Genomic DNA, 72,089 nt, shown 5'->3' on the forward strand with positions numbered 1-72,089 from the left:
AATCTAGCAAGCAGAAACATGTTTCAGCTCTGCTACAGGTTCAACGTAAGACCTATTTACCTGATAACATTTTCAGCTGATATCCTGCTCTCCCTGAACATAGTACTGTGATTGCTTCAGCCCTGAGCTGCAGCTGATGGGTGTTTCTAATCTACTCAGTCCTGAGCTGGGGAATGCACATCCATGTTTTTAGATGTGCATACAACATTTCTGGGCCAGAATGTTCTTTTGGAGGAATTGGTGAGTTGCTTTGTCTCTTGAGAATTGTTTTTGTCTTTTACAGAGAGTGAAGGATTCTCAGGAAGGTAAAACTAGATCTTTAGTCTTTACATTTTTGTTGTCTATACAGCTTTCTTTTGTTGCTGAGGAAATCCTTGCTCTTGGCAAGTGAGATTATTGGAACTGGAACTTGGCTAAGCTCAGCTCTTGAGATGTGTTCTATGTAAAAACAGGGAGGTTCTATAGAGCGTTTTTCCTCCTTAAAGGAGAAGGGTAAGCAGAGATTCTGCTTCAGCCTGGGTTGCTAAAGGCCATATTTCAGGGCCTGCTTGGTGGTTGCAAGAAATGATGGGAAGCCTCTGGCTGGAGGAGATTCTGCCCTTTCAGTTGATAATAGTACATTTCTTCAAATATATAGCTTAGCTGTTTAAAATCATAAGAAAGTACCACATCCAAGACTGTATTTTTGTGGTGGCTGCAGCATGTGTTCAAGTTTTACTGCTTACCAGAAGGGCTCAAGCTCTTTTGGAGCCTGAGAATTTTGTTGTACTTTGATTCCAAGAGTTGGGGTTTAATTAAAACTGTCAAGCAGTAAGAGACTCACAGTAAAATCATGAGGTTACAACTTTGGACTTAAGAGAAAAACAGGATTTTTCAGAGTACGTAGAAGTTACAAAGGTCATTTGTTCAATTTGAGCACTTTTTTCCATCTTAGACTCTCAGCTACAAAACTTGAGGAAGATGCAGAGAAGATGAAATGACTTGGAGGTGGTCTGAAAACAATCTGTAAAATGAATATATGCATATTTGAAGCATGTAGATGAAGAAAGCTGATGAATCAGGAGAAAAACCCTATGGAGGAAAGATGCAAAATACCATAGTTTGCAAAGAAGGGAGCACAGCACTGAAAAAAAAATAATGTGTTTCTCCACAAGTTATAGTTACATATTTTAACAATGCAGGCCACAAAGCAGTCACAGAACAGAGGTGGGGATGGTGTAGATCTTTTGTCATTTACAATCTTTGCATCAGAAGTGATCTTTGTAAAAGGTACTTTGCAGTTCAACCACATCTTGAGGCAAAGATCACACGTGAGGCTTTCTGTGTTGTGTTATGCAGGAAGCCCAACTGCAGTCATGATTCTCTTCTGGTCTTAACATCTGTTAACTTGCTTCTGCGTATTCTAATGTCACATGTACCAGATTTTCTCCTCAGCTTGAGCAACCTAATGCAAAGGAAGAGGGTTAAGTTTCCTCTCATGCCAGCTTATGGACTACTTCTAGATTTTAGTGAAATTTCATGTGTATTTTCTACACAAGGTACGGATATTGCAAATAAGTGAACGGCTTTCACAAGAGAGAACAAAATCAAGTGTCTTTATATATATGCATCTATGTATATAGCTGTCGTGTGGAACTGTTTTGTTTTCTCTTTTTGTTACCATCTGAACTTTTAATTCCTAGGCTTTTAAAATGCTTTTTGTCTTAAGATTTTTTTTTCCCTTCTGCAGGAAATGACTGTTTGCAAAGTTAACTCCAGCTTCACTCCGTTCTTCATAGTGACTCAGGTTGGTATAGTGACAGCCAATCTAGCACATGGGGCACACTCAGCTGCCAGCTCTGCTGGTGCAACCCCTGCTACTCATACCATCAGCTTTCAGGCCTACTCTGCAGTTCAAAGAGAAGCACATCTCCAAAGTTGATAAAACATTGACTTAGAGCGAAAGCAGCATTCAAAATCAATTTGGGCCAGCTTGCCCTACTGCATGCATTGTTTCCCAGTGACCAAAGCAGAGTTAGCAGGCCTTATAGGAGCTGTGAAAGCAATTGCACTGGAGAAGGCAGAGTCCAAAGGGAGCACTAGCAATCTCCTTGACTCCCCACATGGGGGGACAGGTGCAGCTGCTGGCTCTTCTATCTATTAACATTATCATGAAACAACAAAGGAAAGTTTTGTATGTGGGTGGGTTTTTTGGTCTTTTTTTCTCATTCCCAGGAGAGCTGAATGTCTTGTTCATCAGTATGCTGTGTGAGATAAACCCTTTCTTTCACAAATGTACTTGCTTCACTGTTCATTTATTATAAGAAATAACAGTGCTCACATGCCAGTTTTCTTCTATTTGAACTTAATTTCATGAATCCCTGTGGAAAGCTAAATGTACCTATTCAATTTGCACCTAGGAAGTATATTGCTGCATTTATAAATACTCTAGTTTCCTTTTCGTGATAGTACAGATATTCTACTTCTGAAATTAAAATTCATCCTAATCTTTTCCATTCTACAAAACTTTGAGTATTCTCCCTACCCTCAGTTCCTATTTTTTTTCTTTTTCCTCCACTATTTCAGTTGTAGGTCATCACCTGGACTTACTTTCTAGGGACCCTGTACAAGGCTATCAAGCCACAGTGCAAAACTTGAATATATATCTATACTTGCTTAGGTGCCGTGCAATTCTTTAGTGCTCTTCATAAATCTGCCAAATGGCTGTTTCTCTTCAATCCGATGGCTCATCAGCTTGTCATTTTAGAAGAACCAAAAGAGAAAGACTAGGTACTTAGGTAGGTTTGGAGGCATTCAAGGTGCAGAGAGGGCAAAGCATTAAGCATTTCCTTGGGAGATGTCAGGGAGTATCTATGCCCTTAGATGGCAGTTGTTTCTTTTAAGTCCTCCTTCCCAGTCAGCACTGACTTTTATCAGTGTAGAAGCAATAAGTGCAATTGTGAAATTTTCACCCTTTCAGATACTTCAGTAATGTCTTCCCATGAAAACCAGGAAACAAATGTTTTGCCTCATCGTGGGAATCCAATATGCCTCATTCCACAAAGAAATTTCACCGGTGTTTGCAATCATTTTTCCACCTTTTCCACATGCTAAATCTATTCTTGTTCTCATGGTATAATATAGCACATTATTACTGAGGTGGAGAATAAACGTGATAAATTAAAATCAGTTCCTCACAAGGAACCACTGACAATTTTTGCATCGTCCTGTGTTAAAAAGAGGTGTGCAATCATTGAAGGAGTCTCATAAAACTTGTTTTATCCTTATCCGTGACTCCTGCTGTTGAATTGGATCAACGTAACTGGAAGCCTATTCAGCACAAATGAATTGTTGTGCTGGAAACCAATGTGGTTTTTATCCTAAGTCCTGCAACAAGGTGTTTTCTTTATATTCACAGCTCCCAAAGTCAGGTGACTTTAAAATGCTTTTTTCTGTATTGTGTGACACAATGAATGCTTGCTTTTCCATACTGGCAGAGAAGATTATGAAAATAATTTGCTTCCTATAGTTTCAGAAATCAGAAGACAATTTCAATTATATTTATCTATTTTAAACTGAAGGATATATTTTACGTATTTATCATGATATCTTTTAGATCAGTCAGATGCCTTGTTAACATTCAGGGTTAGAAATACTTAGGCTGCATATTGTTTGCAATTACATCTGTCCTGTATACAGCAATCTGTTATGCTGGCTTTTGATCTAGAGCAATATAACTGAGAAAGAAGAAAATTATCTTTTCAAATGGACTTCATTTTCTCAAACCTTGGCAGAATTTAGAAGTGATCTTTGCTATCTCACTTTTCTTTATATTCAGTTAAATTTGAGGTATTTATTTTTGCCCACCCCTTTATATTACTTATTGCTCCCTTGAACAAAATAATACATATTTCTCAGCAGAGGAACAACCTGGGCTCTTTTCCAAAACATTTTTGGAGAGAAAAAAATCGTGGCTGCTTGCAGCAGTAAGGAAGAGATGCTACAGAAGAAGAGACCCTTATCAGACTATGTGGTTATTAGCATCAGTGATCTGCCTAATAGAGAAATTCAAAAAGAAGAAAGAACAGACCCTTTCTTCATTCCTTCTGCGGTTTTGCCCAGTGAGAAGATTAGGAATAAACCCAATATTGCTCACAAAAAAGGCTTGATATGTATTTCATGTCAGAAATCAGTCTATAAATGCAGAGAATTGTAGTGAATAATATGTTCACTGGACAAATACTGTTCTGGGGAGGAAAAAGACTAACATAATAGGAAGGAATAAACATAGTAGCCTGCTGGTATTTACTTGCAATAAGTTGTAGATAGCAAGTATGGGAAGGAGTCTATTTTTGGTCCATGTGGAGCACTTTGTTTAGTAATTTAACCATCATTCTTCTGATGTACGTTGTATGCCTCTAGCAAGACATCCTAGCATCCTATTTGCCTCCTTTGTTAACACAGCTGCATATCAAGCTGAATGCTTCAGGAATGTTTGTGAAATAACTATTAAATCTCTTTCTTGGACAAGCTGCTGTAACACCTCTCTGTTTAGCGTATAATACCCACTTTGAATCATTGCTACAAGTCTCGTTATTTTATAAGCTTTCTCTGGTTACTTACGGCACTGCTTTAAGTAGATTTTTTTTTTAAGGATGTTTCCCTACTCCTTCCCTATTGTTGTGGTTTTTTTTTCTTTCTCTGCATGTACTGTATAGTATATAAATAGAGATTATCACAGTTTTTTCTTATCTGAAGTGTACAGCAGAAATAGAAGAGTTTGTACAGCTAAAAAAGATGAGAGGAATGGAAAGGGCTTCTGTAAGAAGACAGACAGAGATAAATACCCTTTAACATAGAGATGTAAGGCCACCCTATAGCTACACTAAATAATCAGTGTTACAGGGAAGGCAATTTGTGTGCATTTTGCCACTCTCTAAGAGCTAATGAGTTTAATACAACTATCAAATTGCTATGTAATATTGAAAAGAGTTGCAAAGTGACATCTTGTAAAGAATGCAGATCAGGAGAACTTGCTGCTGTGAGGGAGCAGCGAGGACAGACTCTACTCTGTCCTGTTTGACCCCAGGCTGCAGGCCTGATGTATTAAAAGCTGACATTGCCACATGCTTGAAGGGCTGGTGAGAATCAGGAGAAAAGCCTGCAGTTCTGTCTGTACCCAGGCATGAAGCACATCCAAGTGGCTGTTTCCAGAGAAAGTAGCTTTGGGGTAGGAGGATATGATCAGCAGTGGTACAGTGGATGCAAGGCTTTGATAATTCTTTAGGATGTGCTAGGAACAGATAGAGAGCAACCACTGATGCTGCTTGCATGTTAGGTTTCTAGTGCATGACAACTAGAATTGCTTTGACCCACGTTTCTGTCAGAAGAGAAGCAAGTTCCATATTCCTTGGTGGCAGCCATGTTCCTGTTGTTGAAAACCCTGTGACTCTCCTGCTGTCCAGCTTACCTCCTTGCTTTTGGGTGGGTGAGTCAGATTTCTTCCTTGAGACCTGATGGCAAAAGAACTTGCATCATGCATGATTTTGACCTTCTGTCTTTTATGCTGAGAGTGGCCTCTGCAAGTTGTTAGTGCTAAGAACTCCGTGCTTTGTCCTCATATCCTTTCCTGCACATCTTTCCATGATTTGTATGCCATAGCAGGGGCAGGGTGGGGAAAAATGCTATGGAGAGTTTGTAATGGGGAAACTTAAATGTAGAAGCCTGTAGAAACTTAGCTTTGAACATGAGGGGGAGGAATTAAAATGACATGCAATCTGTAGGTTTTGTTTTCTGTTAACTAAAAAATAGTTTACTGTTTTCTTTGTCTCTTCTGTTAGAGGCTTAAGTGCTTAATCTTAAGCTTATAGACTTTAATGTGAACAAACGGGCAAAATTGTATTAGGAAATACAGCTCTGGTTTCTTGAAACAGGGAGTACTTAAGGGATAAATGCACAGAGCCAGACTACGTGACTCGTTTCCCCAGGGAGAGCAGGTGGCCTGTGCATATGCTGCTCAGTGCTACCAGCACAGTGGTGAATTTGAAGGTGGGAAGTTTGCTGGGAGCGATGGTTTGGGTCAATGAGCCAAGAAGTTCTGAGAACTGTGGGAGAGAGGAAAAAAATCTCCCTTGGATGATGGGGAGCTAATGAAATGTGTGGCTAATCTAAGCTTAGTTCACTTGGCTTTGCTAATAATACCTGGGTGGCTTTCAAGCTATGTTAAATCCAGGGTGATAACCTCACCCCACTCCAGAGCTGGAAGTACTCCACACTCTAAATACCTCTGATGCAGATGTTCTGCAAATCCTGCTTTGTTGTGGGAGGAGAGAAATGGTATCTGTTGGGTGGGGACTGGAGATGGCCAGAAGATACAGAGGAGGATCAAGTTACTGGAAACCTTGTATGAGTTTTCTCTCAGCAGAGCTCAAGGTACTTCATATCAGTATCTTCTAAGAAGGTTATTTTTATTTAATGCTTTTCTTTTATGTTGCTGTCAACATAAAAGCTTGAGGAATAAGTCTGTTACTTTGTGTTGTTTTGTTGTTTGTTTGTTTGTTTTTTTAATTATCAGCTGTTTTCTGTTTTTGTTTAGGTGTTCAGATCTTGGTCAATGATTAGTTAGAATTTATTTTAATTACTGGTTGAATCCCTGAAGAAAAAACGTACAGACTACTTGCAGTCTAGCTTTGGAGCTGGCCTGCAAATACAAAAAAATTCATTACAAAACCTGTGGTTTTGTACTTCCTTCATCTTGTCAAGCTTCTCCTATCTGAGTTTAAAATACTCAGGCATTAAGCACAGGCAAGATGGGGGTCATAATTCTGGAGCACCATTACGTAGGTTTGTGACACTCATTTTCCCAATGATTCCTGGTAGTTACAAAAATAGCCTGAAGATTTTGTGGCTGCAAGACTGCCCCAGATCCAGAAAACTGCTGAAGTGGACCAAGGATGTGCTTCAAAGCCATCCTTTTGAGTCGCTGGCGCTAGCCCTGCCTTAGATCTCTGCTCCACTTAACGTTTTGTACTCTGAGATGAAAATTATTTATAAACAGGAAGCATAGGATAATTGCATATAGGATCTGAAATGGCATTTCAGAAAATCTCTCTGTTGAACAGTTGGCAAACCCTCATTAGGGTATGTTGGTAGAGAGACAGTGAACAATGCTTGTATTAATGTCTATCAAAGGCAGAGCCTTGGAAAGCTGGATGGCGTGATGTTCCCAAAGAGAGGACCGGCTTCTCTGGAAATGGTGCTCTGAGTTCAAAGGCAAGGAGGGAGGTCTGCATAGCTGGAAGGGCTTTTCCCTGATGTAGTAAGGCTGTGATGTGAGCACTGCTACCTGGCTGATGACATTTCATTAGACTGGGTTGGTTGAAAGAAAGCTTTATTTTATAAAGTGTGAGATTCTAATGTCTTAATTTATTTATTTTAATGTGAGAATTGGATAAAGTTCAGGTAGTTTTGTTTTCTAGTTTTGAGTTTAAGGTTTGGAAAAAAAGAAAAGCGTGCTAGAATGTTGCACAACCCTCCTTCAGAAAGTATTCTCTTTAGATTTTATAGTACTTCAATTTTTCAAATATATATTGACCTGCAATTCGTTTCCTTGAATATTTCAAATTCATTACACATCATAAGGGGTTTTCAGTTCTGAAACAAAATGTCAACGATGTTAGTGAAAGTACTTTGTATAAATCCATCATTCTGTAGTTAATCTAAGCTATTCAATAAGAAAAACTTTCAAAATTTGAAGTGATGATGCCCCACATACTACAGTTCTGGCTGCTAAAAGATTAACAAGAAACAGTTAAAAGATTTTGGAGCAAAATGATATTTAAGAGTGCCCTTAGATCTGTCACTGCAAAAGGAACAAAATTGAAACAGGAACAAAGGAAGCTCCAGTCAAAAGAACAGAGGCATCTGTTGCCTAACCCTCTGCCATTCTCATAGGAGAAGCATCTCAGACAGCAGGCTACTGTGGCTAGCAGTTGAACTGTGGCACCCCAATTGTAGTTGGGGTCAGTCCTGGGGTGGAAAATGAAAACAGAAATTAAAAAAAAAAAAAAAAAGTTTTTTTAAATTCTAGTATGGAACCTGAAGTCCAGTGCTGATGGTGTAAGAAGGAGTATCCTGATCTATAGAGGGTGGTGATGCACCAGAATGGGCTGCCCAAGGAGGCTGTGGATGCCCCATCCCTGGAGACATTCAAGGCCAGGCTGGATGTGGCTCTGGGCAGCCTGGTCTGGTGATTGGCGACCCTGCACAGAGCAGGGGGTTGAAACTAGATGATCATTGTGGTCCTTTTCAACCCAGGCCATTCTATGATTCTACTTCGTAAAGATTTATCAGTGATATGAAGGGAAAAGTAAAGAAGGAGAATTATTGGTTAGGATAAGTGATCAGGAATGGAACTGCTCATTACAATTAGGCAATGTGATAGACATGATGCATATGGACTGGCCACATATGAGACTCATGAAGAGTTATCTAAAAAAAAGAAGAGTTCATTGCTGCTCAGGAGTTAAGCTGGGGCAGCAGGGACAGCAGAGAGCTGCCTGTTGGGTGCTGTGAGACTGGCACTGGGGTGCTGAAGGCACACAAGATACATGAAGAAACATCTGCATGTTACTTCCACACATAAGTTCAGAATAGACGTCTGTAGGCTGTAATCTTTAGTGGAATAAAGTTTTCTACCATTTTTTCCCAAAATATACCTAGTTCTAGTGAACAATTTATGAGAAGAATTATGTGATATGATGATGTGACAGTGAGGGACTGAATCTCAAGCGAATTCTTCCAGTTCTGTTCCTGTTAATCTTGGGATCTTTGTGTTAGACAACTTCTGTAGAAATGGTTCTCCGGGCTGTGCTTGTCTTTGCTGAGCATTTTGATCCTTCTTCCATTACTGTGAGCCCAATATTGCAGGACTTCCGCCACCTTCCTCTTCCATCCTGTGGGTACTCTCCTCCAGCAGAAGATAGTTGCCCAGCAAGTTGATCAGCCCACACAGGGCTGTGTCCTGTCCCAGGAGCCTCTACTGCTTGTGCAGTTCAAACACATCACTGGACAGGGAGAATTGGGATTCCTCCTCTGAAAAACTGAATTGCTCTCCAGGCTACACTCTCATTTCTTGGTGAGTTGGCATTTCCTTCAATCTCTGGAAGGACTTTACATAAAACTTTACATTCCTGACACTTTGTTGTTGTTGTTGTTAGAAAGGAGCTGTTTTTGTCAATTTTAATGATTTTCAGTGATTTTCTCTGAGCTCTGTGTAGTTGGCAATTACAGACCTCAGTTTACAGGCAGTAGGGATGTGAAGACTTACATTTTTTTGCATTTTATTTAGGTAATCTGCAAAATGCATCTCTAAGCATCCCAGTTCTTTCTGTCAGACTGTTGAGCTGCATCTGTGAGGGGCGTTGTGCTCCTCATCTCCTAGGGAAACAGAAAGTATTTGCAGGTAGGAGGATCTGGTACATCAGTGGGGAAAATGAGAAGGCTATAAGGATGTGTTTTTGAATAAGGTCTTATTCACATGACTGTGTGTGTGCTTATTAGTAGGGAAAGAGGTGCCTCATCTGCAGTACTGCTGCAGGATGTGGTGGCTGAATACAGACACCTATGAGCGGTGTTTTTTTCTAGCTTTCTCAAGTCATTTTGAGCAGAATGTAAAGAGTATGAGAGGACAGGATGGAAAACCTCAGTGGAAATGTGCAAAGCTACCCCTCAGCAATTACCTGTGCTGTCCATCGTGTCAGGTTTGGGTGAGGAGGGGGAGATCCCTTAATAGTTGAGTTTGCCAGGGCAAATCCTGTGAGAAATAGCAGTAATGTTAAATTACAGTACAGCAGGTAGACAGCATATGCCTCTAGGTATGCCATGGCAATTCTGTGTTTGTACTCCACAATATTTACTTTTTTAGACTCTAATGAAAGCTAATTTTATTTCAACAGTTGAAGGTTCTGTGACCGTTTTTATCCGTGATGTTATTAAGGAAAAGAATATAGCCACTACAAGGATTTTTTCATGTCTATTGCCAGCTTTCTTTGACTGAAGTACTGTGTGCTAGGTGAATTTTCACAGGTTGCCTTGCCAATATTTTTCCTTTTTATACCTATCCTTTGGAATTGCAGCTCCAAGTCTGGCAGGGGCAATGCAGAAGACCTGAAGTCAAATAAAAAGCAGAATTGACCGGTGGGAATGGAAGTATTGCAATAACATTGCTATTTAACTTGCTAGCTAATAAAGAAAAAAGAAAAAAAAAAAAAGCTGTTTCCACAACAACTAGTGGAAAATTATAATTAGCAATTAAATTAACCCAAACAAATTGGGATTTTAACCCCATCGTCTTGGCTCAGTTCCAGTTTAAGTAATTACATCCTGACTACCTGCATTCCCTACGGAGTTTCTGCCGTGTAAGTTACAGTTTATACCAGATCCGCATGTGTTGGGCTTGTTATGAACAGTTGTGTACCATGTCAGCATCTGGTAAATCCTATCTGGTAAAAAGCACAGAGGTGATTGCATTGCAGTAGAAGTAAGGAGTGAGTGGCTGTTTAATTATAGTTAATGTGTTAGTAGGATTTGTGCCTGCAGCAAACATCAGGAGTGGCTTCCTACAGTGATGGTCGTAATATAAACAGATTAGGAGTGAGTAGACTGACAGACAAGCTGAACTGGAACTTTCTTTCCTCCCCACCCTTCTCACGTAGAATTTCCCATACTTTCTTCTAATGTTGAAAGCTTTTCTTTATGTTAAAGCCAGCTTGGAACGGCTGCTGTGTTTTTAATCACGGCAGTGCATCCTCCTGGCTCACTGAGCAGCCTGCAGGCAGATGAACAGGGTGGTGTCAAGGGGAGGCAAGGGAACAGGGAAACCATCTTTGAGACAAAGCATCCCCAGTGTTGTCATGTGTGCTACCCTCGTCCTCTGGGAGATGCAGCTGAAGCTGGCTTGTTCCTAAAACCCGTGTGGAGAAAGGCAGCGAAACACTGAATTCAAATCTAACTGCATCTGATACAAAGTAGTCTTTGGCTGTGGCTTTGATGCGATTTAGAAAGATGGCAGTAATCTAATTCATTTTATTGATTGTAAGTTTATTTGGAGAGGATGATTTCTGCAGAGATGAAATGTTGAAAGCAAGACAAAGGAGTTATGTTCTGTTACTCTTTCATTTTTATTTTTAAAGCAGCTTGGGAAGTCCTTTTCCTACCTTTTATTTTGAGGGAGCAGAAGACAGGGCTCCTCGTTCTAAAATCTGAGGCACTAAGTATTCATTTGGATCAGACATGTATAAGATGGAGATGGATAGAAGATTCTGGGGAGGAACAGCTGCATGTATATGTACAGGTTAGAGGCTGACCTGCTGGAAAGGAACTCTGCAGAGAAGGGCCTGGATGTTCTGGTAGTCAAAGGGTTAGCCGTGAGCCAGCAGTGTGCTCTGTGGCCTAGAAAGCCCATGGAATCCTAGGGCACATTAAAAAGAATGTGGCCAGCAGGTCGAGGGAGGTGATCTTCCCTCTCTGTTCTGATGAGACTACACCTGGAGTACTGTGTCCATTTCTGGACTCGCCAGGTTTAAAAAACAAAAATGAAAACAAAAAACAGGAATCTCCTGGAGAGAGTCCAGAAGGTGACAAAAATGATAAAGAGCCTGGAATATCTCCTGCATGATAGAAGGTTGGGAGACCTGGGACTGATCTGCCTGGAGAAGAGAAAACTGAGAGGGGATGTCATAACTGTTTGTAAATATCCAAAGTGTGGGAGTCAAGTCAGTGGGGTGGGCTCTTTTCAGAGATGTTCAACAATAGAACAAGGGGCAATGGGCAGAAACTGGAACACAGAAAGTTCCATACTAACACAGAGAAGAATTTTTTCAGTATCAGAAGTGACAGAGACCTGGTACAGGCTGTCCAGACTGGCTGTGGAGTCTCCTTCTGTGGAGATATTCAGGATCTGCCTGGACTTCTTACCTGTGTGACCTGCTGTCGGGGAAATGCTTCAACAGGAGTTGGACTCCATTTCTAGATGTCTGTTCCAACCCCTGCAATAGTATGATTTGGACGTGAAACTGCTTTTGAAATTTGGAATCGACGACATTTTAATTACAGTTTGAGGACAGCTTTGTCTCCTAAACCTGGGCTTGGAAACTTCCTCCTCTAGATACTGCTTTTTAAAAGCAAGGACACATCCAGCTTTCACTAAGAGCCTCAGACGGTGCTTGTGGAGATGACTATATGCATGCTGCCTCGCAGAGAGCATCTGAGGGCAGCCAGCTCTTTGTTATGTGCAGGAGACTGAGTGAACAGGAAAAGCAAGGTCTGAGAAGTGGCTCCTTTTCACCCTGAGTAATATTTTAACAGCTGTGTAAATCATGTAGGGTCCTTGGGTGAATGGAAAGCAAAGAACATTGGTAAGAGGATTGGAATGAGAGTAGCTTTTGAGCAAGATCTTTTGGTGTTAAAATCCAAATTCTGCAAATTGTTACAACTTTTTATTTATGAAAGCAAATACATTTTCAGCAGGAAACAAAATACAAATGTATATCTTTATGCTCTTCTTAACCACTTTAGTTTACTTCCTTTAAAATGCTTCAGCCATCATCATTTCCCCACAACAGATATTTTTGTTGTGGAAACTAATTTGAATGTGCATGATAGATGAACTGCCTTGGAAACTCCAATTTTTATCAGCTCTAACCCTTGATCTTAATTAAATCCTCTACATCTGTTTCCGTAGAAACCAACCGATACAACAAAATACTGCTGCTGTATGGAAGAAGTATGCAGGAAAAAATATTTCCAAATTTGCTTCTGACCAGTTTATGGCCACAGGAGCAGGTATACATTGCTGCCTTCAAAGGCATTGCTGGGCTGGGTCAGGGCCTGATCCTTGCTAAAGAAAAACACAACACATATTGAAATTCATTTTGCCTCATAGGTGAATAAGATTTAAGATAAGAATGGTACCTTTCTTCTCAGTCTTCTCAGACTGCAATTCTGATGGGAGCAGTAGAAGGAAATGCTCCTAATGTTTTTCATACAGATGGTTATCAGATGAACTTCCAGTATCTGTTCTTGGGGGAAATTTCTGGCTCATCCTCTGTCCACGATAAAAGGCCAGGGCAAAGCTGCAGTGTCCAAGGGAACATATGTGTAGTGTTCCCAGCTGTTGAGTAACTGCACCTATAGCATTGCAGCAAACTCTCTCCTTGATACAACTGTCTTTTGCAGTGTGTACACTGCAAAACAATTTGAGGGGCATAAAATCAAAAGCAATAAATCTCTGCCATCTAACTCCTACGGCAGTGCTTTGTAAGCCAACTGCATTGCTATGCTGTATAATTTTCAGCCTTCAGAGTAGTGCACTAAAAAGTCTATTAGTTGGCACACCGATCTCCCTTATTGTTGTTCAAATCTAAGGTTGCAGGACTGTAGTTTAGCCAAAGCGTGTTGTTAATCAGCAGTTATGCAATATACCCTTGGGTTTTGAAAAACAGGCTCTTGGAAAAGAGTTGTGCAGAAAGGAGTGATGTTCAGCTGGGGTCAGAAGTGCTGAGGAGACAGAGTATGTTGTCATGGTGTCCTCATGGCCACAAGGTGGTCACGTAATTCAGTGACATATCAATGTATTTCACAAGTAAGATGAGTCAGGAGAGCCAATAACGATTTTTATAGTAAGATTTCAGTTCAGTAGCACTTATACACATCATGTTTGCGCTAGTCAAGGAGAAAGTCCTTCTTGACGTGTTTGGGCCAGTACTCTGGCAGTCAGGATGTTCCCCTCCACAGCCTTATTCATTCAGGGCTGCTCCTATCTCCTCTGCATTCTGCGAGGCGTTGGCCAGTTGTGAGGACCCATGTCTCCAAACTCATTAATCAGCTCCACCATGGTTGATTTTGTTGTAATCTAATCCAATTCTCATGGGAAGTATACTGCCATGTGAATTTTACTCTCTATATTTTTATCTATGTTTTAAATAGATATTAAATAAATATTTAAATATCTGTCTCTATTTTTTGCATAAAGCATAATAATTGTCAGTGTGTTTTATGTGCTTTTAGTTTGTAGAGAACACCATGCCAATATAATGTGTATGTGTGTGTGTATGTATACACACACACATATATATACATACATATATGTGCACATATGTATACACACATCTTCCCTAGACAGAACATGTTACATGTTACTATTCAGTGAGTTAATAATTTCCTTGTCAGGCATATGTATGAATACTTAACAAACTTCCCTGTAAATCCCGTTCTGCCTTAATGTGTTTCTGCCATGTGGCCAAGCAGTAGCAACTGCAGGGTCTAGGACCACTTGGGATGCAGGAAGTAGATGGAAAAACATCCGATGGTCATATATGCTATCTGGGTAGATATCCTGAGTTATAGAGAGGTAAGAATGTGCCAGAAGCCTTAGAAATTCTGACTCTGATAGATAGTGGTTTTGATGTCATCTTTTAAAACAAAATGAAACCTATTGGCTACGGGCTCTGTGCTGTTTTCTGGGTGATAGCGATGGTCCTCAAGTTTGCATTGTCATCACTACCATCAGGGTCTTTCACCACACTGATGCAAAGTCAACTGTCATGGTATTATTAAATATTGTGATACAAGTGCTGTTAATATACACGGGCAGGGGACTTTGTAGTTGCAACGATAATGGAGGGTGCAGACAGATTCAAGAGTGAATTTTGTAACTACCACAAGTATTCACACTTAGCACTGTTCATAATGCACACATTTAGAAACTCAGCTCTACTGTGCTATTGATATTTTGTCCATTACTAACAAGAGCTTGTTAATTTTTTTCCAAGAGCTGTACAGTTGGAACATGCATTTGGAAAGGGATGTGCTAGATTGCTTTGAAAACTAGATTTTTTCCTCCCTAGGTATCTTCCTTTAAAACATACCCATAGGTATCTTGATTTTGGTAAATGAAAACTAAAAGGCCTTTGTGTATGTTCATGTTTCTGTGAATATCTGTATATAGATATTTTTATTAATTTTTTCTTTTTATGGAGATACGTGCAAACCTCTTTGTGTGTTCGTGTGCTGAAGGTATGGCTGCTGACAGTTTCTGTAATTTAAAGTTACCAAACATTTCTTATTACAAGAAACGGAAAATAGGATGTTGTAACTCTCTAAATTGTGAAATTTTTGAAGTCAGTGTTTTCTGTGATGGGCCCATCCAAATTTTATGTAAATAAAATATATCCGTGTGTGTGTGTGTTTGTGTGTGTGTGTAGAACTATTAATATTTCAACGAAGTTGCTCAGTTGAACAGCTGAAGCATTAAAAGACTTCTGTTTGGGTAATTCCTCAGAGGTGACTGAATCTTCACTCTGAAAGTGGGAACCAAAGTGAAAGCATAGCAGGTAGTTTGTCGGGGATGCTCCCATTATCATATCCATTAAAGGAAAATAAAATAATGAAAAAACATAACAGATTCCACTGTCGGCCAAACTGTAAGCCTTTAGAAAATAACTGGTTTGTTAGAGTTCAAGTAAGTTCATAGGTTTTATGGCTAAGTCTTTCAAAGTTTCTGCTTGCATGAGGCATGAGTTGTATGGGACCAAAACAAGCCGTCTGGTAGTTATGTATGATATCAAGACCAAGCACTACCAACAAAAAGGATTTTGTGTCTCCTCTACAAGAAGTGAATCCCCTGTTAGTCATCAATACCAGAAATATAACCGTTTCACAAGAGCTGGAATTTGCTAAAGAGATGGGCACACTCTGGTGCCAAGGAGACATGTGGCAAAAGGGCAAAAGCTAGAAATGCAGATGTTCTGGAGGGAAAAAAAAAAGAAGACTGAAAGCTGTGAGGAAAAGAGATTGGGAGTGCTGGGTAAGATGAACGAGAAGTGAATTGATAAGGGAAGGAGTAAATTTTGTGTGAAGAAATAGAAGAGCTAGCAAGACCGGCTGGACTAAAAAATAATAACAATAAAAATAATGAAGCAAGGGATAAGGGAAAAAATGTTGAAAAGCACCTGAGGGGGGGATTAATAGCAATGTCTGACAAAAAGACAGAGATAGCATTGCGACTGGCTGAGGAGATATCAATACCATTTTGTACTGGGAACTGGTGTCAGAAGGGAGGAGAAGTTCGGGAAGGGAAACAGTGAAGAGCTAACTGAGCAGAAACCAAAGCAATTTGAGCAATGACTTAAACAACAAACAAGAGAAAAAAATGAGACTAATGGAAAGTCCTGTAATTCATTAATCACTACTTTTGATTGGCATAAACAAGACATCAAAAACTGGTGCTTTTTTTTTTTAATTCAAACTTATTTGTATTGGTTTCCCTTCTGTAAATTGTGTATGGTGCCATTCCCTTAGCTAAGAAAAGTGTTGGGAAGATAAAGGGCGCAATATTTGCCATTTATGGAAAAATGAGAACCACAGAAACATCCAGGAGGAAATTAATAATTCTGTCTTCAGAACCACTTTTGTAAATGTGAAGTAAATTAAGCCTCGGGCAATAGACTGAACAACAAGCAGAAAACACACGTTGAATTGATACTCATTAAGTGAGTGCATTCCATTCTGTGCATTAAAGGAGGCAGGAAAATATGGTTGTATCATGAAAGATTATATCCTAAGTTGCATAGAAAAGGGAATCTTAGCTGAGGCAACATTAGCAACCTTAATTCTTTCCTAACCTTAAGAGAGTTTGTCTTGATGACCTTAATAACGTTCTTTTAGTACTTTTGTGTTTGTGTAGATAAAGCACAGAGAGTTTTCTCATGAAGCTCGAAAAGCAAAGGAAGTATGTATTGAAGGCCAGTTTTCCTATACAAGCATCACAAAAACAATTCCAATATTAAAATGAGATTTGAAATATGTAATTGTATGTTATCTGGCACAGGTATTCTTATAATTGTAATATAAGTTTCCCAATCTCACTTTTCATCCCTGTATGACCTTTCTCAGCATAGTACAGCTCTTATTTTTTAGGATAAATGAGGTAGGAGTGTTTCTGACAATCGGGATTTTTTTTCCTACTAAGCTGTATTTCATTTGCAAGTAAACAGGGAGTTGAAGTAGCCCCTCATTTAGAAGTAGTGTTTGCAGGTCTACAGGTATTGAATGCTATCTCCACACTACCTAGCTTAGTGAGCTGGATCCTAAGAAGGATATGGAGCATGTACCTAGTGTTCTAATTAAGGCTGATAGCCATTCATCTCTCTAATTGCAGCAATGCCCACCAGGTTAATTTCACCCCAAATGTCCCATTCCTCTTGTGTCTGAACAGGTGACATAAAAGCCATCTGGAGTCTTGCCAAGCATGGAGAGAAAAATTTACTGACTATGATTTCACACCAGAAAATATTACAGGATGAAAAAGGTCAAACAAAGTGGTGAAGTTTCTCTATCAGGCTTCTGGAAGTATTGTTGTCTTCTGCCTGAGCATTAGTGTTTGTATCATCTGTTTGTTGTTTTTTTTCCCATAAACTTGTAGGAGTTATCTGTGAATAAGTAAAGATTTTCTAACATGCTCTGTAATCTTTGGGGCTGCCAGGTGTTATTCATTTATTTGAAAGGAAAAAGAGAGGAGATTCAGGTGTCGGATGCGCAGTTGGAAGAGAGTCATGGCGTGTAGTCAGTGAAGCTCATGGAGCACATATAGTCAGCCTTAGGAAATGTTCATTTGTGAGCCTATGTTCTGGGTGAGCAGGACTCTATTATCAGATTGGGCTTTACAGATCCAGCATACTCTCCAGACTCAGAGTTTTTTATTCTGTAGTACATAACCTAAAAAATCAGAAAAATTATGTTTCTTGATTCTTTACAGGTTGAGTTCATTACTGTCAACAATATTTCCTGTGTCTGATTGATTTATTTTAGCCTTAGGGTATATGCAATAGGTTTTCACTGTTGAAGATTAAGTAACACTGAATTTCCTTTATGTAGCCTAAGGACATGCATTGAGAAGCTTCTTTGTTTTTCAGTGGGTAAGAATTGCCCCATTAACTTCAGCTTTTATATCACATGTTCTCTGGAGTGAAAATTTTCCTTCTGTGTTCTACCAAGCTACTAGAAAGAATGGACATGACATTAGAAAGGATATTACTAGAGAGAAAGAGCAGTAAGAATTGAGTGAGGGACTGGATGGCCGTTTTGTAGAATCACTACTTGATTCTGCTACTCACAACTGCTGAAGTATGAATTCTTCCCCTTAACTGGTTATGCACTGCTACACCAAAGTATGAGATCTCAAGTGAGACACAAATTCCAAACGAGGTAGTATTTTGCACCCACTGACTTTACCAAGAATAGGGAATTTATCACCCTTTGCTGAAGAGGAAAGGTGTCAGACTGTCCCTCATTCCTAAAATAAGACATGTTATTGCAGCATTCCACCTGAAATAATCTGATGCCACTCCTAGAGCATGCACCTAACATTTTGAGTTCAAGAGTGTTTAAATATCATGTATAATTTCTACTACAGTGTTCATATGTTTGTAATTTTTTTTCTCTTTTGTCTACTAAAGGACGAAGAGCTGTATTTTTTTCCCTTGTGATCTTTTATGAACTACTGCTCTTTAGGGACAGAGATCACTCGTGCAAGAGGGAGAGCAATTGCTTATTGATGTAAATGTAGCAAATGAATACAGTATGAAGGGCACGTAACTGACAGCATCTTTCTGGAAGATATGCAGACACTCTCCTGCTTCACTGGGAATGTTTGTACATGTTGCCAGATACTTGTCCTAAGGTGGGTCTGAAAATACACAACTGGAGCAAAAGTTCAGAACATGAGTAATTAAAGAAGGCCCTTTAATCACTCTTCTCACTTTATCTCTCTTCTGTTTCAGTGGTGTTTGTTTCCTTTTCATAAAGAAGACAACAGCTCTGGACGCTGATAAAACAAAGCTTGGCAGAATCCCAAGCGCAAAATCTTGTTCTGGGACTACACTCAGCTTGATCTCATTTACCTCACAGGTATGAAGGGATTTTTCATACACTGGCCAGAATTGCTAGTAAAGGCAATTGGGATTTCTAATTGTGGTTATGCCTGTATTTGGATTCCAGTATAATGTGTATTTAGGAGGGCTTTTATAAGAAAACATAAGCTCATTCTGCCTGTGCTCCAAGCCAACAGTATCGTATGTTGGTCTGCTAATGTAGGAGAAGAGTTTATTAGCTGAGCTTGGTGCACTCTTAACTGTGGCTCCAAGATTCACCTTGGAATACAGAGCAGATTTATAAATCTGTATAAAGGAATAACTGTATAAAGGAGTAACGTTTGTGGAGAGGGAGTGTCCATGGATCATCTTGTTCCCTCTCTCACCTGAGATACTCCTTTGCTCCCATTCCTCAAATGTCCGAACCTCCTGGAAAGAGATCTCCGCAGCCAGACCACAGCCTTTGCTTGAAAAGCTCCTGAATGCAGCTCAATACTGCGAAATATAGAAGGTACAGGAGGCATTCTAAGAGCAATTTCTGATTTTTCTCAAGTTGACTCATTGTTTATAATGATTTGTCATATTAGTTCGGGGTAGCTGTTTTTTAATATTTTATTGCACAGCTGAGTAATCTTTGTTCATACACAGGCCATTGCAGCACATATTTTATAACATAAGATTTTTTTTTGAGGGAAAAGTAACTAACACACAGTGCCTTCTCACTCTCCAGCACAATAAATTCCACCTTGACAGTTCTAATGGATTATTATTGGGTATCACCCTATTGTTCCACATCTGGAGAGGGGGGAAAAATATGAAAGGCCTTGCAAGAATTTCCACAAATCAAGAACAGAAATCCAAGCATCCAGTGTCTAGTGTATTGCATTTTTGATGAGATGAATGAGGATTCATTTTCTGTTGCCTTATTTGTAGCTTACATAGTTTGCAATAGCTTACATTGTTTGCAGTATGCTCTGGCACATGATATTACATATGCTTTCTTTTACAATTCATGTATAAATCAGAATGCTCTGATCCTAGATCCCTTCCACCTTTCAGACCCTCTTTCAGGCATTCAGCAGGACTGTTCCATAAGTTTGTATTATGACTTCTCCACAAGTGTGCTTATGGAAAGCCTATGTCACTTGAGGTATGTTGACAATGAGTGAATCACACTGTTTCACACTGCACTGAATCATTTGTAAGCCATCTCCCAAATCATCATTTGTTTAAAAAGCTATTAAAATGAAGAAATAGAGAATAAAAACCAAAACAGTTTTGCTAATCGAAGGGTGTAGCCAATAAGACAAAGCTGAAGCACTGGTCAAACTGCATCTAATCGCTGGGAACTAAATTCGTGTGGTTTTCATCTTCTCTTACATTTGAATCTCTAATAGGTAACTTTAGAATCAATATTTACAGTACAAGCTCATTCATGGTGTTTTCTACTCCTTGATGAGATGACAAAAGTCTTTAAAATAAAACATTAAGAAGTGCCAGGGTGGCTTTTTTATTCAATATTCAGTTTACTAGTTTTCTTAATAAAATAGATTCATGCTTTGGGACACACAGTGTTTTTACAGACACCAGATATTTGTCTGACATCCAAACAATGCAGCTTCTCTTGTGTTTACTAGCAGACTTATGGAATGCTTCTAATTTTCAAGAATATATTTTATAATTTTTTTAATAAGATTTCAATCAGAATTTGACGCTTGTAATTTGGGGCACTCAGTGCATTACGTAATGCCAACAAATTCAAGGCACTTTATTGCAATATGTTTTGATTGATGCTTAAGCAGTGTTTAATATTACCCCTTCTGATGGCTCAAGTAATATGCTGAAGTGTTACTGCAGGAAGGCCATGCTGTAAGAACTGGAGCAGACCAGAGCAATGAGAGACTTTTCCAGTATGATATTCCTAGTATGTCCCCAGAATGTACCAATAACTTCAGAGAATCAATTAACATTATCTTTGTACTTCCTACATGTGAAGTACAGTGATTGTAAACCTAAGAAAATGTAAATCCTGAAACCTTCTTTCCTCCTGGATTTTAAGCTGCGTTCTCACTACTTGGAAAATCTCTGTGCTCTAAATAGCACCGTCTCCATGGCAATGTGCAGTTCAGTTTTAAACTTTCCAACACATAAAAATGTTAATTTATTTGTTCTAAGCACTCCCACAATTGTCCTAGCTATGGAAGCCTCAGGATCGGGCACCTTCCAGGAGCAACAGAGCTGTCAGGTTAAAGACTGGGTTAACTGCCAGGAATTGCCCAACCTGAAGGTCCTTGCTGGCAAATTATATTATTATTTCCTGTCAGCTTAGCTTGTGAAGTGGCACTTAAAGCATTAGGCAGTCAGTGCACTCAGAGCATTCAAAGAAATTTTGTTTCTTTTGTTCTTAATGTGAAGGAGTCCTTTGTAAATGAATGCAGCCTGTGATGAAATAGAGACTTGTTAAATACCGTGCCTGGCATGCCCAACTTTCACAGTCATTACTATTACCTCACACCACTACAACCTTTTTTTTTTTTTCTTAATTTATGATAAAGACATACAATGTCATCTCCTTGAGGAAGCAAGGCAGTAAGTTGGTATTTTCAACATTGTTTCTCCTTTGTTAATCCTCTAATAGCTTGACTTTCTGCTGTAAAAAATCACTGGCCTTGAGATTGTCAGAGCACTGCCTGGCAAAGTGCTAAGCATTTTGATTTTGATCCAACAGAGCACTCAGGCAGATGTTCGGCTTCAAGTATGAAGGTAATTTTTAATGGAGGCTCAGGAAAAAACCTCTCCTCCTAACCTCAGAGCCTTCTGTGATTTTCTTGACTACAACTGGAGTATTCATTACCTGTGGGATTTAAGTTACAGATCACCAAGCCCTAAATTTTGAGCTACAAGAAGAGCTTGAAAGAAATTCTACTTGGCCTGGTATTTTTTTTTCTAGTAATGAAGCTGTCACCTGTTACAGATAAATAATTTAATACAAGAGAAATCAGTGTACTGCCATGATGTAGAAAAAGAGGTGGGCACTGTCACCACAAAAAAAGATGCGCTTAGGACCGGTTTTTAAGATGTACCTTTTGGGGATAACAACATTAGTTCATGCGTGTGAAACTGACACCATCACAACACTTCTTACCAACTTCTAAACAAGATATTTTTATTGAAGGAATTTTTTCACACAGAGGGTGGTGACACACTGGAACAGGTTGCCTAAGGAGGTTGTAGATGTTCCATCCCTGGAGGCATTCAAGGCCAGGCTGGATGTGGCTCTGGGCAGCCTGGTCTGGTGGTTGGTGACCCTGCACATAGTAGAGGGTTTGAAATTAGATGATCATTGTGGTCCTTTTCAACCCAGGCCATTCTATGATATGATATGATAAGAGTGTGTGGGTTTATGCAGGATTTTTTTTATTCTTTTGTGTAGGCATTCAGTCTCCAAAAGCCAGGACCATACATCTTCAGGAGATGAAACTGCAAAAGAATTTTGAATAGATAGAACCTGAGGACGCTTCTGGCACAGCTAGTAATAAGGGCATGTTGGCTTTGGAAAATGAGAAACTCCACAGTCTGGTGCTGGAAGAATTAGAAGGGTTTGAAACGTGGGAAAATAATGGAGAAACAGCTTTGAAATGGCTATTCATCTCCTGCAAATACACTCACCGGACAACTAGGACAGATACAAGCTGCGAAGGAAGGTACCTCCCAGTAGTATGCTCACTTTTATTGTTATAATTAGCTTTGCTAGATTACCAGTCCACAGCCTTTTGTATATAGATGGAGACTTGTCATCATAGCAAAGTCTGACAAGGATACAGGCTTTTTCAGGTATTTACTCATAATGTAGATCCCGTTCTGGGTAAAATGAAGAACAAAACTCAGTAGGACTCATAAGTCAATCTTGAGTCTTATTATTTGCACATAGGAAGATAAGTTAACTCCTCCTAAACAGACATAGACCATAAAATCTTCTCATAAGTCTGGAAAGGACAGTTGTAGTCTGATATCCTTCTCAAAGAATGAATCCCAATCCCAACAAATGTCTGCTTCATCCATTTATACAGTATCTCATCCTACTATCTGCCAAGATAGATACTCAGGTGCTTCACCGTCCTCACAGTCTGAATGCTCCCTCGTTGCAGCGGTTTAGCAAGCACACCGTGGCAGAAAAAGCACAGTATTCTTTCTCTCTTACTAGCAACAAAGGGATTTCAAGATTATTATGCTCACCCTCTCTTCTCTATATTTCACAGATCAAATTCCATTCAATTTATTTATTTGTTATTCCTTTTTTAAAAGTTTGATTCAGATTTAATGGTTGTTTTTTCACTCCAAATTCACTCCTATTTTTCATCTTTCTTGAAGTGTTGCACCATACACTAAACTCTTAACTCCAATTTATAGGTGTATATAGATGTTATATATCCCAATGTGACAGCTATCAGTATTTGAAACAGTATGACACTTCTGACTGTTCAGTGTGGGTTTACTAAGCTTCTCAAGTCCTTTATTGCAGAATTTAAAAAGCACATGTACAATAAAACAAAAAACAAGCACAAAAAGCAACATTATCATGTTGTCAGTAGCTTCTGTGGTACTAAGCATCCTGAAGAATGTTTTCCAATTTTTATGATGCTATGAAGAAACTATGAAGAGCTTTGCAAAGACACTAGAACAAGTGCAAGACTTTCTTTTGTCTATAATGAGAAAGAATGTGACACTTAAACCATTGGAATAGCCAGATACCATGAAAGAACTGTCTGAAAACAAAGTCTCTATATCATTCATGAATAAGTAAACAAGAGGCCTGGCTTACTCTCTCAGACAGATCATATGAAAGCAGATAAGACAGCTGCTCTGAAAGTAACACCTCCTATTTTACTGTGTTGGCCCATGACATCTGAGGTGAATGTTGATGATATGACACTATCATCAACAGTATTCTGTTATATTTTACTGCCACATGACAGATGACAGTAGTGGAGCAGTCTGACAGAATGTCTGACATGAAAGTGCGGATGAAGCAAAGGTATGGAACTGAATTCCTCCATGAAAAAAAAAAAAAAGAAAAAAAAAGCCCCCCACTGACATTCATCAATGCTTGCTGAACTTCTCTGGAGACCAAACAGTAGATGTGAGGGCACCAAGGTGGTGCTTTTCAGCAGTGGCAACAGCAAGGTGAATGAAGAGCCAAGCTCAGGATGGCTGTACTGTTGTCGCACCACAAAAGGAAGAGTGGGCAATTCCAGGCTCCATATCAGTTTGAAGACCATGGAAACCATTGCTCTTCTGTTCTCCTACCATACCCACCATATAGTCCAGATTTAGCACCTTCTCACTTCTGTCTCTTCAGGCTGATGAGAGACGGACTGTGTGAGCAACATTTTTCTTGCAACAAACTATTGTAGCAGATGTGAAACAGTGGGCCACCTCTGCTGGTGATGGTTTTTATGAGTGACCTACATATGTAAGCAAATTAAACAATATCAGAAAAACAAGAAACAAGCTACATCTAAAGCTATTCATTGGATTTCAGTGGCCGCAGATAAATCAGGTTAGAAAATGGACATGAACAGAATAGAGATGGATGCATATCAACACAAAGATGCATGTTTATTTCATGTCAACTTTTTATTTCATTCCACTTTCCACTCATTCAATTTTTTTTGTTTTATAATTAGTTTTGCACAAGACTGTGTATTCCCACAGTTGAGGTCATTACTTATAATTGTTTAAGAAATGTTTCAAGGAAATACACACCTCTGGGAAGTGTGTTCCCCACAGCCTAACTGGTAGCTATTTGCTGTGTGTCCTATGCTCATGTGGGTGTTCATAAAATCCTAATTCTTAAGTAAAGCTCATCTATAGAGTGGCAAAGATGTTACACCTCATTTTTGAGATTTGTTGCTATTTCTAATAACAACTGGGTGAAAACACCCCTTCTTTTACACCCTTGCCTTACTTGCATTATGTATACATGTTCACAGACCAATGAAGCACTTGTGATGAGTCCCTGCCAAAATGTCAGTCAAGTACCTGGGAAACTTGCCAGAAAACCTGTCCTTGTGTTGGGCTAATTAACTCTCAGCATATCTGTAATTGTCCCTATTAGCTAGGAGCACATGTTAGGATCAGTACTAAAAAGACAGTAGTAGGAAATTAGACAAAAAGGGAGCCTGTACTTGCAAATATAATCAAAAGTGTTAGCCAGAACTACCATAAACTTAGCAGAGCACTCAGCACAGTCAAACCTGTTGTGCTTAGCATCACTTCAAATTACAGCTATGTGTAAGCTTGACCAGCTGGCAAGATTGTGAGCATGTCCATTCTTCTTCTCACCCAGTGCTCTCTGTGTGGCACCAGGGAGCATATGCTACAACATCATGAGATTCCCCACCAAGGCAAGCCCTCAAGTTGTAAGCAACTGTTCGTGGTAGTCATAAAAAATGCATCACTAGCAGTTCAGCATTTGCCAGGTCAGGACACTAATGGCAGATGCTGGTGGCCTCTAGTAAGCAAATGGCTGTCTGCTTGGGGCAAATTTACAGGAAAAAAAAAAGCAGAACTTCAAATTCATTTTCTACTCATGTATGAATCAATTCCAATTCGCACAAGTAAAAGGAAATGGGCTATGAACATGGTAAATCAACACTTCAGTTTATAATCACCTATATGATTGTAAATCGTTATGATCACTTTTTGCCCTCTGTAATTACAGTTGTGAATTTGATTCAAATCTCAGTGAATTGAAAGCAAAGCATACATTGATTTCATTGTGCTTCAAATAGGATGGAAGATAAAATAATCCTATGTTCCATAAAGCAAAACGTGTAATATGCCCCAAGGGCTTTCTCCTGAAACATTAATTCACATGAGCCTTTCTCTTCACACTATCTCCTCACATGCATAGTCCTACTGTATGAATATATGCAGCTGCATATGCTATCCTCCTTGTACAGCAGCAAATTCTGTTACTGTCATCTTTAGTTATTTGTTTGTAGCTTGAAAATTAATGTAAGCATCAATATAGAATACAACAGAAATGAGATAATTTGTACAAGATTTCTTTCTCTGAATGTTGCCTAGAAATTTATAAATCCAGACACTACAACCATAGAAGTGGAATTAACTGCCCACTTGCATGATTCACTAAACGTATTTCCACAAAAGCTAAACATATTTGCCTTTTTCTCATTACAAGCATATTTTTTATGACCATCTGAAAGTATTCCTGCTTAGATTTAGAGGTTGCCCAACACTTAGCTATCTTCACAAGCATATTATGCTCATAGTAGCTCGCTGCTAAATCTAAATCTAAATGGATTTTCACTAATATTTCTTTTAAGCCTGTCCAAAGTGTTGCACAAGCGTCTTTCTTTACACGTTTGGCTGAGTCTGACTGCCAGCACATGCAACAATAGTGTAATAAATGCCAATAAAAATGAAATGTGAAGATTAATATGCTTATGTCTGGGAAGGGGTAAGCATGCATGAGAGCTCTTTGTTACATGTTCAGACAAAAAAAAAAAAAAAATAACCCACAACACAGAACACATTGTGATTTTTCCAGGCTACTAAAATGAGAGTAACCATAGAGGGATCTGTTATTGCCCTGCACATAAATTAATAACCTAACTCAGCATTTACAGTATGTTTTCTGGTGTCTTTAGTGTGTGACATTTCTCCTCCACTTTCTTTCTTCTCTGTTTCTCCAGGAGAAATCTCTTACTTATAGTTCAGGAAAAGCAAGCTATAATTGAATTTGTATATGGTGATTTTTAAATCTTAGACAAAAAAACAAAAAACAAAAAACAAACAAACAAACAACAAAAAACAACAACAACAAAGGAACAGAAAGTATACAGCGTTTCAAATGTCTTTTCTCTGCTCCTATATTATGACTCAGATTTATTACATCTAAACATTTCCATTTCATCAGCTTAAGACTGACTGCAGTGGCAAGGTGGGTTATGGATAGATTAGATATGCACTGTTGTTATCATGTTTAAGATGTCAAGTTGATAGGGGTCACAGAGCTCCACCCTTTCTACAGAGTGCTGTGGCTTGACTGCTGCATAACATATTGTTTTTTTAGGCTATCTGCATGTTCGTAAGGCACGTGCCAAACAAAACCAAGCTGTGCCAACTTCAATTTTGTACTATCTGCTTCAACTGTTCAAACACTATATTGGTTAGGCTTAATCCCAGCCTTGTGATTTGTCAAGGCAAAATGTCCATTGAAATCATTGTCCTCAATTTTTATTTCACCTCTTGGTGTCTTCAATTAGTACTTCAAAAAGAAGTGAAAACTAATATAATGGAGTAAAAAGCTTTACTGAATATGTATCCCTTCACTGAAATAAGTAAAATTATGACCAAAAATTTCACATCCTTCAGATAGAACTGAGGTTCACCATAAAGCTTTCTGCATACAGACAAATGACAAATTTGGGGCCCTTTGTTCAAGTTATGGCCTGTTCAAATACAAAACAAACACCTTGCTTTGCTCACTCCATTCCTGCATTTTCCATTAGTCTTGTCTGTTTGGTTCCAGTGGTCAGCCCCTCAGCCCTGCAAAAGTTAGAAGAGAGTGGGAAAAAGAAATGGTGCAGCTGGCAACATCTTTGAGACCTCTAAAGTGGATCCACAGACTAGGTAGAGCATCCTATTCTACTAACGGTGTTGGAAACACTTCTATCCCATCTCTGTGTCTTTGGGCTGGGCCCAGAAAACTTCAGTGACATCTGGGAGAGATGTGGGGAGTATGCACTGATTTTGGAAAAGCCTTATTTCAACTTCTAGGTATGATCCATTAGGGTTCCTGGATCATGACAAAATGGTGCTGCCAACAACCCTTTCCAGGGAAGCAAAGGAAAGCTGAAGACTGCTTGTAGGTAAACAGGGCATCACACTGCTGTATTTCATGTGAGATTCCTGTCACGCAAGTCCTATAAATGTCATTGTGAAGTTTTGTGACTAAATTCTCCTGCAAAGCCTTGAAAACTTACTCATTTTATGTCACTTTAATGAAGCCTGTTGTGGTTTAACGGGATGTTTGTAGATGATGGGAAGAAAGACTGCTTCATTAAGTGTCATATCACAAGCAGAGCAGCCACTAGCATGCTAACTCATAAAGCCTAATGAGTGAAATAAATTATTACAGGTGTGTTCTGAACTTGGGTAACTCTTTATTACAGCTGTTCAGCTTTATAGTAGCTAGAAGTGCTCTGTCCCTCTTTCCCATACTTGTGGTTCATCTGCCATTTTTTCATTTTCTTATAGATGAAACTGTACCCGAACAACAGGAATACGTAACTTGCTGGCAGCATGGGCTGTGTTATATGTGGTCTGCCTGTTCCTACCTTACCCAGAGAGTACCAACAGCAAGCTGGACATGTCCTCAGATGGCTGCAGAAGTCAGGTTATGAGAACTTCCTGTGGCAGGTAAACTCCAATGTGAGTGAGCTTCTTGAGTGCTGGTGTAAATGTGTGTTGTGTGGCATTGCAGTCCCTCTTTCTTTCACTTGTTCTATTCCTATTGGGACCATGCCATTGTGCAAGAAGTGTGACAGATCTTCTGTTGGTAGTTGAGCTCCAATTTTGTCCAAACAATCAAATATGGAGGTTGTCTAACCTCACTTGAGGTGAGAAAGAAAGATTCTTTGAATGGCAGGAGATGTGTGGTGGCTGTACAGAGGGCTGTACATACGTGAGGCTTTGCACACTCTGTTTGTAGATGATGATGTGAGGGAAAGTTTTCCCTTTATGAATATGAGGTGTTTGCAAAACCATGTGAAGGGGTGGCTGAATAAGCTCCTACATATTGCCCACAACTGTGCATAGTCATCCAGCTACTCAGTCAACATTTTATAAAGGATAATCTATAATGGTTAATTAACAGACTACATTATTTCCCCAGAACGCCATTTTCTCTTGCCTTGTATATTGTATAAAAGGTAGAAGGGAAATGCTACCAAATCACAACATATCCTCTTTTGCAACAAATGGAGAAATATGCTGGGTGTGAGGCCTCCTAACTGGACATGCAGGTGCTTCATTTCATCTGCACCTGAATTTGGAAGCATTAGAGTTCCAGCCACTCACCTTTCATTTCAAGGTTTCTGAATTGCTTTAATGAAAAATGATTTGATTTTAAAGATGAAAGGTCATACTGTGCCATCAGTTTAATTGGATTTGGCTGTGGCCACTTTGACGTTCATTTGTGATAGGAAAAACAGATTTAAGGGATTTCAATCACTTCTAAAATTCATAAACAGAGGGAAAATGTTTCCTACCATTGGTCAATGAAAATTGATGAGGATCGTGGCCTGAGGCACAGCTATGAGGTAAACAACCCCAAAACCTATCTCTTTGAGGGGAAAAAAATAATAAAAACATATCTGTTGTATGAAATTCAAAACCTCACTGCTGAGGAAGCTTTTAACTTTTCTTTTTGTTTCTGAATGCCTACTGATGCAGCTATAGGTATCAATTTCTTTGTATGCTATACACTGACGTTATGTATAATTAAAGGAGTGTAGTTGTTAAGGGTTTTTTCTCTCATGGCACACTTCAATGAGAGAACAGGCTCCCCCAATTTCTATTTCATCCTTAATTGCTTCTGAAATTACTTTGATGTGTGTACAACTTTATCTGCTTAATGTGACATGGAATCATATTCTTGCTCAATATATTGCTGCTTATTTTTGGACAAAGAGCACTGAAATTTTGCATACAGAGTTATTCATCTTGGCAAAAGGAGGAAAAACAGGAGAAGGAAATCTGTAAAAATTCCCAGGGAATATATTTTTGCAGCATATATTTGTATGCAGCAGCATACAGCTGAACTACCATAATGAAACAACAAAATACCATAGTTCTGCTGATGGATATAAGTAGATAATTGAAGATCTGTGCCTCACTGTTCCTCAGAAGACTTCTTTTAAACTAAAAATGATTCATTTGGAATTATTTCAGTTACTGAAGCATGAAGCAGCAAAACCTATTTTGGGATATTAAACAACAGCTTTGATGGCTGTTACAGTGACTTGCAGGAGTCTTGCAGGTCATCGATATGTTGCTACACCTGAGTTTGCAGGTGACAAATCCCTGGACGCAGTGCCAGGCTTTCAGTATTTTTGGTACAGAGGCTGTATTTGTGGGATTCAGGACTGATCCCAGGTAGGTTTATGGGTTGGACTTCCCTTTTGGCACTGCTGCATCCTGATTTGGGAACAGGGAGGCTCATGAGGACCTGGTATCACTGCAGTGCCTGCAGTGCTCCTTTGTTTTGAAGGATTTCTTTCTACACATCTTTCCTGGTGAGTTGCTCTGCCTTAGAAATGCTTATATCTGTGCCAACTGTGTAATGCCCACAGGGGCGAGACCAGCATGGGAGTAATACCTAATTAAAACTGCAGTGAAGTAGGTCAGCTAATATTTCACAAACAGCAGCAAAAGCTCTAATTGTTCATAGTTCAGAGTTCCTGTATTTACTCTCAGCAACAACAAAAAAATGTATATCACCTAGAAATGTGATGAAAGCACAAACAGAAAACACATGCCACAGTGGATTACAATTATAAATATTCATGGTATTCAGTCAGTGTCATGCTTTAACTCCTGCAGGTACATTCAGCAGTAGATTTACATTGTTCCTTGCATCTTCTTGTAAGGCTGGGGGAGGATTGGCCCAAGAGAGTTAACCGTTGCAGAGTGAAAGAAGCAGATGAGAAAGCACTTTCAGTCACACACAAGAAAAGCATAAGAATAATCTAAAGAAATGTAATCCTGCTCTTAGATGGCACAGTTGTTCATAGTATCATAGGAGTATTTTAAAATTTCTGAATTCAGAGCTTTAAACAATTCAGAATTCAGAGCTTCTGGGACTTACTGGTCTGAGAAGCTAGGTGACATGTGATCCTTTTCCCAGAGATCCATCACCTTTTTTGCTTCCTTCTAGGATTGATGTAGCAAGAAAAGCTTATACTTGAGATGTGACAGAACTTCTAATTTCGGTTGGATCAAAGAAGTGCAGTGATGGATAAAAATTCATAACAAGAGTGTTAAAATGCTAATGGTTTTTAAACTCTCAGAAAGTATACGTGCTATTTGTTTACTATGACTAGCTAAATGAAGAAATGCTTGGAGGTTTCACAGAGCCAGATGACCCCATTATACTGTAACTTTGGAAGCACTTTGCATCTGACCACGTCTAGCCCTGAAATCTCACAGCTCAGCCAAAGTGGTAGCTGTGTGAGAAGCAGGATCCCTCAGCCAGAGCTGCTACTGTTAAGTCTGTGCTTCAGATCAGAGACCAAGGATTTTATATGGAAAAAAGCCCTGAACTTTTGTTTTCATTTGTAAATATAAAAAAAAATAAATCAATCTAGAACCAGACAGCACAAGTCTAGACATCAATTTTTATACAGCTCTATATGTATAAAGACAGAAGTTCAGTACAGCAGAGCAGAAGGTTTTTTCCCGGCAGACCCGCGGACAGCAGATGCTCATAACACACCCTCTTACACTGTCCAAACAGCAGTTTCCCAATTTACCAGAAACACTTCTAGCCATATTGCTGCCTCTCTCCTTAAATATACTTCTTGAGACTGTGGGCCTTTAAACAGAGAGGTAAGCCATGCCAGGTCCCAAGGCAGAAGATAGGAGGCTTACATCAATCTGGACTAACATCTTCCTTTTTAGGTAGGTAAATAGGTAGTTTTATTTATTCTTTGCTGAGGTGTTGTTGTGGTTTAACCCGGCAAGAAAGCCACACAGCCATTTGCTGTGGAAAAATGGCAAGTCATGGGTTGAGATAGACAGCTTTGCAGAGCAGAAAATGAAAGGAAAATAGTAATAATAATGATGATAAAAGAATATACAAAACAAGTGATGCATATTGCAGCTTCTCACCACCTGCTGACCCATGCCCAGCCTGTCCTGGTAGTGTTTCTTCCCAGCTCCTTGTGCATCCCCAGATCCTTGCTGGCAGGGCTATAGGAGAAGCTGGGAAGTCCCAGTGTAAGCACTATTACCGTAAGTAATAGCGCAAGTACTGCTCAGCAACAATTAAAGCATCCTTGTGTTATCAGAATTGTTCTCGTCTTAAATCAAAAACACAGCACCATGCCAGCTACTTGGAAAGTAAGTTAACTCTCTCCCAGCTAAAACCAGGAGAGTTGCTGCTGCATGTCATGGTTTCTTCTAGTATTTTAAAGAGTCTTCTCATGCATTTTCCTTGTAGGAGGTTTTTAAGACTCTTCAAATCAGGTACTTTGTAGCATAATGATCTGTTGACTCTATTGAGTAATGTTTGGTGGCCAGCCTCAGAAGTACTTTTAAAAACAGAAGAAGAGTTGCCTATGATAAATACAAGAAGGCTAAGGTTTGATTCTTTTTCTACTTAGCAGTTTATTACTTGGCTTAAATAAAGCTGATAGAAATAGAATAAGATGTGACTCAAACCTCAGAACCATTATGTGTTGGAGTTTGCTGCATGCTCCAGGTGAAGGAGGTTTGCACCGTGCTACATTACACCTGACCCTATATTTGTTCTTTTGATAGGGAAGCCACGCAGTGGGGATTGAAATTGCAAATAGGTGGTAGGAGGATGTGCTTTAAGTTAAAAGCACTCAAAACAGCCTGTGCTGGGTGTTGGTGGGAGAGCAGGTGGCAGGTAGGTGTAGCATTCCCATCTCCCTGCATAGGCTGTCTTTGTGGGATGCAGGTTATTGCACTGCTGATCTGGTGGTCTCTTCTCAGCGTCTGGTGGTGTCAGTGCTATTTTGTTAAATTAGGCAATGTAATGAAAACAAGTACAGTTTTGATCATCCATCTGGTTACGTATGTAGGGGAGGAAGGCTTTAAAGTAGTTGAAGGAAAAGGGATATGAGGAGTGCAGGTGATTCCTTGTATTGCTTTTGTTCATGCAGAGCTTGTGTTCAAAGCTTCCCCAGGGAAAGGGTGATTTTGCTAGAAACTTTGTAAGTTCCTTTTTGTGTACCAGAGCAAGTCATGGCTTCAATCCCTCTCTATTCACCTAACATTTACTCAACAAAAATAAGGATTCCTTAATAAAGGAGAGAGAAGCAGTGAATGTAGAAGCAGGCTGGATTACCTAGTGAAGCCAGAGGCTAAAGCCTGTCAAGGCAACAAGTGATTGAGTTGCATTTGCTGTCAGAAAGCAAGACTGTTCCTTTGGGGCCTGGTTTTATTGGCAGCAGTCCTCTATAGTGAGGGACTGACCTTTGCCCTTCTGCACGTGTGGCAGGAAAGCATGGTTTCAATACCACAGGGAACTTGCCAAAAAAATGTGAATTTAGGAGCCTCAGTGAACTTGTCTTTCCTTAGAAAATCAAGCTCTCAATGGACTTAACTTCAAGTTAAGTTAATTCCCTTGGACTTTGAGCATTTATCTTCTCAATGATAGCTGCAATAAGCCTTCTACCATGACAGCAATGGGGTCTGAGCAGATGTTAGCTCAGAGCACCCCCAGGATGTTGGAACTTTAAATTGCTCGTATAAATACAGGAACAGTTCTTACAGGGTCTTGAGGTTGAAGTATTTGTATTTAGATAAAGTGACCTGCATTTAAAGTGAACGTGATTGAGCTATTTACCCACTAATGAGAAGAAATTGCCTCAGCCAATCAAGGTGTACTGGATATTGTGCATGTTTTGTAAATGAGATTAATGATTCAATTTGCAGTATAATGCTTCAGCAAGGAGAAAGATATTTTGCTGTACTAATTGTCACATGTGCCTTAAAACACCAACTGTGCAAAACTGAATTTCCCTGTGGTGCACAACATGGCTGGCCCTTGTGTTTTTATTAATGCCGTTGCTCCAGTTTCTTTGCTGCAGCTGTTCAGTTTAATCTTTGTGTTTAATGCTGCAGCAGAAAATGTGGTGTTGGCTAAAAATCATTGTTTAACTTAATTCTCTCCTTTAGTGGAAGGACAAAAGTTTTGCTCTAACTTAAGCTGTCCAATCCTATTTTCCCACTGTATGAATAAATGTCTGACAACGTTTCTTTAGGCACGCAATTAACTTTTAATTATATTGAAATGATTAATCGCTGCCCAAGCCCTTAATTTACTCAATAGCCCCTGTGATTTTAATGGAACTTCAAAAAAAAAAAAGTTATGTAGTTCCTAGCAGGTATGTTAATTGTAAATGTGAGAAAATATTGTTAACAACAGACCAACATCCATAGTGGGTATAAAATAACTTAAGCATGTCAGCATTGCAAGGTTACACTGAAGTTCTGCCTCAACTTGTGTTACTCACTGTGTGATTCTGGTTGTGATGCTGGATACAGTTGTCCTCATATTTTTCACGCTCTTTATACTATTATAGCTCTGACGTCAGTGGAATTACTCAGAATTCACAATGGATTTAATAAGAGAATTGTATCTAAAACTACCAGGATGGGATTTTCTTCCCAGTGACAAACTGGAGATTTTTTTTTTCCCCTTTGACTTCAGTATGCAAATGTATTTGATGAGAAGTGTAATGTAGATTTGAATAGTCTGTTTGACTGTAAAACAATTTTTATAAATCTGTTTCTATGCTTCTTGCTTTGTTTAATGTGCTTCTGGTTTCAGCCAAAACGATTAATGGTTGCTGTATGTTTAGTTTCACCCATCCCATAGAGCTCTACCTGTTTACAGTGAGAAAGAACAGTGTTGTCCTCAGTAATACTGGAAATAGGGTGCCAGCCATGGGGTGTATGCACGTTTCCAAAGTGATCCATGAAAAATGTAAAGCAGTCACTTTTGCCACTGAAAGCTACAAAGCAACCCACAGTGCAGAGCAGACTCTTTGTTGCCCGTTCTGAAAAACTTTGAAGTAGCACTTCAGGTTCCTTACTGCAAGTTAGCATGCTTCTCAGCTTCATCCTCAGCTCGCATGCTGAGCTTTGTGATAGCAGTAAAAATGATTAGTTTGTGCTCTGTTATATTTAGGTGACAGTCCTGGACAATAAACAGGGTGTTACTGAGTTCAGGGGCTTTCACCAAGCTTGATGAATAGTGTACAGATGGCCCTGAAGATGGTGCTTGGACAATTCCCTTCTGTAGAATGGTTTATGACTGAAACTCAGGTGTAAGGGTGTACCTGGCTCTGCTCATTGCGCCCATGTAAGATACAGATGTGGAGCAATACTTCTAGCCATCGTAGGGAACATGAAATTTGTAGATGCAGCGTGGACTGAGGCATCAGCACAGACCAGTGCATGCCCTTCACAACCTCAGCATGATCTTCTGAAGCAAAGAATTTAGCGGATTTCAGGATCTGATAAGCATTCTGACTGTCTTCTTATGGGAAAGTTTTCAGACTGAAAGTTTTTTGCTTGTCAGAGTGTGAATATTTGTATTTTTTTCACCTAACAGCTCTTTGGTGGTGGAGCGAAGCATTTAGAACCTGGAAGTAATTATAGAAAACATAGTGAACACTGGCTATTTTGCATCATGTTTTTGAATTCTGATTCAAAGCATTGAATATGAAGATAGCTGATTTTCAGTGATATAAAAGAGATTAGGGATGGTTATATTAAAGGGATTTGGATAAAGTTCTTTCCAGTATTTTTACTTCACTGGCCACTATGTCCTTTTTCCATTCCATAGTGTGTGAGGACTTGCATCCACAGATCAGCATCATGGGTTTTTGCTCCAATACCTCGATAACAAGGAGGTAGAGATAAAGTGAGGTTCTTTGCAAAGTAAAAAATGTATTTTTTGCTCTATTTCCCTATCAAGAGCCTCACTGAAAGAGCTGATTTTATTATCACATTTTCAGCTTGGAGAAGTCTAAGGGACACCTCATTGAGGTCTTCCAGTACTTAAGAGGAGCTTATAAACAGGAGGAAGATGGAGTTTTCACATGGGCAGATAGTGATAGAACAAGGGGGAATGGCTTTAAACTGAAGGAAAGGAGATTTCAGTTAGATGTTAGGAGGAAATCCTTCACTCAGAGGTTGGTGAGGCCCTGGCACTGCTGCCCACAGCTGTGGTGCCCCATCCCTGGAGATGCCCAAGGCCAGGTTGAATGGGCCCTGTGCAGCCTGAGCTGGTGGGGGGCAGCCCTGCTCACAGCAGGGGTTGGGGCTGAGTAGTCTTTAAGGAGGCTTCCAACCCAAGCCATTCTGTGATTGTATACTGTCAGAAAGTAACCTACCAAAGCTAATCTTGTATTTGTGTCTTAGTTTCAGCTGGGACAGAGTTGTTTTCCTTCATAGTGTCTGGTATGAGTCTGTCCTTTGGCTTTAAGAGAAAAACAGATTTTGATAACACACTGATTTCTAGTTGTGAAAAGTGTGTTAGTGAGCAGTGCTGTGCGGAGCCAAGGATGTTCCAGCCTTCTCAGCTTTTGGTACTGTCCTGCCAACAAGGGGGCTAGGGGGCACAAGTTTTTGGGAGGGGACAGAACCAGGACAGCTGAGCTAAACTGGTGAAAGGGATATTCCATACCATATGACATCATATGGAGGGAGAAAAAAACAAACAAACAAACAAAAACCACCAAACAACCTATAAAACTGAGGGGAGTTGGCTGGAGGAAGGTCTGCTGCTTAGAGACTGGCTGGGCATTGGTTGGTGGGTTGGTAGGTGAAGAGCAGATGCTTTGTGCATCACTTTGTGTTTGTGTATACACATACAGAGAAATAATGCTAATAATACATATATACACACACATAGATAACATTTATTTCATTATTTATATCATTATTGTTATTTCTCTCTTCGTTTTCTATCTTAGTAAACCGTTATATCTCAGTCCTCAAGTTCTACTTTCTTTCTTGTTCTCTCTCCCATCCCACTGGGAAGAGGAAGGCTGTGTGGTGTTTAGCTGCTTGATGGGTTAAATTACAACAGTCTTGAGGTGCCAGTATAGGACTGAAACTCACAACCCTGCGATTAACAGTCACATGCTCTTATTTATATAGGTGCTACTAGAAGATGCCAGTTAATATAATGATAAAAGCAATATAAGAACTGAGATACTAATTGAAAATTTGTTTATTATTATTGTATGGGAAATCTCATGTCTTTTTTTTTTTTTTTTAAGTGAAGGTTGGCAATTGATTTTTTTTTTTTTATTTGCATAGAAATATAGATGCATAACATGAACAAATATACCAGATTTGGGATTCTGCTAAGTTCTCTAATCCTTGTATTCTTGCTGTAAATAGATTACAAAGTGGGGAGAACAGGATGAATTGACAATCTCTTTGCCCCCCTCTTTGAATAATATTAGTTAAGCATATGTTATTTTTCCTATCAGACTTGCAGCTGTAGCTGTCAGGCATCTTTCTGTTAGTCTCTGCAGTTTGCTTTCCCATTTCCTGTATGTTTCTTAGCTGCTGGGTAGATGCTATTATGGCACATCCAACCTTTGTTATAAATAATTTATTCTGAAGGTTCAGTATGTTATAACGTAAGAGAAACATCTTGCATTTATTTTTAATGCTCTTGCTTTGCTGAGAGCTTTCTACAGCCAAAGCTACCATCAGAGAGAACTGGCAGTCTTCACGTGGAGGAGAGAATTTTTAGACCATGTCATTGTATTTTTCTAGCTATCAATGATACTGTTTTGGTGAAGAGTGAAGCAAACAGTCATTATTTACCCGTTTTGAAGAAGCTGGTTTACATGATCTGAAAGTGGCTGTTTGCATTGGATATGAGTATCTCTAAGCAACTCCAGTGCTGAAAACATGCAACTCGAGTTCTGATTCCTTGTGGGAAACCAGTGAGATTGGTGAAGTATCAAAGGGCAGTCACCAATTGATAGATGCAAGTGGTAAAACTATAAAAATATGTAGCTAGGAGTAGCAGTAGTAACCAGATGTTCCATACTAGAGCATAACTGAGTGTAAGTCCAGTCCATGCAATGGAGGATGAGATTTTTTCATCCTATGGGAAAACATTGACCTCAAGCACAGCTCTGAGAATGGTCATAGTGATCTGCACAGTCAAATGACAGATTGCTCCTTTTTATCCCTTCATTTTTCCTTAAAAATTTTAGCCAGCACAGTGGACTGTTCTGAGCTAAAACTGAGAAATACGCAGGAATTATATTCTAGACTTTCATTACATAATGGAGATAAGAAGTGGTGGGAAGCTGGTTTTTTTTCTGAAGGATGGTTTGACAGTTTTGGTAGATCTCAGAATTCCGGTTGACATACCATCTTTGAAATTACATTGATTTAGTACAAAAACTGTATTATAATTAAAAAACAAACAAGCAAGCTTTCCTTCTGAGATTTATTAAACATGCTAATTGAATTAAAATTTACCTTGTCCATAGATAACACAGCAAATGGAGACCTGAGGAAGAGACATGGCCGGCAGTAGTCTTCCTTAGAAACTTGAGCCTGTTGCTATTCTGGGTTTCTATTGACATGCTGGGCAGTGGCATAGTGTTGTGATTTGCAAATTATCTGAAAAGAGGACTGGTAATACAGTGAATAATTTTTAAGAGAAATTGGAACAGTATGTGGGGAGGAATAAATAGAAGGATACAACAAGAATAGGAAGAAATGTTCCATGCATAGTAGTGTAGTATGTAGAAAGACTGAACTTTTTTTTTTTTTTTACCCTTTTAAGAAATTTGTATAATATGAGGCAAAAAAACTGCAACTGAACCATTGGCTGAAGCAGATGGTTTATTACAGACTTTTGAACTATTTGCATGCACAAGTCTCTTCAATGAAAATATTCAAAGGGGACTGCAAATCAGCCCTGTAACATGGGAAGTGATATGACAGCAACTATTACAAGGTGTATCACAGTTCAGTAGCTGGAAGGTGAAGTTGAATAATTCAATTTCTTTATAAGAGAGAGCTTTTCAACCACGGGATGCAGAAGGAACAAAAGCAAAGGCCCTTAGGAGCAGAATAATTAAATGCTGAGGTAGTTTATGGGATGAGGGGGCTCTAGGAACCTTTCAGATTCATTACACAGAGTATTTCAGTCTATGCTCTCTCTGTGGATGAAAGATACAGAGCAATAAAGGATTTGGTTTTTTATTTTATTTTTTACTTCAATCTCATTGTATTCACAACACTTCAGTTTTGAATTTGGGCAGTTAGCCCATTCAGTTAATGACTTTAGTTACTGAATCTTGTGCTTCAGCAAGTTGCCTGCAGGTCTTAAAATTTCTTAACGCTTTTTATTTATTTCACCTCTCCTTTAACCACAAGGAGAGAGATGTAATCAGATCTGTAAGGAGACCAGAGCTCAAGCCTGAGTGGTTGTGAATGGGTGTTGCTCTCAGTCCAGTCTCTGTTTCATCATTCTTAGCTACTTGGATGGTACTTGTGAATGCTCAGGAACAAATTAATCAAGAGTTTTTTAGCTCAGTGAATGAACAGTGCTGGCCAGCAGATCAGACTGCATAATGTGATTATCTTTCCCATTCTTAGCATTAACAAGTGGTAGTGTGGTCCCTTCCAAAGTTTGCTATGCTTGTGCAGTTAAACCACGTTGGCCTAAACTAATGCTTCCGGTAAAAGTGTTTGTACTGAAGAGTTCTATGGATGTTGAACTGAAGAGTTCTATGGATGAACGAAGTTGCACCAAAACTGAAGATGTTGCACCCGCTTAATTAGTTGAGAATTTGGTCTGCAGCATGACATCTAATGCAATGTTGAAAATGCTGATTTCTCAAAACAGTCAGTGCTCTCGCATCATAATTGTGTTCCCTTAAGAAGAAAAGTTCACCTACTGTCATGTTTCCTTCAAAAAAAGAAAAAAGTGAAAGTGTTTTTATACTTAGAGTATAAAATATGTCTTCTATATCTGTTTCTGCCAATACTGTTCTTACTTTGGCTTGATGGAGCCAGCAAGTTGAAGCTGGATTTTTTTTCTTCTATGTTTCTGTAGATCAGTCTCGGTCATATTTCACTTGCTATAGTTTACTTGTTTCAACATCAACTTCAGTTAACTAACTCTAGGCTTGTGCTGCTTGAATGGGAACAGAATCAAGATTGCAGACTTCAGCTATACGTTCATTGATTTTATTTTATTTTTTTAAAGTATTTGTAGCTGCTTACAAACAACAGGAAGAATTAACTGTAGAAGGATGTTTGAAAATATGGAATAACTTTTTTTCTCTTTTTAAGTATTGTTTCCCAGAGATTGATCTTTTAGTTATGTACTTTCTTCCGAGGGCTGGGCATGGGAGACAATAAGTACCCCACCAGTGGCTGTAGGTTTCTCTGTACAATGTTGATGGTTAAAAAACTAAAACAAAAACCAAAACAGAGAAGTGCCACTTACCACATCTATCACTTTTATTTATGGTCTGCATGTTTCTCTGGAAGTGAATCAGTACTTTCTAAATATGCCATATGACTGACTTGCTACTTGGGAAACAATTTCCCTATGCCGACCCCATTTGTGGAAGTTAAGGCAAGCAGCAAATGTCACTAGCTGTCTAAGTCTGAAATGAACTATCCCGCTAGGCCTTTGCTTTCTTTGTATTTGCTATGCTTTACTTGCCCCTGGCAAGTTACAAATGAGAGGGTCTCTTTTGAGGGAAAATGAGCTGCATACAACCAAAAAAAAAAAAAAAAAAGAAACAATAAATAATCTGTGTATGTAGTTCTTGCTTTGTTGAATTAAATACATCCACAATACTGTGTGAGGCATTTCTAGCTAGCCTGCACCTGAAGTTTTGTTTGTTTTTTTTTTTTCCTTTGTGCTGCAGTGACCTCTCTGAATTCCAGGGTCCTGATTTCCTAAGATGTAAATTCCCTGCAGCCCTGTGCTACAAGTCATAGAATCATAGAATATGCTGATTTGGAAGGGACTCACAAGGATCATTGAGTCCAGCTCCAGGCACCACCCAAACCCTAAATCTGAGAGTGGTGTCCAACCCCCCCTTTGATCTCCAGCCCACTGCCCTAGGCAACCTGTTCCATGCCCACCGTCCTCTGGGGCACAGCCTTTCCTTAACCCAGACCCTCCCCTGGCACAGCTCCATGCCATTCCCTCGGGCCCTGTTGCTGTCACAGAGCAAAGCTCAGTGCTGCCCTCTGCTCCCTGTGAGGAGCTGCAGCTGCCATGAGAGCTCCCCACAGCTCCTCTGCTCTGGGTTGAGCAAACCCAGGGAGATACCTGCTGGCTTTCATTTGGGCACTGTGATGTGGGACACTGGATGACACTTAGTACCTGCCAGTGAACAAACATAACCGAAAATTTCTTTGTCATTGTGGCAGTAAAATTTCTTTAGCACTCATTTCTTGACAGCATAAAGTGGTGTTGGCTTCACTGGTGCTGTGACCAATGAATTACCAGTATGACCATGGCTGCATGCAATGATAAATCCAGGTCAGTCCTGCAGAGGTTGCATTTAAGGCTACCAAAGTGGTTATGTGCCACCCCAGACAATGACACAGCACAGTCCTTCTGGTTAGATGCTAGCTTATGTAGTGGTGTTGAGCTGCTGAACTTGAGTGAACAACCTTGTAGGGAACAATCAGTATTCCACAGACATGCCTGTATGGCAGGTGTTTGAAGTACAGCAGTTGTGTGCACATCACTTCTCTTCCTGATTGTGCTTGCAAAGTGTTTTTTGTTTTGTTTTGTTTTTTGTTTGTTTTTGTTTTTAGTAATCAATGTATCTTGTGAAGGTAAGTCCCCTTGACATGGGAGGATTCTAGAGAAATCCCTGCAGAAAGTTGAGTTTAAATTGGCAGAATTTACATGCAGGTAAAAATGGCACAGCCATCTGCACCCTTCTTCTGTCAGTATCGCCTGGTCCTTGAAGTTTAGTGCCTGTTGCTGAGCACTGAGTTGCGATTGCTGGATTAATGTAGTTTTGAAACAGGAGCTCCTGCATTGTTCCTACAAAGACAGGTGGTGTTTTTGCTTCCAGTGCTGTTCTCTGAAGTGGCAATGTGTGTGTGCTGATTGAACTTTTATTGGTCCTTTGTTTGTATATCACTTTATGCTCCTGTGCAGAGTTGTGAAAGCTCAGTGGCACAGTGATTTGATGCAAAGCTCAGCCTGGTACTAGTCCAAGTGTTGGCCTAAGTACACTCCTAAGGTCCATCTCAGGTGTATTACCATATGCCACGTGGCTGAAGGTGTTTGACTGTTAGGTCCTGCCTTGGAAGGTTGCATGCAGCGTCCTGGTAGCACACACAGCCTTTACCCTTAGCTCTGCGTGGGGCAGGCACATGGCTCTGTAGGTGCTCTAAAGCAGGCAGACCAGCCCTGAAACAGATCTTGGTCAAGGCAGCACACTATGCTTTGTCCCTCAGTTCACCAACGATGGTAGCTGTATCACAACTTGATGAACAGAGGTGCAGAACAACCCCGTGCCTCATTGTGTCCAGCACTGCCAGGCTGGAGAGGACAGAAACCTCAGGACTCTGCTCATGTCCACTTGTCACATTTAACAGCATGTGGGCCAGCTGGTTTTTCTCCTCTATGGCCTTGTCAGCAAGCCTGTCGGACTGTCCTGAATCTGTTATGGCCATTTTTTTTTTTTTTTTTTTTTTTTTTTTTTTTTGTTCTGACTGAACACTCAGGCTGTTGCTGTTGCTATGCCTCTGTAAGAGCCCTGTGCTGATGTTGCAGCCAGTCCCCCTCTGGATGTGATACCTGCTGCCTTTGTAGGTAGCAAGTTTTAATTGTAATGATATCCCTCATGTGATTCAAGTATTAAGCCTTGGACTTTTCTACACTACATTGGTGATCTTTTCTGCCCTGTGCTGCTACTATGAACTGCTTGCTGTTCCTTGTTCTTCCTTTTCAGCCCTATTAGAGACCTTCTACGTCTTTCTGAAACTTCTCTCATTGAAATATATGAAGTTTCTGCTCATCTAGGGAGACAGAAATGAGAATGGAGAATTTTGTCCCAACCCTTATTTCAGAGGGTCGGTACTGCAATTCTGTTGTACAAAAAATTTCAGATGTGAATCTCTGATTCCTTGTGGAGAGAATACCTCATTTGGGGTTTTCCCATTTCTGGTTAGCGTCTTAATGATTTGGGAGTTTTGATGCAGTGTTTCTTGGTTGTCATTCCTCACTACCGCCCCCAGCTTGGTTTAATTTAGCCATGGAGCAAAAATTCTCAAAACTCCTGATGACTCATGAGCACCTGTAGATAGCTAGAAGTGTTGGATGAATTAGCAGTGCCATCACTTGCTATTAGGTCCATGACCACCCATGTGTAACACGCTACACCTGGAAAGAAGCAGAGTGACCTGAAGGGGCAGAGAGTTTAAGGCGGATGAGCACAATAAACAAGTGATTTATGTCTGACAGCCTTACGCTTCAGTAGTGCCAATGCCTCCCCAGCCCCTTAGTTACAGCAAGCTGTGCATAGCGTCAAGCTTGAGGCAGTTGATGGAGATAAGAATCTTGAAGAGAGAGAGTATTTAACTTGTCCATCTCAGTTGTATCCTGCCCTGTGGTGTGAAGATGGAGGGCACCAACCACTTGACCCAGCTGAGCTCTTGGTGCTGGAAGATGTGAGGCAGCAAGAGCTACCTACCTGGCTTCTCTGCTACAGCTGGCTGGTTTACCCCGAAGGAAGGAATGAGAAACACATTATTTAAATACTTTTACATGGCTTCGTGTGTGCTGGCATATATGTGGAGAGGCCAGGCATCCTGAGCTTTGAGGAGGAACGTAATAATCTCACCGAAGTAACTGCATATGTGCCAATAAGATCAGCAAATTGTTCAGTAAAACAAAAGCAAGTGAATGTGGAAGACTCACTGCTTTTATTAAATAACTTTTTTAAAATGTAGCCCTCAAGCAGCCCATCTCATACATATGTCTCTCAAGCGTAACAGAGGTAAGGCAATTCACATCCTGCCCTGGTTCATTGCATTAGGGGACCTTGAGAAGAGGAAATGGCATCTAGAAATGTGGAGCTCTCCAAAAGACAGACTTTCCCATTAATGTCAATGAAACGATTTCCAGTTCCATAATAAATCCCTTTGCATAATTCTTCCACTATTTATACATCTCATAAAGATTCATCCTGCATGGAACAAAAGGGAAGGGGGAAGGGAAGGAGGAAGCTCCAGGGAGGAGGGGGAATTAATAGGATTACATGTGGGCTGGGGAACTGACATTGAGTGTACCCTGTCCTAGAAAAGCAGTGGTTGAAGCCGCATCATATTTATTTTAGTAGTGCAGATGAGAGATGGTGCTTTGTATTACATTTCTAGGCTTCATATCACGTTTTCTCCCTCTGCTGGCAGCTGGATACAGTGAAGTTGTAACTGACAGAGAACAACAAAACTCTCAGGGCTCAAACATTTAGGAACCTCAAAACTGTGGCATGTGCTAAAAATTAGGTCACACCATACTTTAGTCCAATTAGTCCTGGAAATGGCTGAAAAGCATCCCTTGAACAGATCAGACTAATTCTTACAGAGGATTTAAAATACAGCAAAATCCAGACCTCTTTTCTTCAGAGAGACGGCGGATTCTCCCTTGTTAGTGTAATAGTAAATAATCCCTATGGAGTCAAACTTGGGAGTTAGTTACCGTTTCTAAAATGACTTACCTGAAGCTGTTCTTTCAGAAAATGGCATTTCTTGGATTAGTATTTCAGTGATTTTCTGTTCTAATAGAGCTCAGTGATTTCTGGAACTTTCTCCTTGCTTTTTTTTTTATTTAAATTATTCTTTTGAAAAGATTTCTATGATGTATTGGCTCGAGAAGACCTGACTACTTAAGAGCAAACAAAAAAGCACTAATAAATAAAGATTATTTTTGTTCCAAGGAAATTTTATAGAACAATGAATTTCTAAATAAAATCATACAAATGTAGTAGAAGCAAGCATTTAGTAATGTTACTGTCTGATTGGAAAAATAAACAGTACAGATTAGGTAGGAAAAACTAGCACGCAAAAAAAGATGATCTTAACTAAAACACAAGTACTCCATTCTGCTCTGTAGGACTGGGTTATTAACCTAGCAAATGATGTTATTCTAATGACCAAAAATGATAAACTATAAATCTTAGGAATATATATTGGCTTGGAATGATTATGTATTCCCCATAGCAAGTCAGAATTGGTACTATTGAATTAATAACATTAAGCTTCTTAACTGTTCTTTGAGATACTGTAGTAAATATAACAGCCATTTTATGGTTGAATAAACTGAGGCAGAAAGAAGTTTGTTCAATGGTCTACGAGTACTGATTATTAATCCTGCTTTTACTAATAGGTATTTTATTAAAAGCAGGTAGAGATTTTATTTTTCTTTTGAAGGAATGTATTTAGAGCAGTAGCTGATGAGGCTCAGAGAAGTAAACTGTATTTAGTGGGAACATGGCTGGGGGAAAATGCAGGCAGATGTCTCTGCTTAACTTGAATATTCCTTCACATCTGTGAGGAGAAGCAGTGCTGGGAGGACAATTCTGCAGTCTGTTGTAAAATAGAACTGAATTAGCACTGCCACACCAAGCACAGGTGGGGCTGGGATGCCAGGGGGACTCTTCAGCTTTGTCACAACTCATTTTAGGGTGTCAATTAAAAGTACAGAAAGTGAATAAGCAAGAAGAGCTTTAAATTCTAGAAGTATTAGTAGTGCTTGGAATAGGAGCATCCTGGATTTTTTTCGCCCTTCCCCATAGGGGTGGTCGACCTTCCCCCATAGGTGTTTTTGCCATCGTCTCATCATCTACCCAAACCTGAAATGGCTCAGTCAATGGGAGATGCCTCTTCACACAAGCTCATCTGTTTGCCAGTTGCAATTTTTCTGTGATGGTTAGGGGTCTTGTACTCTTTTTGCCCCTGAAGTAATACAATATCTTTTGTTTCTTAACTACCTGTCATAGTTAGTTCCAGTGCTGTTGGTCCAGCTCCTTCACTTTTATCATCTGCTTTGCACTTAAAAGATAATGTCTGTTTTTATACTGCTGAACTGTATATAAAAATATTCATAGAATAATTGATGGGAAAGGTTTTCATGGTATAATTAACACCTTTGTATTATTATGGCTATAGGTAACAATAACGAATTTTTGTCCACATTTCAATCTCCATCTGAGACCACAGCATCCAAAATAGTACAGTTTGGGGAGCTCATATTGTGCTGTCTTTCCTGTTCATAGTGCTGAAGTGGATATTAACTTCCTTTTTCTCTAGATTGTTCTTTTTTTCTTAGTAATCCTCAATTTAAATGTCCACATAACTTAATTTGTTGAACTCTGCCATTTTTATAGCACGTATTGTCAATTTTGTGTGTCAGCAGAGATGTTTTAACCATATTTAAAAATAAAAAAATTTTAAAAAAGGGCCTCAGTCAGCTTTGAAATATATAAAACATTTTGATGCGTGGATCGTAGTGTGAATTTGTAACTCTGACTTTTTCTTCGGGTGAAGATCTTAGCATTTGCTGATGATGTCTCTGTTGACTTCAGAGATGTTGCTCACCTTTCACAGCAGAAGATAAAGCCTCATAATTCAGCAGAGCCAGAGCCTGAGCACAGAATGCTGAATAGAGATCTGAATGTTGACCTCAATAGTACATCCCTGAAGTTGAGTACTTCCTGAATCCCGTTATTGTCTGGTTTGCTCCTGTAGCTCTTGTGGAGCATGTTGTGACAACCTGAATATTTTTCCATCTTCAACAAGATGCTTGTGGAAAGGGTGCATTGAAGGAGTTCTGACAACAGTATCTGATTTGAGTTCAGCAGTTAATAACTGTTGTTACCACCTTCCCCAAATACTACTTTGCTGCTAACTCCTCTGATCTCCTCTGGATTTAGAAACTAAATGCTGAAGCATGTTTGAATAGTGTTTGTAGTGATGGGACTGCTTATGTTGGTTGCTAAAGGCCTCCAGCTTCTACTGGCCTCTATGAGATTTGGAGTCTCAGCCTTTGTTAGCCTCGGGCCCTTAGAAAATATTTATTTTTCTTTCCATTACATTGTGATAGGGATGTAGATTTCCTAAGGGACTTTCTTTGTTGGGTCTTGTTGTGCTGGGTTGTTTTGTTTTTTTTTTTAAATGTTTCTTTGTGGGTTTTTTGCCCCTTCTCTTTCCACTGAACTGGGTTGAGAACATATTGAGACTTTGTTTATCACAAGGACCACTCCCTCATTCCCTGCCCTATGATCAAATGTAATGTCACGTTGGCCAGCTGACTGTAAGAATTTCCTTTACCAAAAGCAAGTCAGCAAGCACGATATGTCCTGCAGCATCTTGTAATTTAGAAGGTGTGTAAGTGACAATGTATAGAAGATGTGTTAAGTATCGAGTTGATAGCAGAGTCAAGAAGAAAATAGTCACACCTAGTAGGATATGTGTGTGTGATTAGTATAGTCAGTATGTATATACCACTGAAAGAAAATAAACCTGTGCATACTATTGCTAGGCTTCTAGCAGTGGTCCTTATTCCTCACTTTTCCACATGCACAGTGTCATTCTTCTTTCCTAGATGTTAATCTCACTGGAGCAGAGGCCAAATTATCAGCAGAAAATCTCAGTGTGTGAAAGATTTCATTCACTGGGTAAGTACAGATTTTTTTTAACTTTTTCTTCCCCTTTTATTTCTGAATAAAATAAATAAGTACCAAAATCTTTATCTCCCTGAAAGTGCATACTAGTCAGTACTCAGACCTTGCATGTGTGCTCAAATAGATATTGTATAAATGGGAACACAATGTTGGCAACTGCCTAAGTGCTTAGTAGTTGGAGGGGTAAAAAAAAACGTTGGAAGAAAGGCTGGAAATTATGGTTAAATGTTTCATTTTTGTCTACTTGCATTGCCATACATTAATTATATTCTCTTATGAATCATAATACAATGCATGTTCATGCTGACCCAGCTATTCAACTATTGTATATGTCTGACAGCCTGGTCCTAATAGCTTTTTGCCCTATTAACATGTCACTGTGTGGAAAGACACATTAAAGTGGTTCTAATGTGTTCCAAGTGTATGGTCCTATTGAGCGTATTGGATATTTTAGCTGATGGGTTTCATGCAAACAACAAGTATATTTAACCTATGGAAATAGGGGGAAAAAGCACCTCACAGGAAATGCTCACTTGCAAAGTAAAACTGTTGCCCTTCTCTATTTGGTGTCCACTGGTTGAGACTTAGAGGAAAGAGATTCCTTTAGTGTGCAGTAAGCACTGTGGCTCTATTCAAGCACATGGGAATACACCTCACAAGTGACCTTGCAAGAAAGAAGGTACAAGAGGAAAGCAGCTAGAGAATATGGGAAGGTTGGAAGGAAAATAGCATAAGATTGTTCAAATATCCAGCATGTGAGCAAATTAAAAAATGACAGTAGTGATCATCACATGCAATTGTGTCAGCCATGAGGGGCTGCTCTCATATTTTAACTCAACTGCATATCTCTTTGCTTCTTCCTCTTCCAGCTCTAGCCTGGCATAATTTTGCTTATGGTCCATACTCTGCAGTCTGAATGTGTTTGTTATGTTATCAGCCTTCCTGCTGGGACCCTTGTTGGGTATATTTTGCTTGTGTGTCACAGGGTGCCTGACTCAGGATGGCGCTTCAGCTCACGTGCAATGAAATCCAGGCAATGCCACGTTTCTTCAATACTGGATTTACTTGTTTTATTGGGAGTCAGGAAGATTTGAGAAGTTGAGGTAATATACTATAAAGCATGTATTATTCAGCCAATATTTCTGCTTTTCCTATTTGTGCTTTTTCAGAGATCCATAAAAGCTGCCCAATATTTGCAGTGAGTCAATGGGTTATTGATTCAAATTCTTCCACTTATTTTTGCAGAAATTTCTAAGCAACGTTGAAGTTTTATTGAGGAAGCTTCTACCAAAAATAGACTGTGGTTTGCACACTGCTTGTGAACATTTACTGGAAGTTTGTATTGCAGTAGGTGGCAAAATACAACATGTGACATGGTTCCTGTCTTCTGTCAGAATGATTATGAGTAACCAGCAAATTTGGGCATTTGGAGTTGAAAAGAAGTCATCTGCTGAAATTCAAAGGTGTGATTTGGTTAATGGGTTACTTATATATATATATTTAGGAATCTGAGCATTAACACAATGTTTTTTTCAAGTAGTATTTCCTGAGCAATGGCGCAATGGAAGTTTAAGTAATAACTTTAAAGTGAGTAAATGCAATGAGTTGTTTTCCAAGGCTAAACTGCACTTTTTTTCTGGTAAGTGAAGCAAAGGAGGAGAAATTGGTTTTTTTTCAGATATGTGGAAAGAAAGGGAAGTGAAAGAATCCTATGATTTTTCCAAAATATATGTATATACAGTTTCTTGAAGTACTTGATTTTCAAGGAAAAATTTGTGTAGCTCTGCCTCTCCAGATTACCATGGTGGAAGAGCAACTCAGGCTTTGCACTGGTTTTATACTGTGTTAGATTCAGCAACTTTGTACAGTAATAACAGTAATAACAGCTTTTCCTGACTTGGTGTTTCTGTCATATGCTACACATCCAAGCATGTTATATTACTTGCTCTGTCAATCTGCTAAGTCAGTTATTCAAAGATAAACTCATTTCAAAAGAAGTCTAGATATTCTTGCCTATTTGGCATCTATGAGAAGCTATGTTCAAATTAGAAGCAATTACGTTCTCCATTTCTGTCTTTACCCTTGATTATAGTCATTGCCAATCTTGGAATTTCAAATATTTTGTTAGGTTGCCTCTACACTGTTTCCACTCTCTCTGCAATATGACCTTTTTACAAGTTAACATGCGAACAACAAAATTTTGCCTTGCTGCACAAAGGACACTCCAGTTGCAGGTGTAAACAAGATGCCGTCCTGGGTAAAAGGTTGCTCCCTGTGGCTAGGTCCTCTCTGCCAGCAGAAGACAGAGGTGAAGAAAGACATCCATGGACAAAACCAGCTCCAACTGCCTGCCACTGCCCACAGCACTGGAGGGAGGGCAAACATACAGAGCTGAGAAGAGGAAAACAACGCAAAGTGTTCATGAGAAGGCAGTGTTTTAATGCTCAGTGGTGCTCTTAATGAACAGAAAACAAGGAAGAGCCATCAAAAAAAGGGTGCTGTTCTCACACTTTCCAAACCACCAAATGTCATAAGCCAAAGCAAGAAAATGACCTATGTTTTATGATTTATAGTTTTTATCATTATGCATCCACCTGCATTCCTGGATTTTGAATTGCCCTGTGGAGGATAGCGTCTCTCTGCACTGACTGCACAAGGCAGCTAGATAGATCAGCCGCTCTAGGAAAGTGTTTTAGAAAGCTTGTCCAAAGCTAAAGGTTATCCTCATCCCCCAGCACACCTTCCTTTTATGCTATTCTCCATTATGACATTTTAGAACAGAAATATTTTGTCTGTTTTTTCCCTTAAGAAAGTTATATTTGCAGACTGCTGAACAGGAGAAAAAAAATCTCTGCAAACTGATGCATTCTTTTTACCCTCATTATTTTTTCCTTGCTTTCACTTATTTTTATAGCTCTGTCTTTCTTCCTTCTCACCAGATTGTTTATACTTAAAAAGAAATAAGCCTTCTGCTTGTTGCATAGTCAGTTCTCTTTACATTTTTCTTAAGTTAACGTTGGTTTCTGTTGTCCTTTTCCATGTTTAGACATAACCAGGATAAATTTCAATGACAGCCTTTCCAACTGTTTCTAAATATTTCTCACTCTTCTTGCAGACAAATTTCCATATGCTGCAAAATTGAAATCAAAATTCCATAAGGCACTCACTCCATCCCTCCAGCCATCATCCCAAAAGCAAAGGGGTTCATTTTGTTCAGGTGGAGCTCGCTTTCTCCGCCCCCAGTGCCAGCAAATCTGTTTGGTGTGGGAGGACGGTGGAGCGTGCCGCCCACAGCCACCTGCTCTGCCGGAGGGCCCACAGCCTTGCCAGCACTGTGCCAAGGCACCAGCTCGGGGTGGGAGTCAGCAGGAGGCAGGCATCAGCTGGGAGATGTGCTGCTCTGCTTCTCCCTTGCTCCTGGGTGACCTTCGCTGATAAAGGCAAAGACCAATTTGTAGGGTTGTTTTTGTTTTTTTTGTTGTTGTTTTTGGTTTTGTTTTGTTTTCTAAATCACCCTCTTGGAAAATAATATCTTGTCTTGCCTATTGACTTTTGGTCTAATATAAGCATATAGTCTCAGTTTCCTAGCTGAGCTGGTGATTCAGATGGAGCACAACTACTTCCTTGATTAAACCAGTCAGCAGTGTGCACAGCCACAGTACTGGAATAATAGCATCTGCATTGGAAGTGTGGCCATCTGGGAAGGAGCTTTCTTGGCTTCTAGTAAGACATCATTTTATGCAGACATGGCCCTACATATGGTTTTGTCTGCTGCTTTTTACCCAACACTCTCAACCTGAAAACAAACAAAAAAAAACCATTTCAAATCTCATGGACAAAAAATGGAAGCCAGAGGCTCTTTTCTGCCCTGTAGTCGCCTATTATTGGTGGATTATATGCAGCTGTTCAGCTGTACTGCCTGCAGACACTGCAGCCTGGCTGTAGCCTGGACTATGTTCTCTCTATAATGTCTCTGTGGGAGAATGATGCCAGGTCAGTTTCTTAGCACCATGCTTGGAAATCTTGCAATGCATTATTGCAATAGGTTTTTTTTCAAACTAGGGTTAATGAGTAGTCTTCAGAATAAATGACTTCTTTTAGCCTCCCTGCTCCTTAGCAAATGGGTATCCCACCAGAGAAGACAGTGAGAGTGATATGAATTAGGTTACTGATTACTGTTGGTTTAATATAGCTGAGCTTATGTCAATTGTCTATTAAGCTAATAACAAGTTCATAAATGAAGTTTGCTGAAATGTAATTGACACCCCAATCCTATAGAACTATTTAATGCTAGGATCAAATTAAACATGTATTGATTAGGTACAGGTTGCCTCTGATTCTCTTGCTGTTTCTGCTGGGAGTTGCTTGCAGAGCATCTTCCACATCCTGTTGGCTTGTGGGTGCCTGCTTTTGCCCAGGAGTTCATCAGGGCTTTGAGCATACAGGAATGTGAGCGCTGTGGACTGTGCACTAAGCCCCACTTCTCCTGCAGCTATCTCAAAAAGCCTAGGTGATGCTCTCTCACCTTGGCTCCTGCATATTGTTCCTTCTTTCTTCCAGCAGACAATCAAAAGAACATCTACTTTCTGCTCTGTGAATTTTTCTAGCGTATAGTAGCACAGCTGTACTTCCATGCTCTTTGGGAAAAATTGCGTGTCTGGATGCAATGACACAGAGTCTTTTTACTTTCAGATTAGCCAGAGGCTTTTGGAACATCAGATAGCACTGGATACCGGGACTGATGATGAAGTCATCCTCAGAGGAGCCTGAGGGACTAACTGCTGCTTTGTAAGTTTTTCTGCAGTGTTTCCCTGGTGTCTGAGGAATCCTGGGGTGCAAGAAAAGAGGTGGGGGACCATGCAGTTGTCAAGAAACATCACTTTTTCCATGCGTATGTGGAAGTCCTATTCAATTTCTTTTTAATGAATGATCTAGGTGCAGGAGTAGGAGGGGGGAGTAGTAGTCAGTAATAGCACTCTTTAGATGTACTTTCTTTGTTTCTTTTTTTTTTTTTCTTGCCTGTATTTCTTGGTTAGCTGAAGGAAAAGTACCATGATTCAAAAATAGTTGTGAATATTCCTTAAGACCTCCTTATACATTGATATTTAAAACAATATCAGAAGTAGTGAACAGACTACAGACTTCACCATAAAAAGGTGCAGTACTTAAAGAATAACATGAATTTATATGAAGCCATAAAGATAATAATATTGAAGGGTTTGTAATTCCTCAGTCTCCCAATGATTGCTAGTAGTAATGCAATCATTTTGCAATGCCTTCTATTTTCATTACTTAAGTTGTCACATAAATAAGGTGTCAAAGTTTTAATACTTTGCCAACAGTATTCTCTAAATTACAGTAATGTAGTATACTACTTTGACCTTTTCAATATTGTGCGACTTGGTTGGCTGGTCTTTCTATTTATGGCCATGCTGAGTACTGCAATATGAGTGAGTGGATACCAGCTAACAAAAATACAGAATACCAGGAAAGTCAAATGAAGGTACTATGTGAGAACATAATGCAGTATTTCATAAAAAGTATAGCATTAAGTATTGAAATTCTGATAAATCATTCTTGTGACAAAAGGTATAACGAGATTAGAAATTGCAACAAAAAATTAATCCTTTCTAATGACATAGATTGTGCATAGGCAGGGAAATGGTGTGAATTTAACTTGATCTCATTATTACTCCTAAATTTTTAATCTCATTTTCTTCCTTAGATGCTTCACTTAAGAAGTCAGTGGTGTGTACGTGTGTGTGTGATACATTCTATATCTGGGAAAAGTTACTTAATCCTTCAACTTCAGTGCACCAGGAAGAGTGAGTAATCCTCAGTGCAGAGGGAAACTTCCCCTTAAGATTTGGAAGAGTCTTTTCATTCTTAACGAAGGCTCTGCAGAAGGAAGCCAAGGTTGACTGGCTCCATAAATCTTCCCCGTTCCAGTGGCCTCAGCCCTTACAAAGCCTGTTCCAGGCTGTGAGGAGAGATGCTTGCAGAATAATTAGAGCACAGAAGCCTCCAGTCAGGATATAGATTACAGAGATGAGGGTTTTTTTGTACCAGAGCTACGGTTTGTACCAGAGTGTGCCTGCAGAAGACACAGGAGCTTTTCTTTAGCCAGCCATTACTGTCTGGATTGTGATTTTTTTATTCCCTTTCTCCATGAAGTGGGTGGATTAGGTGAGGGAGATGAAGATTGTCATGTAGGAGCAGGTTATGTATTTTCTTTCCCTTTTTGCCATATTTGGTCAGATATGCTGTCTGGGTACTAAACGATTGCACTGAAGGCTCTGACAGTTTTAGCTGTGATCATTTGTCCTGAGAGGATAAAAGACTTAAGAACCTGCTTATTCCTGTGTAACCAGAAACATGAGCACATGCAGAAACATCATTCCCAATGCTCAAATCACAGCTGAAGTAGTGGAGTTCCAACCTAAAAATCTTGTACACTCACTAAGCAGGAAAAATAATGTAACATTCAGGTTTCAAGCTGCCGTCAGGTCTGGATATGCAGTGATTTCTGTCTCATCCCTGTATTGAGAATATGCATGAGCAAGTACTGAGACATTTAGGAGCTCAAATTAGCCTCTTCTCTTAGCAACTTCCTTCTTCCCACACCTCAAAACACTCTCACCAGTCTTTCCCTCTTTGTGATCCACCTCCAGTATCTGAGCAACACTGAAGTTTCCATAATGCAAGCCATTTATTACAAACCTAATGTAGGCATCTGGCTGGAGAGTGAAGACAGTGGTAGAGCTTACTTTTTTCTCCTATCCTCTGCCCCTAACACAACCACTGGAAGCAGCTAACACCAAGGAGCTCAGTGCATTGCACAGGAACTCCACCTGCCTCCACCACTCATTTGCCTCTAGCTATCAAGCTCGTTCCTGTTTTCAGTCTCTTTCCTGATCTCTGTCTCCCTGATGGCAACTTGTCTCACCCATTATCTTCCACTCTCTTTGATTCTCTCTTTACCCAGCTGTTAACCTCAAATGCTCCCATGTCTTCCATATCAGCCCTGTCCATCTGTTTTGTTACTAAGGAAAATTTTCTTCTTCTCCTCCCCACGACGCCAGTCCAGACAAAATCTAAGCACAGCACAAGATGAGATCTCCCCTTCCAAGTCACTGTTGCCCACTGTTGGGCCTCAACATACAAAAGATTTAATACAGTTGACCTGGTGCTATTTCTTCCAACAGCAGCAATATTTAACATAAACACTACTACCTTTTATATTTCAAATCCCTTCATCAAAGCATGACATGAATAACTTGAATGTTTTTGAGGCATCACTTAGAATTTCTTCTAATCTGGGCAAAACTCTGTGTGAGCACAGTATTATATTTGTATTCTATACTCAGCACAGCTAATTAACTTGAGGCAGAAAGTGGTGTAGAACAATCCTATCCAAATGATCAAGCTTTGGCAAAGTCATTAGCTGCTGAAAGTGTGTTTAAAATGGAAAGTGTTGGGCACCCTTACTGTTATGTAGAAATAACAGTCGTGCCCATAGTAAACAGTGTGTTGGTATGGCTGGAAACAGCATTTGAGAAGACACATGACTGTTGGACAAGAAAACATGTTGCTCACTGAAAATTTCCACCTTTGCGCAGTTCTTTGTGTCCTCGAGGATTTCTCTTTCTCTCTAGTTTCTAGAAGCTTCTTTAGTTTCCATTGTGAGAGGTGGAAATTGGTAACAGAAAATATGCTTTTTCCTTGTTTACAGATATATTTGAATTTTAAGAAATAACTCCACGGTAGCATTATGACTAGTTAAGCATGTGCATTTCTAAATTTATTGTAGCAAAATAGAATTCAGTTAGAAATGAACTTTCAGTGGGTGAAAATAATGAAGTTCAGATTTGAACAGTTTGCAAAATCCTTAGGAGATGGAAAGGTCTGTTACTCTGGGGGGCTTCTGAAATATTAGGCAAAATTCAATGCTGGCACTGGAATGCAACAACGATCTGGCGGCTTAAAAGCAATGAGCCTGCTATTATTTGTTCTGAAAAGTCATATAACAGTCAATTTATAAAATCCCTTTAGTTTGTCGGATTTACTACCTTAATGTAGCTTGACTCTTGACTACAGCATACAATTGGCACAATTAAAAAAAAAAAAAAAGTTATTGAAGTGAAGTCCTTCCAGATTTGTCATCATATAGTGTCACATGCCTGCAGAGAGCAGTGGAAATTAATGCAATGACCCAAACTCATTTCGTGGCAGTGACATGTCACCTTGAGCAGTTGGAAGAGGTCTGGAAGCATCATCTGACACTCTCATCCCCAGCACCTGTTGAAGCTCCTCCAACCTCTCCCATACAACATAAATCAGGCATGTTTACGTCATTCAGTTGGCATTGCAGAGTCCTCTGCACTCCATCTCAGAGATGCAGATAACCTGCTCACTTATCCAAGTTCACTTAGTGGGTAAGTATTCTGAATTTAAACAGCTTTAGGGAAAACAAGCTTTGGAAGAGACAGCTAGGCAAGTTAAATGTGATTCACATTAACAGCAATTTGTAAAAGCTTAGTTTTACCAAAGATTACATCCACTGTTAAAAAGTGTTAACTTGAGTAGGCAGGGACTGGTGATAAACACATTACCTGCAGCCTGGAGGAGCAGCACTGTATTGCCACATGGAAATAAGGTCATGCCACATTGTTGAATCTGGATTTGGATCCAAATCCCCACAGATGTTTGGTGTTTACACTAAATGTTGCAACACTTTGCAAATCACATTTAAAGTGGTCTCTATAAAATGCAGTTTGACAAGCTGCCTATCTTCTTTTAGGGTAAGGATTTGGGACAATTTAAATGAAAAGAAGCAAAACACTGAATGCATCCAGAATTACGTTTTGTGCCTTGTAAAACTTGCTGCAGTGAGGCATTCTTCTCAAAAGGCCTTCTTGCACCTCTTCTTCGAAGAACACATCTTTCATAATGTGGGAACTGTTATTGATGTGAACCTTTGGGCTGTGAGCCAAATTGGTGTAGTTACCACATGGGTGCTCCTGTTATCATAATGTACCTTAATACTCCATCTTCCTCCTGGAAGCAGATGCTGTGGGGATGGGTGAGTGTTAGGAAACTGCTGACCCCTAACAAGCTGAATGCAGGGCTGGTCCGTGGCAGCTGTTCTGTGTAAAATCTTTTGTGCATCTTTTCCAGGTACATGTGATGCCTCCTCAGGGTCTCAGCGCTACATCAAAGAAGTGATAAATGACTTCAGCTCTGTAAGAATGTTATGGTGAGAAAATGCATCTTTTGTCATTGTTCTTATTTTGTTTCTCTTCTAGTTTTGTTTGTTTGGTTTTTATTTTTCTGTTTCTCTACATCAGTAGAATTAAATAAAACTCAAGCCTGAAAATCAGCCATTTCCATCAAAAAGGTTTCCATAGCACCTCAGAGTTTCAGCTTTGGTGTACAGATGTTCCGTAGGATGGCGTAGACTGGAGCATGGAGCTCGTTTGCTACTAGGCAGTGTTCAGCTGGGAAGCTCACTGTATGCCTGTAGATGGAAAAGGAACACAAGCTATTGGAAATACCATTTGTTGAGGTGTTGCAGTAATTTAAAGCATAACTCCCTTTTAGGTCATGGCTTATCCTTTTTCATTTCCATTCTTTTATACTTAGCAGTCACAAAGAAATCAGATCTTTTTCCATGAAATGCAAACACTTCATAGAGTAAGAATTAGAACAGAAGTTCATTTACTTGAGAAAAAATTAATTTCTTCTGAAAATTTTCAACTACCCACAGTATTAAAATTTCTTAATATGTATTTTTTTTGCTTTCCTACTGCTTAAAAACCTGCTTTACCATTTGTTAATGAATAAAAAGGATCAGTGTGGGCAGCAATGTGCTAATAAAATGGAACTGGTTAAACCACCGTTCTATTTTTCCATTCTTTCCTTTGTTACGCTGCCTTGCACTCAGGTGATACTGTTAGAAAAAGTTGAAACAATCTTCAAGTGATTTGAAATTTGCATCTCTCATGGAAAACGATAGACTGATTGTAACATTATTTACAGTGAAGAAATCAGTGCTGAGATTTAAGAAAAATATACCCAACTTCCCTTACTTGTTTCTCTAGCATTTTTTTCCAGCAGTTGGACAATTGCATAAATCTGAAAAGCAAAAAGAAGGAAGTGCATCCCTACAGCTGGTGGCATCACAAGTGAAGCCTCAACAGAGCAAGTTCTCATGTGAATATTACAAAGGTACCATTTTGTGCCCATAGTTTGATGAACCTCAGCCATAGTTTGCAGAGCCACTTCCTGCAGTTGAGGCATGGAGCCCTCACTTCAGAGCTTGGTCTGAGTGGGCACAAAGACTCATTGGACTGGATGTGTCTTTGAAGTGCATACCCTGTAGTGCCGACTGTCCTACCCTGCAGTCACATTGTCTCTTCTGCTACCAAGAGGTTTCATTTCTTCCACAAATATTTGAGGCTCACTCTAACAAGAAGTCATCTCAACAGGAGCACATGTTAAATAAAGCAGAAGTGTGAAGAAACCTCATAAAATACTGTGTCTGCTATATATTATGTTCCAAAACATTAAAGGCTCCACAGGAATGGGAGTTCACAGCATGCACAGTGGTGTTCTCTGTTTGGGGATTTTTTTGTTGGTCTCTTGTTATTTTTCTGTTGGAAGTTACTCTGAACCTCTGAGTACAATGAATTATTAAGCAAAACCTTGAGCAGAGACACTTATGCACTGAATTTCAAGACTGTTTTGATTGTTGCATTTATTTGCATAGGTTATTAATGCAGTTAATAAGCTAACGATAATACAAATAATTCTGATTATGAATTTACATTCAGTAAATTATTTCTTACCCCCACTCTTTTATCAGCATCTCTGATTTGTTCTTTATCTGCTCTTGTCTGCAGCCAGTGCACAATGAGCTGGATTGAGGGGTTATTGCTGTCTGTTCTTTACCTATCTGCCCTAATTCAAGGTCACGCAGGCAGACCACCACTGCAGGCAGCCGGTACTCACTGGGCAGAAATTAATGTAAAAATGTGCATTATGGCTGAGAAAGCATGCCATGCACACCACACCTTCTCTTAGAACCCTTTCCAGATATGGGCAACTGCATCTCATTGCATTTCCACGTTCATGCTGTGCTCCCTCTGAAGGAACCAGTGCATGAGGTGTGGAGGGAGTTAAGCAATTGCAAGGCAGCGGTGAGTTTCCTGTTTTGTTTTCAGTGGAGTGAGCTCCTGTTGTGTTTCTCCAATACCGTGTACTTTGTGGTTTTGTTGTTGTTTGTTTGTTTATTGCTAGTTGGAAAGAACCGTAACAAAATATAAACTGCAGGAACATCTAGTTGTTCCGAGATTTGTCTTTCTGCCCTGGAGGTCAGTAGTCAGGCGTATGATAGACTCTTAACTGCATGGTTAAAAATGTTCTTTGCTTGACTTCTTTGTGTCAAAATTGTCAGTGGCAGCAGGAATGCGATACGCACCTACAGCTTTCCAATATAAATTGTCTCAACTTCAATTTGAGCTTTTAGTTTGACTTTCTGTGAGCCCCAGTTTACAGTTAAAATAAAGATTTTTCAAAATCCCCCAGAACACAGATCCTTCACCTTCCTGGGTGCTTACTCTGCTTGGCCATTTTCACGTTGAAGATCTCGATTTAGAAGCATTCATAATTTGCCCTCTCTGTAACACCATCAGTATCTCTTATTCTTTCACTATGCAATGCTGAGAAGTCTGTCTCTGTCTGTCAACTCTCTTGTAAGCATTTAAAATGCTTTTTCCCTTCCTCTTCCTCTTTTTATTTTTTTTTTTTTTTTACTGGATTTGGTCACTTCCTCAAGTCCTTTCATTCCTGAGGGCAAAGAATAGCCTCACCAAGTCAAACCTTTCCTCATGAGCAAGCCTGAATGTTAGCCAGAGGAAAAAATTGAAAGGCCATTTTCTGTGATACTTTTCCATGTCCTCCTGCTGTGACTAAGCTCAAAGAGGAGATGGTTAATGAGCAGAAGTCAAAGGCTTTGAGAGCTTTCCAATTCTTCCCTTCTTTCTCACTTTTTTTCAGGCTTTCAATCCAGACTGTTGCTGCTAACCCCACCAAAAGAACTGCTTCCTGGCCAAGAAGAGCTGGAGCTCTGCTAATGCAGCTGAACTTAAGAAGGAGCCCTCACGCCGAGGAGGATGGATGCTCTCCTGGTGAGTCAGACTGATTGCACTCATCCTGTTCTCTTGCTTATGGTGCATGTTAACCACAGACATAACAAGAGCTGCTGCCAGCTCCTTCTCCTTGCTATACCAACAAAGTAGAGTTTTACCCTCTCCTGCAGATAATGAATATACTTACATATCTTTTAAACCAGTTACCTTGATAGGTACTGCTTATCAGAACTGAAGACTCAGCTTGAGTAATTTGCCCAAATTCCATAGTGTCAGAGTACAGATCCATGTTTTACTTTCCACATTATTATTTCCATTCTGTGAGATACTGATGGCCACTGTGAGTTGTGAACATGGCTGAAGTTCGTGGGTATCTGTCATTTCTTTAGGCTAAGTGAAAAAGAAATGTAATTCAGAGTAGGCACTGAGCACACAAAGAGAAGCTGCTGTAGTAGCCAGTAATTAGTTAGCCTGGCAACCTTGAGCAAAAATTGAAACTTTATGGCCCAGTAGTCATACTGTGGGTTAGTACAAACACAAAAGCTAGGGCATAGATTTGATACTGCTGCATGGACTTCACGGGCAGAAAGCAGTCATGAAAGAGGCAACTGACCGAGACAAGACTGGGAGAAATGAGCTCTGGGAGGATGCAGAGGCAGCATACCTCCAGGCATTAGGCTCACCAGAAGAAATCTGGAGACTGTAGGCAGACAACTTGTTTCTCCTTTTCTTTGTCTCAGGAACACAGCTTTGTGTTTGTTCTTTATAAATAAACATGTTCTACCAAAGGAATGGTAAACTTTCTGAATTTCTTAATGGAGTATTTGCTATATTTTCCAGACTGAATAAAATACATCTGTTTTTCCAGACTGAGTTAAACACACCTGTCCTTCTGCAATAATCTTTATCTGCTCAACTTTGAAGTGAGCCAGAACCTCAGTCCAAATCTCATCACAGCCTTATAGGATGTTGAGTAACAGAACAGATTGCTTTACTACTTTATATGGAGAGACTGTTGGCAGTGGGGCCACGAAGGGTTGAACACTGCAGAGTGGAGATCCAGCTGGTATCCAGGATAGATAAGCAAGCTTTAAGAGAGAGCACATGCCCCTGTGCTTCATCACCATTCAGTGTGCTGATCTAAGCTGTCAAACATGTTTCCAGGGCTTGATTTTTTGCTCTTAATACATTTTCTTGGTGAATCTGTACTTGAAGACTAGCCTTAGTACACTTCCTGAATGTACTCAGTATTTGTTCTCTACAGAGAAGATGATTCTCACCTTAAGGCATGAAATGAGGTATTTTCCCATTGGAAAATCATTGGAAAAAAAGGAGCCTATTTCCAGTTTTGTCCATTTTTCAAATCTGTTTGTTTGGCTATCCTCTTGGTCCGGAGTATGCATTGTGCCTCTGTGTACTTCCATGCTTTTCCTGTGCTTGCTCTTTCCAGAATCATTGTATCTTCTATTGTACTTGTTTCAAAGTCTGTGAGGTGTTTCCTCAGTGAGAATTATAGGTCATCGGGACAGCAGTAGCTGGCCTAAGTATATTATTATTTATTATTTATATCTTACACGGTGCCAAAAAGTATTATCAGGTACACTGAGTCTGCTCTATGGCACAGTGAGATCAATAGGAAATGATCCTTAATTAATTGGGCTTCTCTTCATAATGTAATTCAGCGTTTCCACAGAGAATTAACTCATCAGCTTCTCTCACTAAGTAAACATCACAATAAATAATATAAACTGTTGCTTTCACAATGTTTTGTTTCCTTGTAACTCAAAAGGAGCTTTTGCTTAAAGTTTAAAACTTTTATGGAGCTATGCCTCTGGGCATTTTAGACATAAGATGAATAAAAAATGATCTAGGGTTTTATTTAGAAAAGCATTCCTGTGCATATACGGGCTTGTCATTCTGAAATGAAATTTTCATGCAAGCTATCAGCCCAAGGGACCAAGTGGGATCTTCAGATTTAAGAATTAATAAGTATTCTGCCATTCAGCGGATCCCTGAGCGCTATGTCCACACCAAAATCTTTGACTGCAGTCCCTGAGTACTTTGATTATTCTTATGCTTACTGTGAGTTAGTGCTATGTGTTTTTAAATATTATCAGCTGCAGTACGCAATTAATCCAGTACAATTAGGAAACTCCACAGACCACAAAAAGCTAATTCTAACTTCAAATACCAATAAAGACACAGATCACGGTGAAGCTTACGGCTTAAGCTGCTGTCCAGCACAAGAAATACAACTTCCTTAGTGTCAGATCTCTCAACAGTGTGCTTCCTTCCCAAGTTGTCAGTCGTGCCCTTCTCAGGCTGCCAGGTGGGAGTACCACCAAGCCAGTCCCAGCTTCTTACAGGCATTAAAGCCTTCCAGATCCAGCGTGACCCCGCAAGGCTCTCTGCTTACACTGTATCTGAGACACACGGTTTCCTTTCCTTTGTCTGTCCCCTTTCCCCCAGTCCTGACTTTCCATCTGCAACAATTTGTTTGGATCATGAAGGATGACAGAGATGGGGAAGAGATCAGAACAGAATCTCAGAGCAGCTTTTGGACACCGGCTGCCACCCATGAGCACCATCTAGCTGGCTCTTAGCACAACAGCACGGGAGGCTGAGCAAGTGCATGTCCTAAAGCTCAGCAAAGCTTTCCATGCTACAGCTTGGGGATGTAAGATATATAAGTACTGCAAAGCATCCAGGAGCCTGATATTCCTGCATGCTATTTGTCACAAAAGTGCATCTGGTTGTTTCACAGTGCACTGATGTGGCAAAAAAAAAAGTCTTCCTCAATGGGATTTCTACATGAAGCAGGTTTTTTTAAGCCTTTGTCCTCTACAGATACCAATAGTATTACATCCTATTTCTTTTCAGCTAATCAATTCTCCGTAAACACAGTGCTGTGCTGAGGGAGAAGCACTGAACTGAAGCGTGAAAACCCCCTTTTTCCTGGATACTCTATGTGATTCCTCATCTGTGAGACAGGATTGATGACTTAGTTATCTCGTTTTTCTTCAAAAGCATTCTGTAAAGATGACTCAGATACTTCTTGTATAGTCATTTGAAATGGAAAATTCTTTTGCAGTCAGAATTAGAAAATGTTTTCACTCCCATTTGAAGAACCATATTTCCCTGGTTTTGTGTGTGTCTGTTTTTGTTGTTGTTTTCCACATTTTAAATTTTCCCTCCTGGTATAAGAATTCTCACTAAAGAATTTTCCTGGAATGCTGACAGCCTGGAATTATTGAAGCTCTGCATGCTGTTGGCCTTACCATTGTACTGATACATGGGAAGGGTGCTTTATGTTGTAGAAAAACTGATATCAGAGTTCTAATGGACTGAAAGCAAGTGTAAAATGATGACATTATATCTACAATTTGTCTTCCTGTTTAAGTGGGTATCTGTTTATTCTGTTTATTGTTGGTTTTTTTTTAATATCCATGTCTCGTGGTTTCATCTTTTCTCTAGAAAAAGATAAGATACAGGCTTTCCTTGCACGTGTATCACTTGGCTGCATTCAGTGCAAAGGAGCTTTGTGAGAAAAGATGCTGTGTGGAAACAGAGAGAATATGGTCAGGAGGTTTCTCTTTGTTTTGTTTGTTTTTTTTTTGATGTATGAAGAGCAAATTCCAGCCTAACTGATACTAAAATGAATTAGAAATTCAGCTCATGAATACTCATATTTCAAATTAACAAAAAGACTGGGTAGCATAGCATACACGTCTGTAGCTAAGTATATATTTATTTATATAGTATTCCCCTGGTCATGTCTGACAGTGCTGCAGAAGGTACTTTGTGCATAGCACTGACTGTCTCACAAATCACACTCTGGGTATCACCAGTCTGGTGGCTGGGCGTATTGCTGTGAATTTAGGCCTCGTCTGATGCCTACAGTCTGCCCTGACTTACTTACGTATTCTCTGTCCTATTAAAAGCCATTTGGCTAGTAGTGCTTTTTCTGGGGGCTGCTTTAGCTGAGATAGCCGTTGAAATTATTTCTGTGGTTGTCTCCTTGTACTGGACAGTATCGGAAAGCTGTAAGAATTGGGTGTGAGTCACAAGACATACACTTCACTAGATTTCTTTACATAAATGTTATTTAATTTAATCCATGTAGAGAGATTCTTCAAAGATATGAAGCACGAGGGTTGGCAGCACAGGCAGGTAGGCATCATTTATTATCTTCTCTCCCCTAACATGTTAGTGAAACTGGCTTCCCGACAATTGGGTAACTCCTGCCTTTAGCAAGAGTGTGGTTTTCCAGCCTACATGAGTACTGCAGGGCTGTCAAGGAAAGCTAGAGAGAATTATTCAATTTTTTTTTAAAGGAAACAAATGACAACTTGTGGATATATTCATTGTGGAATTGATATCTTGTTTCTTTGATAAAAAATGGATTGTGTTTCTTCCTTCACCATTTTTCCCAAATGCCTAGTTTAAAAATGAATTCCTTCATATCCAGCCATCCCTTAAGTTTATTTTAAGCAGTATTGGTTTAAGTATAAAAGTTGTATGAAAGCCTGCGTATGATTCTCATACTGGGAGACTGATGTGTTTTTTCTGTATTCTGGAATGCAGTTCCCAAACACCTCAACTGCAGTGCTACATTTTTCCGTGCAGCAGAAAGAAGCAGTGGTTCTTTATAAAGTGTTCTGCCTTCGATGGCTGAGAATAAACCACAAGGAGCTGCTGTAATTCAGGTGTAAGCGTACCTGAAGATGTAAACAAATGCCTCTACGCTTAGGACTTAGGATAGAAGCTATTCCATATTGACATGGGATTTTATCCTGCTTCCCCTGCCCAATGTTGAAACTCCAAAGAAGGGCTTGGATTCCATCTGGGGGTTAGTGCAGGAGAACAGCATTTCTCTCTCTATGTGCTACATTTGGCCCTTGGCCAACCTCATGCTTTCTCTTGGTAATGGTGTCGTCTTCTTCTCCCAGCCGGTGGGTGGAGAAATTTATTGATATTGGTTGAGTTAGGTGGATAAAGATGACTAGGGACATAAATATATTCCTTGCTCCTCAGGGACCAGCCTGCTAAAGACTTTGTAAAATATGAAACCTATGTGAATGTATTCCTTTTAATTGTAATCTATATTGTGTTTTTGAGTACTATCTTGTAAAATGGTGCATAATCTTTAATGAATACAAGACTGGAAGGTCTCCTTTGGATTTAAATTTGGAGTATTTGCATAAATTTAACTCCATAAAATTATTTTATTGGCAAATCAAAATGCACACACAGATGTACCTTTTCAGAGTTTAATTCTGTAAACAAGGCATCATATTCTGCCATCAGTGAAGCTGGCATAACTCTATGGTAACATCAATAACATCAATAGATTTTCTTGAAATTTATATTTCGGTAACTGAGTGCAGCCTAAAGACTCCAGAGCAAGAAGCATGTAATTATTCATCTGCCCAGCAAGTGCAGTCGACTCAGAAAATTTACAGCTACAGTACAAATTTTGTGCCAATCAATTTTTAGTCTGTGTTAACATTCATGTGGTTTCATCCCTATCTCATTCCTTTGTTAGTTAAATAAGATATTTTTTTTTCTTGCTTGCACACCAGAGAGCTCATAGAGTCCTGCTTTTTCCAGATATAAAATCTTAGTGTTATTTTTATACTGACAAAGCACCATCAATTTAGTTTAGTAAGAGATTATGTACAGAGTGCAATGGCCTAATCAGAGTCTCAAGGGCTTTGAAATATTAAGCTTCATTTCCGTTGCGTGTTATTTCCTGTTATCTACTTTTTCAGTGAAAACCTGTTCAGTAAAAGGAACACCTTATAAATGGCTTAACTGCTTTAAGATTACTACAAAAAAATACCAGCTGCTAAATAGTGCACTGTGACTGTCAGTCAACTGTGAATGAACATACACATGTATCCCATGAGAGCCACTTTGAAAGTAATGCCTCCCATTTTATTATGTCAGCCCATGGTGTCAGAGTTGGTGGTATGGCAGAAGAGTCTTTCCACCAGTATTCCATTACATTTTGTTGCCGTGTGACAGATGGCAGCAGGGGAGCAGTCTGACAGAATGGTGTCTGACACAGAAGTGAGTATGGAGCAAAGGGGTTGAATTGGACTTCTCCATGCAGAAGAAAAGGCACCTGTTGACATTCATCAACACTTGCTGAATGTTTATGTAGGTGCAGCAGTGGCTGGGAGCATAGTGATATGGTGCGGATGCTTTTCAGTAGAGGCAACAGTGACAGCATCACTTGCACTCGTGCAGATTTGTGTGAGCATGGCATGCAGGCTCTTGCTTATCACTGATGAAAATACGCAGCTAATGATGGTGACTGTGTTGAAAAATAGTGTTTTGTAGCTGAGAATTTGCTCTATCAAATAGTATTTTTGTGCTCTTCATACACATTGTAGTTTTCATGGCAATAAAGAGGAGGCATTACTTTCAGTACATTACCCTAGCCCTAATATTCACTGAGTAGTTACTTTCCTTTGAGCATTGCAGAGAGTTTTCTGTTGTTTGAGCAGCACATGCCAGAGTCTGGAGCTGAGTTACCTATACCTCTATTCAATCATTTGGGAGCTCTGGCTGTCCAATGTTATCTGACCTTCAATTTTTCTTTCCAACAGCACATGCTAGAACTTATATTTTTAATTTCTTTCTGTCACTGAAACATTTATACTGCTGGGGCTCCAAACTTTAAATTTCAAATAATATATATAGCTAAAAGTAAAATCATAAAATAAAACCACCTTGGAAACTCTAGGATGAAATCCTCAGAGCCTTTTGTTAAAATATATGGTGGCTTCCACCAGCTAATGAAAACATGTTTAAAAAAGTTGCTAAGAATCCTAGCTGGGATAAATATAATGGCCCCATCTTCTGAAATATAATGTTGATACAGAACTATTATATGTACAGTGCATTAGCACATCCAGAACTAATGGTGACCTTTGCTTTAAGCAGCACTTGTGGAATTGGAAATAACATTTCTCTCTGGAAACAGATTGCTTTTAACGATGGAGGAAGGGTGTTTGGGCAGAGGAAGGCAGAGCCAACCTTCACCGTGCCAGGGCCGGCCTTAGAATAGGCAACAGATCCAGAATTCTACCCACAATAATTATTCTCCTCATGATTTGCTCATATTTTTCATCACCTTTTTTTTTTATTATTATTATTATTTTTTTTTATTTGAAGGATGAAACGGTGTGATCAGACATCCAGAATTTAGAGCTGCCATCTCTGGTGCATTTTTGCATTCCATGATCCTCTTCGCACTCTTGCTTTGACCTGGTGAAGGGGCCTATACCTGCCTTCAAACTCAGTCTCCAGTATTTTCCACCCTGAGCACTGTAGGCACTCACTGGAGAGTAATGGTACTAAAAGTAGTTTCTCAGGATTTTGCTATTTGTCTTTCACTTTTGGGATAAGACCCCAGATTGGACACCTCTGACCAGTGCCAGCACAAAGTTCCCAAAGCTCCTCCTTTCCTGCAATATACAGTCTGTCCCTACCTGTCCCCATTAAATTAAGGAGAAATGGGTGAGAACAAAGACTTCAGCATGGAAACTGCATTGTCTTAAAGCATGCATCTCTTGCTGATGTTTCCAGATGCCTTGGTCTGAAGGCTCCTTGCTTGTCTCGTTCCTACTGCTCTTACCGGGCATCAAAATTGATTTTCAGACACAGTTGTATTTCTTATTTATGCAAGTTAATTAACCTGTGGCATCAGCAGCAGTCAACGGCAGGGAGTGACTGCCGAGAGTGCAAAGACTGTGCCCTGAGAGGAGACACAGTGCTGTGCTGGAGTTATGCTGAGTTTCCCAAGGGACAACAAGCTTTGTTGACCATTAGCATCCTGCATACCTTTGGCTTAAAAAAAAAAAAGAATAATGTGGAGGGAAGAAGAGAAGAAGAAACAACATTTCACTGCAGCATTTCAGCTGTGGTGTGATGGGTGTGCTTTCAATTTCAGAAAGAGAAAATAAAGTGTAAAAATGAACTGGACAAAGCAGGCGTATCGCTTGTTATAGAAATGTGTATACATGCTATTATTTCTCACGGCATGTGTGCCTGCCATTTGAAAAGTTTTCAGGATAATGTAAAAAATGAGATGACAACTGCTGAAGGCATTTTACGATTAACTAGCGTAATTGCACCTTCACATAGAGGAAAGTTCTGAAACAACTTGATATTTTCTGACCTTAGGGTGGCGAAGGTGATGTGTTCAGTCTCTGAAAGAGGCATTTACTTCTTTGTTCTGTAACTGCACCTTTATTCCTTCTCCACCTGCCAGCTTATTGGCACTGGCAGAGTATCTGGAGGGAGTAGCTGCTCTGCTTTGTGAAGATAAGGTTGCGTCGTGGCAGATGAGGAGCAGGGCAAGGGGAATTGAGACAGGAGGAGAGGCAGTGGGCACAAATAAAGGGAGGAAAGCCCAGTACCTGCTTTTCCAATGTTTCCTCCTATTTGCAAACTGATTAAAAGCTGAGCTGGTTTCTTTGCTGAGGTGAGGCATGGAGCAAAGGAGGACTCTACTGACTGTGATAAGAAGCGCCTTGTTAGGCCATAGGAGTTTAGATGTGATTATTCTTCCAGGAGGAGCCTTTTGATCATTGTGGGAGGGTGAAAGGCGATGCCCCAAATTCCCTTCTGTGTTTCTGGTTTTCTCTTTCAAATAAAAAGCTCTTCATTTCCAAAGAATGCCCATGTGCCCTCTTGACATATAATTATACTTCTTGCTTGCATACAGCAGCAAGGCTTGTGTTTGTGCCACCATGCTTCCCTTGGGCTTCAGCAACTTCTCGGTGTTGCATGTAGAGATAAAGCAGCTTTTAAACTGCAGTTACATGGCTATAGATCCTACTGAGGCCAATAACTACTCTGCATTGGTAGGTTTTGGAAGGAATATAGTTGTGGCAGTCCTGCTTTTGTAATAACTTTAATCGGCATACATCAACGCCTCACTTCTCTGCAAATAGAATTTGCAGAGATAAATAGTATTTAAAGCATTCTGTAATTATTAGACCTGGACTTCTGGTAGCCAGAAAATTTCCATAGAGAGCATGCATTAATGTATCTGGTTTCTAAGTTGTATATGGTTGTCCTCAGTAAAGGTATTGTGGAAATAGCTCTGCTGACAAGAGTTCCTGGTCTGCTCCCTGTATGTCCTGGTCAGAAGGGAGTGTGTCTCTGGGTGTTCTCAGAAAGGAGAAGATAAATATCCTGTTGGACGACAATAATGGTGAAAAGTTGAACGTTCCTTAGTATAGTACTGGGGAAAAAAAATCAATTTTAAAGATGAAACCAACTTTCTGTCCTTCCGTTTTTTGGAATACGGAATAGTTTTGCTTTTAAAGTATGACCATCTGACTTAATAATAACTATTAAACAGCACTAAAAGCAAAATTATTTTGGAATAATTCAGGAACTCTTTGAGCTTCTCGCTGTCCTTGTAGGATATTAGGCAGTGGAAACTGGGTAGTAGCTGTGTAACAGCAGCACAATATGTTTTATCAGTATTGCATTCTCCTTACTGTTCTGGATAATGTTCTACAGTCTGTGGATCACTACTTTAGACTTTGTATGAGCATCAACCAGATGCAATCATGTTTTATCCTACACAGCTTGAGGACAGATAACAGAAAAAAGCAATAAGAAGGTATAATTTCGAGCTGATTATTCAGATTGCCCACTAAAGAAAATCCATTTTATTTTAAACTGAAGGTTTGGACTAGAAGGATGCAGGAATTTAAGCTCAAACTATGAAATGTTGATGCAAGGTAGGTAGATTCCAGCATCACTTCTGGCTGCTGTGAAATGAGCTGCTCTGAAGGGCTCTGTGTTTGGATAAGGAGTGTAACAATAGGTGATCTGGCAATTCAAAGGATAGTGAATAAACTATTAGTACCAACAGAAATGGACAGTCTAAGACAAAGCTTTGCACTGATCTCGTGCTATATCCTCATTTTGGTTTTATGATGTGTATGAGTATCTTTACAGCTATGCTGCAGAGATATTTAATCACAGACAGCAATGTTATTTTCTAAGATTAAAGATGTTTCTAAATCCTTTGTAAAGCACCTTTGAGAAAAGGCATCAATGAATTTTATGAATAGTAAATATGTGAATCTACAATACATTGCTATAAATTACAATGCCATTATAGTATGGGTGAATTTTAACAAAGCATAAGAGAAATCTGAAGACTATTTTATTTTTAATCTTCAATTAAAATATTAATGATCGTTTTCATTATTGCAGCTCCTTCCTCATTATGAAAAATGGAAATTATTTCAAATCGTTTCAAGTCAAGTTATTCAAATTTCACATAAAAAGGAGAAAGCATTGACTCCAACTGTGGACTGAATGACCACAGACAATTTTCATACAAGCATAGCCCCAGCCAGGATTCTAAATTTGGCTTCACAGATTTAATTAAAATGTGCAGACTTCCTTTCACAACGAGAATCCTAGTGTACAGCTCATCATGAAAATGAGCATTGGTATGATACTGAGCACATTTTATGGAATGCTCATTTATTTTGTTATAATAAGCCCTCCCCAAAATGTGCATCATATACTTCATCACGTAGATACAAGAAGGATAGGAAAAAAAACCTGCCTTTTATTCCCTAGGTGTTCTCATTGCTTTCAGAGAAATGTTAGTAAATGATACTCAGGAATCTCACAGATAAATGGGTGGATAGGACTGGTAAACCATTTTTTGGCTGGTTGATACTGCAGATGGTTTTGCTTTCCACCCTTATGACCATTGCTCACTTGTTTAATTTCAACTTTCATTCTCTCCAGCTCTCTTATACCCAGCCCATCCCTCTGCACCTTTTATGACTCTGTCCCTCCAGGAGTTATCCCTCCTAGCACAGTCCTGGTTTCTCTACCCTCTGAATCACCATTCCTGACTCCACGGATCCATTTGTTGCTCTTAATGTTCCCCTGTATTTTTTCTTTGCCCTGCAGAATGTGCAGAATCATTCCCTGCACACAGCACAGCTGATCTCTGGAAAGCTGGAGCTGAGCTGGCTTGGAGCACACCAGGATGGGGTGATGCAATGAAGTGAGCACTGCCTCCTGTCCTCAGCAGGACAATTTGCCTTGCTCCTCTAGGGAAGAGAAAGCTTGCAGGTGAGTGTCTGCAGGTCTTCTGCTTCTAACACTTCTCTCACCTGGAAGTGGTAAGCTGCACAAATCACTTAGTAAAAAGGTAAAAAGGTGTTTTATATGTATTTCTTCCACTTATACTTTCAGGGCACCTAAGTATTTGCTATGCTTAAATTTATTTATTTATTTTTAAATGTATCTTTGTGAAGTCTATTATTTATTTACTGAACAGAAACATTTAGAAGGCAAAAACAGCAACAGACTTCAAGTAACCTGCTCACCAGTAAGGCAAGATTGACAATCTGTTCCCAGCAACCCGCAGTTATGGTGAGTATTGCATTACAGCCCTGCATGACAGCTGTGTATGACTGGCAATGTCTGCTGCAGGCACCATTGGCAGCACGGAGTGAGTCAGAGGAGCACACCGTACACCCTGCAAACCCTTGTGCAAAAATTCCAGCATTACATCTTCCTCTCCTGAGAAGAGAGAGTTTATTGGCTGAAGCTGTGCTGAATTATGGAAGAGAAAATCAAGTGCTATAATTGTGGGTGTTTATCACAGTTACAGATTTTTTTTTTTCTTCTATTCATAGAAATTTGATCTGAACAGCGTAAATCTGTGTCTGCAATACAAATGAGATCATCTGCAAGCCAAGTAAATGGAAGGGACATTTTTTTATTGTTTTGTTTTATAACACTCATTTTGAGGAACTAGTCTTTATTTGATGTTTTTCTCATATGCTTTCATGTTAAAGTAAACAGTGTATAATAATTCTCCAATTAAAGCAGGGTTGGTTTTTTTTTGTTGTTTTCTTTCTTTTGATGTTTTTTTGTTTGTTTTGTTTTTTGTTTTTGTTTTGAGGAGGAAAATAAGTTAGAAAAGCTTGACTGAGCACTAGCTGTGGCAGCAGAATTGCAGACAGGGAAAACAGCAAAGGCTGTTGTAACTTCAATTAATGTCAATTATGTCAACAATAACATAAGGAGTCCCTGCAGTTTATTTAATAGTTAGTCATGTTAGAGCAAGAAAAGTTATTCCCAGCAAATCCTAATACCTCTCTGTGACTGTCAAAGAGCTAGACCTTTCTCTCACTCCGTTCTTCAGTGAGGGAAGCTCTTAAAGAGGAAACAGCAGATCCAGGCTGAGATGGCTGTGGATTCATGGGCAAATAAGCAAAACACCAAAACCAAGGATATTTAGAAAAGGACCATGCTGAGGTGTGATATACCTAGGTGCTCAAGGCCAGGTTGGATGAGCCCTGGGCAGCCTGAGCTGAGTGGGGCAGCCCTGCCCACAGCTGGGGTTAGAGCTGGATAGGTTTTAAGGTCCCTTCCAATCCAAACTGTTCTATGATTCTAATGACTCTATATTCCATTGACAAATGAGGCAAGAGTCAGCTGCCTGGCTCTGCACACACACTTTA

At 39.6% G+C, this 72,089-nt stretch overlaps 1 long non-coding RNA gene across 1 annotated transcript; it reads left to right on the top strand.

Moving 5' to 3' along the window:
* Positions 1-18,506: 18,506 nt before the first annotated feature.
* LOC128088165 (uncharacterized) lies at positions 18,507-52,927 on the top strand. The gene is made up of 8 exons (XR_008210174.1): positions 18,507-18,718; positions 18,819-18,945; positions 22,342-22,612; positions 28,197-28,358; positions 47,332-47,404; positions 48,396-48,513; positions 48,656-48,873; positions 52,103-52,927. It is a non-coding gene; the product is annotated as an uncharacterized LOC128088165 (long non-coding RNA).
* The last annotated feature ends 19,162 nt before the right edge of the window (positions 52,928-72,089 follow it).

Source organism: Tympanuchus pallidicinctus, unplaced genomic scaffold, assembly GCF_026119805.1.
Source record: "Tympanuchus pallidicinctus isolate F22 unplaced genomic scaffold, pur_lepc_1.0 scaffold1, whole genome shotgun sequence".
Classification (NCBI taxonomy): Eukaryota; Metazoa; Chordata; class Aves; order Galliformes; family Phasianidae; genus Tympanuchus; species Tympanuchus pallidicinctus.